Below are 72,089 nucleotides of genomic sequence, written 5' to 3'. Positions count from 1 at the left end.
CAGCTCTGGGACTAGGAGATTGGTAGAGACAGATAATGGAGTCCAGGCTCCCAGCTATCCAGAAACATTCAGGGCTACAAATCCTATCTGATGTATGAGTAAGTTTGGGGAAATGTACCAGTCAGCAGTGTCAGGTTTTGGATTTTTCAGGTTTAGCTGAATTAACTTGGCTTTGTAACTTATACATCCAGCCCTCCATATTGGCAGACTTAACCATCTGTGGATCCAAGCATCTGCAGATGGCAAGTCTGGTTTGTCCCCAATTGCGGTGTATGTCTGTGGCTGCGCCACCATTAGGGATAGTCTCCATTGTCCAGTGGTGGCACTTGCATACAGATCTGCCGCCATTAAGTCCTGTTGCCCCCAATAGTGGTGCAGCCGCATGCATGTGCTGCCACTGGACAACAGGAGCTGTCCCTAATGGGTATAACATGGGCTTGAGTGTCCACAGATTTTGGAATCTGCAGGGGAGGGTCTGGAATGGATCACCCTCGGATACCTAGGGCTGACTGTATTTCTATGTGTGCCAGGAGAGCACGTTGGTCCTTCATTTAGTTATATCCTTTTTCTGTAAAATTGGTTTACTTAGAATGAAGCTTTTTTTTAATGTACTCTGCTGCTCTTGCATTCCCTTTTCATGTGCCTTGGCTTGGCCCGGTTCTTCCCCAGGTTGGAAAGGGAAGTACCAGTGTAATTCCCCAGCAATGTCCCAATGTGTTGCTGAGGTGGGATAAAGTCAGTGATTAGGTGGTGGCAGTGAGTTCTTTAGGTAAAAGGTAGTCTCAGAGGGGCCCATCCAGCTCAGCAGGAGAGGAGGTGGACTCACAGAGCCTTGTTGTCTGGGGATGATAGGAGATGCTCTCTAAAACAACTGGAAGGCACCTGATTGGGGAAGGCTGCCGTAGACCATGCACTCTTTTACCCAGTTGAAATCAGAGACAGTGGTTGAGCGATAGGTGTGTACACATATCTTTCCTTGCCCAGCAATGTTGGACTTTTAATTTTACAGCCCTTTTGCAACAGTGCTGTGGGGTGGACCCCTTGCTCCTCCTGTTATTTCTTAAGAGGAAATGCAGCAAAATAATTGAAAAAGAGATTGTTCAATAAGCCCAGCATTATTTATTTTCCTTAAGCTATGGAGAAGTAGTCCTCTGTGCTATGCAGCTCTTCCCATTTCATTTTCACCAGCTTCTTTTCACCACATTTCCACTGCTATGTTTTCTCCCTTTTTGTCAGAGCACAAACAAATAAGTCTTAAGATAGGCAGGGATGTGCAGGGCTATTGTTCTAATAGAGTTTTGTAGATGAAGGGATTTCAGTAGGTGTCACTTATTAGATTGGGCAATTTTATTTTATTTTTATCAATAGTACCAAGTCATATAATCCTTTACATTTGACCAGCCTAATTCACACATCTGGGCACACATCACTTTGGGAGCTTCATTTCTTTGAACTAAATTGATAAACACTTCCAAGTGCAATCCCATGTCTGCTTCCCTCCACTGAGTAGAAAGGAATAGGACTGCATTGTCAGTAAGAAGGAAGCAAAAACTGGGGAACTCCCATAGAGGAAAATAGAGTCAGTCTCAAGATGCTCAAAAATGGTTGGGCTACAAACTTTCCTGGCTATTTAGAATCTGATTTTTAAAATCATCTGGGCCAGGAACTCTTCAGGTCCAGAGAACTTTTGACATCAAATAGCTCCTGAAGAAGGCCTTAAGAGTATACACAGAGAGAAATTAATTGGAGGGATTTACCAGTAAAACAATAATCTTTAGAGCATCTTGGGACATTTCACCAGTCCCCCCTGTCAATAAGATATGGAAAGGATGTTTGACTGACCAGTAAAATTATCATTCATCCATTAATTCCCCACCTTTTTCCCAGCCGTGGAGCAGATACCAATGAAAATTCACATCACTGAAGTATGCAACAGTTAAAATATCATTAAACTGTCACTATGTTTCTGTCATCCATATTTGTGATGTACAATTATATTTTAAACAACATTTCTCAAAAGTTGGAAAGATTTTGATAATACCTTCTTTTTGTAACCAATTGGAGTACCACAGTCTCTGAGGAATCCAAGTTGTTGTACATATTACATACAAGAAAAAAGAAAGCAAACTTTCTTGCTTTCACTCTTCTGCCTGTTAGCAAAGCTGAAAAAAGGTTACTTTTGGGCACCACAGACCCAGATTGTTTCTCTTTGCGTAGTCATATCACTCACCCAAAGTAGGCTCTTACTGATTTTGAATGGATTTTATCAAGTCAATAATAGTAGTAATGATTATTTGTCAAGGAGGGAGACTATGATTTTGAAATTACAAATAAGGTATTTGTGCTGATTGATATTTGAATTGCTACAGGAAATTGAAAGCATTCTTCTCTTCCCTGGTCTGATACAACTTGTGGAGCACTGCCTGCCCATGTTATCTATGGTGTGGCTGCTAGTGTCACTAGTGGAGAGGCAATTGACCCATCTGGTTCTTCAGATTAGGAATAGAAAAATGCTCAGCCAGACAGTTGACCCATCTAATTCTTCAGATTATGAATAGAAAAATGCTCAGCCAGAATTACATACCTTCTGCCCTGAAAGAAGGATGGGAAATAATAACATCAGCCTTTTGTGAATGCACAGACTTAATGCTGCAGAGGAATCTGCAGACAGAAGCCTGCTTCAGTGCCCGAAACATCCTTGCAGTATCCAGCAAAGATAATTTATAATTTGGGATGAGGATGTCAGGTTCACCCTCCTCCTTTTTTTTAAATCACTGGACTTATAAACTAGTTTGTTGAAAGTCTAAATTGGCAAGTTTAGGTTGCAGTCTGTATCCAATTTATTTTGCAAAAGCAATTCTTATCACAAGATTGTCCTTTTATCTCTGGCTTTTGTAGACATGGCAGAATATGCCAAAAATACTGTAATCCTACACAGTACTTTTTGTCCTTCTCATGTAAAAATATTTTTATTTATATGCCAAAACGATGCTGTCTTGCCTTTTATAAGTTACATATTAGTTGTTGCTCAATATAATGTAGTTTTATATTAAGGACTTCACAATTTCATTAGCAGAGTTTTGTGACCACCAATTTCTAAGAAAAGCTTTTAGAGGAAAATTGGCTAAGCATGACTGAAATGAAAAATGTCTTTAGAACTGAACACAGAAGTAGGTTGCTGAACATATTACTATATATTTTTAATTTCCAAGGAGTAATTGGTGTAAATTTCATATTATATATGAAATATATAATAATGTTGGTCAGATGGTGAAATTCCCAATGTGTTGACCATCTGTGCTTAATCCAGTATATGTCCATATGAAACTAATTATCAGGATAGTGTGCAGTCACATTTTTCTAATGGAGATTTTTTTCATGCATCATCTGAACCACAAGCCACATTTCTGTTTTTGTATTCTGGCAGCTGTTAAAATAGAGAGTACTAGTACCTTATTAATAAATATCTTGGGATGTGAGCATTTTTTTAAAAAAAATGTATTTCCATCAGTCATTTTTGTTATATTCCATCTGAAAAGTAAGCATCATTCAGCAGATTTGGAATAGAAATCCTTTATTCAACCAAGAGTGTAATTAGGTGGGATGGTGTGCAAAGGGAACTTGTAGCACCTTGAGAGTAACTGAGGCGGGGTACAGACTGCCAGAAAGAGGCGCCAGGGAGGCACCTTTCTTTTCTCCGCAGCAGCACCGCAGCAATCAAACTGCACGATGCTGCTGCACAGCAACAAAGGAGCATTAAAAAGCGGTTCCTTTTTGCAGCACAGTTGCACCGCTGCAAACCTACAAAGACGTCCCGATGGCGCCACAGTTGCGCAGCGCTGTTTGGACGCTGCGCAGTTGTGACGTCATAGCTGTGCACGCCGTGTGGGTGGTGCTGTGCAGCTGCGATGCCCTCATCATGTGCTAGGGTTGCGGGGCATGTGTACGCGCTGCCCCGAGGCAACCCTAGCACGTCGTGGGCGCACCGCAAAGGGCCTGTCTGTACAGGGCCTGAGAGAACGAAATTTGTAGTGTAAGCTTTTGTAGATAGAGTATTTCATCAGATGCATGGAGTGAAATGCCTATAGGCAGACATTTATAACCATGAATAGATGGTGTGTGAGAGAGTATAGATATAGAAACGGAAACCCTCTGGATATGATGATGAGGTGACAAGTTCAGGTTTAATTATAATTGTTAAGGGATACTGTCTAAAGCCAAGATGAGTAGATAATATATGAATAGTGGAGAAAGTCTTTGGAATGTTCTATGAAACTGGATGGTAAGCAGAAAAGAGTTGTGATGAAATGGACATGAGAGCTTTCATGAATGTTAACTAGTCTGGCCAAACCCAAAGGGTGCTCAAAAATGGCTCCTTTTCATCCTGGAGAGAAGTGACCAATGGGGTCCCACAGGGTTCTGTCCTGGACCCAGTGCTATTCAACATCTTTATTATCAATGACTTGGATGACAGAATTGGGAGCGTACTTATCAAATTTACAGATGACACCAAATTAGGAGGAGTAGCTAACACCCCAGAGGACAGGATCAAAATTCAACATGACCTAAATAGACTAGAAAGTTGGGCAACAGCTAAGAAAATGAACTTCAACAGGGAGAAATATAAGGTAGTGGACTTAGGGCAGAAAAATAAAATGCACAGATATAGGATGGGGGACACCTGGCACTTTAGACATCTGAAGAAGTAGTTCATGCCATAATAAATGTGCTAGTTCTAAAGATGGTATAAAACGCTTTGTTGTTTTGCTGCAACAGACTAAATTATCTGTATTACATTAATTGACCTTACAATTTTATCCCTCTTAGCATCTCAGATTCCAAGAAGCCAATATGACCCTAAAGCAGGTGTGGGCAACTGTGGAAAGCTAGGGTAGGCACATTATCCTCCCCTCCCCACAGGAGCCCTTTGGGGGGGTGCACACCCTCGCCACAAAAAAGTGCCCCTAAGCACCCTCTGGGAGCCATGGGGGCATTTTTACCATATTTTAAACTCCTGGGCTATTTTAGGCTCAGGAGAGGCTTTTTCTCCAAAGCAAAACACCAAAGTGTTAAAAAATGTAACAGGCCTTTTCTGGAACAAAAATGATCTTGGGGAGGAGAATGTAGTGAAAATGACCTCACATCCCCCTAAAGAGCACTTTTGGGGGGCATTTTTTTGCATCCAGTGCACAGGACATACTTTGCCCACCCTGGTCTACAGAATTATTAAGATCTTTTGAAGCAACTGTTTCACTAGCATGAGTAACCCTCACCCACTCACCCAACCCATTCCAGGAACTGACAAGGTCCTATAGCAAGAGGTGGGTGATCTGATGCTATAGAACAACATGGATGCTGGTGTGCAGGCAGAGGGAAAATTGATCCACTATTGGTGTTTGCTGTCTCTATTGATCAAAGAGAGGCATCAGTCGTGTACAACCTACTGAAAATATATGATTTTAGCAGCTGTTAACTATTCATAACCTGTACTGATGTAGCTGTGTAAAATCTGGAGTTTATCCCTTTGTTGTTGTCTTACAGTGTTATCATTTAACATTGAACTGAATTTTTCAAAGTGACAAATTTTCATCTTTTTTGCCTTATTTCGAGGCTAAATGTGTATTTCTTCACGTCTTGTTAAATTGTTATTATTTTTGTTACTTCTTTAGGACCCAGCCAAAAGCTGTGTTTGCAGAAGTAGAATCAGATGAAGATGAACCAGATGATAAGCCAGAATGGAAAAAACGTAAAATTTGAAGAACTTAAATTGAAGGAGACTCACCAAGGACTTGAGACAGAGTTGAATTCTTTTTCCTCCTGCAATAAAATTACATTTCTGCAAGCAGAGTTTCTTTCATGCATGGGGCTATTTTCACCTGTTTGAAAGATGATAATTTGCCATAAGATGAAAAGGAACTGTTTAGCATTAATTTTCCATTTTGTAAGGGGCCTTTTAAAAAATTTCCTAGGCTAGATCATGCTTCATTTTCAAAACATACTACAAAATTTTCTTCATGCCATTACAGTTCATGAGAATTTGTAACATGCCTTCTGATGTTTTTGAGAAAATAGGGTACTTGCAGGTATCAGCGGGGCCATTTTAAGTTCCCTATTTGTTTTCAATGTTTTTATGGTCAGTAGGTTGCATTTAATATTTTAATTTCACACTTACATCTACTATTTTCTAATATATGGTTTTAATGCACATTAGGCATTGTACAGAATGTTGTAGCTTTGACAAATGTGTTTATTTTCGGCTATATACAAAAAGTGAATATTTCTATACAAAGATCTAACAAAAATCTATGATTTCTTTTTCTAACTGTATACAGATATTTTTTTTCAATGTTACAATGTACCAGGAGGCAGTAACATCTTGTTGTTTAGGCATTTTTTATCAGTACATGCATGCCTTTGTCCCTGACTTTGTATATATTTGTTGATAATATTAAGCTTTGGAGTGTGGTAACAACTTCATATAATACAAAAATATCAATTTTAACAGCAGATGTATTATTTCATGGAACTAAGGGTTGTAGAGTGTGTGCAAGAAAATCACTTTTAGATCACTAGGTAAAGGTAAAGGTTTTCCCTTGACATGAATATGTACTCATAATCGACTGTAGGGGATGGTGCTCATCTCCATTACTAACCCAAAGAGCCAGCGTTGTCCAAAGACAGCTCCACAATCATGTGGCCAACATAACTTCATGAAACACTGTTACCCTCCCACTGAAGTGGTACTTATTTATCTACTTGCATTTGCATGCTTTTGAACTGCTAGGTTGGCAGACATGGGCCTTGAACTGCCAGTCTTCTGACCCTACAGGCATCAGATTGGCAGCTTAACCACTAAGCCACCGCATCCCTCATTTAAAAAGCATGCTTGCCTTTTATTCCACAGAAGAGCAGACTATGGGAAAGTTCCTTTTTTGGACTTTGATTCTAGCTATGGAATTCTGGGGGTTGTTTGTCAAAAAAATGAAATTTTTCACACTCTGGACCAGTATTGCATTGGGCTCTTTTTGCTGTTGCTTCAGGATCAAGAGGCCCATCTTATCTTTCAAGCTTCACCACTTTACTACTTTAATGCACCACTTTCCAAATTTAATGCAGTAATAAAGCCTCCCAACTCCAAGGGGACAAAAAGTGATGAATAGTTAGAGTGGATTAATTTTTCAAGGTTCACATTGACTCCTTCTGTGGCATATAGCATGCCCCAGTTTTGATTGGGAACTATTGGTCTGTGGTTGTCTTCAACTCAGTAAATACACAAGGAGAGGAGAGAACTAGAAGGAACTATGTAACAGCTATGAAGGAACTAGACAAGATCTTGAAGTGTAAAGATGTATCATTAAATACCCAGGTTAGGATTGTCGATGCCAGCATATTTCCCATTTATATATATAGTTGGGAGAGCTGGAAAGTGAAGAAAGCAGATAAGAAGAAAATAATATCATTTGAGATGTGGTGCTGGAGAAGAGTTCTGAGAATACTGTGGACCACTAAAAAGACCAATAGATGGGCCCTAGAGTAGATCAGGCCCAAACTCTCCCTGGAAGCCAAGATGACTAAACTGAGGTTGTATTTTGGCCATATTGTGAGAAGAAGACTCACTAGAAAAAACTATAATACTTGGTAAAGTGGAGGGTGGTGGGAAAAGAGGAAGAGTGTATTCCAGATGGATCAATCAGAGAAGCCATAGCCATGAATCTACAGGAGCTGAGCAGGGCAGTTGAGGGTAGGGTGACTTGTAGGTCTCTCATTCATAGGGTCATCATGGCTTGAAGTTGACTTGAAGGCAAATAACAAAGAGGGGAGAATAGAAAACTAGATACTAACTCCAGTGTGTTTTTTTTCAGAGTAAATTTTCATGATCCTTGCTGTATTGATAAATCATTTCTTTAAAACAAGGTGGGTTCTTTTTCTTAAATAGTTCCATTCAGTATAAGCACTTGGAGGTCATTTAAGGACTCTCTTTGACTAGATTTGATGTGAAAGAGTGTCATTCAAGGTCCCCAATTATGATTCTGTCTCTTAGAATATTTACACTTAATTCAATCACCGTAATTAGTGGCTCACCAAGGGCACTTTCTTTTCACTTTTAGATTTAGGATAGTGTTGCTGTTTTTTTCCCAGAGACCACCTTCCAGCTGGATGATTTAAAAGACTATATTGCTTAACCCAGCTTCTTTATTGAGCTTTGGCAAGCAGGTCTCTTTAAAATCCAGGAAACAGGTTCCCTACAGCTAAAAAGACCTGAAAGATGAGTTCACTAAAAGTTCAAGTTTCCTTTTTACTTATTGATAAAGATCAGCTAGAGTGCATAAGAAAGGAAAAGTTGGTGCCAAACAGACTCTTTCATTTGCATCTACTACTTTTGGAACTTTTCACAGAGGATTACATCTTTAAAAGACCCAACGCCCTCATCAGGTCTGCCTGTAGCCAAATGCAGTCAGTGTGAAGGTGCTGAACAGTGCAGAACTATTATTGCTCTTCTGAAAAAGTACATTTGTATTTATTGATTTCAGTTTGATAATTTATTATCACTTCAAAATATAGTATAGAAGATATTATTGAAGTGGTGGTGATTGTGTGCCTTCAAGTAATTTCTGACACATGGTGACTCCATCATGGTTTTCTTGGCAAAATTTGTTCAGAGTGGGTTTGCCCTTGTCCTCCTCTGAGGCTGAGAGAGTTTAACTTGCCCAGAGTCACCCAGTGGGTTTCCATGACTGAACAGGGATTCAAACCCTGGTTTCCACTCAAACCACTACACTACATTGATGCCCTGATAGAAGTGATACTTTAAATTATAATACAGAATATAATGATTTTAAAAATTAATCTTTAAATTATAGTAATGCAGTAATCCAGTCCATTTATAACTAAGATGTATACCACAGTGACCAAGTCTGACTTCATGATGAATTGGCATACTGTTGGCGTACCAGCTGAAGCTTTGTAAAAGTAGACCTGGCTACAGTCACATCTAACACCCCCCAGCTGTATGTTGAGGAGGAACCCAAGGTAGTAAATAGATCAGGTCCATATCCTTACTGTGTGTGCATGTGGCTTCAAGTTGCCTGTTGATTTATGGCAACCTCATGAATTTTATAGTGTGTTCTTAGGCAAGGAATACTCAAAAGTGGCAGTACAGTACCCCTGCACTATAGGCGGCTGCCCCAAATGCAGCTTCCAGCTTACGTGGAAGCTGTGCGATGGGAGAGTGAATGGCGCGTGTGCCTACAGCGCATGCATTCCACATCGAATGGGACTCAAGCTTACGCATTTTTTGGCTTACGGGGGAGGGTTCCAGAACGGATCCCCCACGTAAGCCAAGGGACCATTGTACCTGGTGTTCTTTGGCATTCTTCCATCTGAATACTAACCAGGACTGGTCCTGCTTAGCTTCCAAGATCAGACAAGATCTGGTGTCTTTGGGTGTTTAGGCTACTTTACTGCAGTCTACTTTTTTGTAGTGCTAGATAACAGCAAAGCCTGAATCCTGCTAGTTGGTTCCAACTAGAGAAACCCCACTGACATGATTGTTTAATGCTAAGCCAACACTTAAATCTCATTGATTTAAGAGCTCTCCTCTAGTTAGAACTAATAATAGAATTTAGGCCCAAGTGTGGCAACTTGGTTCAAAAATACAGGCCCGATTTACACGGGCCTTTGCAGCGCCCCCGTCACGTGTCAGGGGTTGGCCAAAGACACACCATCCATATCGGCCTCACCCCTAGCACGTGATGTGGGCATCAAAATGGCGGCGCCCTGTACACACAGGCACCGCCATTTTGACACGACGGGCACTTAGCATCCGCACTTCTCGGCGCCTTTGTGATGCCACAAGTGCGCCATTGGCACCTTGCAGTGTCACAAAGGCGCCACAAGAAGAACCCGCTTTTTGTGGGTTCTTTTTGTTCCACGACGGAGCCGCGTGGTTTGTCCGCTGCGGCTCCCTCGCAGAGCAAATCAGGGCGGCAGGAGACCACCCTTTTTGGGTGGCCTGTATCCTGCTATAGATTTGTATAGCGTAACAGAGAAACAAGCACTTGAAATGATATTACAGATTTATACTCTGCTTCCTAGACAAGGTTGGTGTCAGTTAAAATCCACATAAAGTTGGAATGCAATTGAGGATATGCTGTGTCTATGGGTAGCCTTATACCTTTTGGTCATGCAGCCCAGGTTTCAGTCCCATTGAACCAAGGGGACAAGACAGAAGATAGACTTGGATCTGTAAAACCTAGAAAGCTACTTTTCTGGACTAAAATTCCTAGAGTTTCCCAGTGGCCATGCTGGCTGGAGAAACCTGGGAGTTGTAGTCCAAAGAAAGACAGTTTCCAAACTGATGCTAATGCACAGAACCAGCCCTTGCATTGATCTGTACAATCTCTAGAGAAAATTTACTCTCTTGCAATAATCATGGAAAAACTTAATTTTCATGTACTAGTAGAGATTAAAGGACCAATTTTACACCTAGAGCTACGAGCAATATTAAAGGAATTCAAAACTTGTGTATAATAAGAAAGAGGCAAATTAGGTGGATCACAAAATATATGTTTGCTTATAGGGGGCTAATGCTAGGAAATTTATATAGAAAGTGAGCACTGTTTATGCCATTATGAATTGCAGCAGAGAGGAAATGAACAAAAGGATGTCTTTCTTATAAATATTGAATAAACCATTTGCAGGGGGAAAAATTGACACATACATAGATTTCAATTCTTAAATGAAAAGATTCAGGATCATCATTGTCAATAAAGGTTCATCGGCAGACAGCAATTGGCAAATTTGCATGCTTTTGAAGAGTTATTTTTCAAAATTAAAGCTTGCTTACCTGAGTTAACCTGCATCAATTCTACTTTTGGTTAATTCTTCTAAGTTAATTTTCTGTTCCATCTCCTGTAACCTGGCACACATCATGGTTACACAATTTTAAACTGGCTAAAATGCTCTTCCACTCCTTTCTCTGGCATTGAAATATATATCATATCCTAAAAATGTAGTTTGGCCCCAAGAGCTTTACCAAGTGAACTATTAACTTTAGGCCTGAACACATACTTTAATAACAAATGTCTCCCATTTCTGCAAAGGTGAGCATACATATAAATTCATGCACACTGCATAGTCTGCAGCAAAACAGGGACTCAGAGATGGCCTTGCAATCCCATCTTAAACTAGTATCCAAATTTCTAGGTCAGCATTTTTTTGCTATCCTGTTCATACATGTGTTATCTATTGTAGAACTTCCTATTGCTTTTTTGAAGTGTTTTTGTGTTTCGCAGTTGGAAGCGCAACGGCTAAACAGCTTCATGGACGTTTTTAAACAAAACAATACACAATTGTTTTAAAAGGTAGGACAGATACTTGGCTTGCCAACCGCATTAAAATACTGTCCAGTTTTATGGGAAAATACATCTTTAACAAAGAGTCCAGGGCTAGAAATGTTGATTGACTGTCCTTGAGCTACAAACATTGACACTATTTGTATTATAAGAATTTTCCAAGCCAGCTTTCCCAAACACCTTGCTTCTGAGGTACACAGATACATGTGCCACTTGGGAAGCCAGACATGGGGGAGGGGGGAATAGGCAGCCTTCTCTGGTGAACAACTTTACCCATTCTTACTTGCTGCTTGCTATGTGACTGGGGTGAAACTGCAACTGCTGGTGTAACAGACACCTTTTCCCAAGGCGTTGTTTCCGTAGTACAGTATATGGACACTAAAACAGTGCCTCTGTGGCTAGAGCACCAGACATACTGCGGAGGGAACATGAATTCATTTCCCATGTCTGCCATGAAATTGCAGAGTGGCTCTGGGCCCTTCTAGACCAGTGTCATTTCTTCCATGAGGGAAATGGAAACAGGATTTGATCTGCATCACAAGTTTGACAAGTACAGTGATTGTTTTTCAGATCCACATTAAGGGCCTTTTCCAACATTATCTCAGCATAATGTTGCCTTTCCCAGTCATGTTGCCACAGTCATTTAGCTAACTAATTACTTAGGTGGTGGGTTGGGTCATAGTGCTAGTAGGAGCAGCAATAGGAGGCAGTGGTATGTGATTGTAGTGGTAGTATAAATGGATACGCTGCTGAACATTAAATATACCACAATGGTGTACAACATTAAAATCACAACAGTAGAAATACTAAATAAATCCTGTACACGGCTGCACAGGAAAAGAGAGTCCACGTAAATATTTGGAAGATCTTTCTGATAGTATAAGCTGTTTGAAAGTGGAATATGCATCCTTGAAGAGTGGAGGACTCTCCTCCTTTGTAGGATTTTAAACAGCCATCCGTCAGGAGTGCTTTTATTGTGTGTTTCTGTATGGCAGGGGCTTGGACTGGATGTCCCTTGGAGTTTCTTCCAGCTCTGTGATTCTAAATACTTTTTCATGACCAACATGATTTTTCCTACTTCCTCCTCCTTGTAAGATTTATTTATATTCTGCCTTTTCTCCAGGCTGGGATTCAATGTGCCTTACAGATGTTAAAACAGGTACAACCAAAGAATTTACATTGTGCAAAAGTTTTAAAATTAATCAGTTAATTAATTAATCAAATGAAGTTGAACAACTGAGGCTGGGAAACACTCGTCAAAGTCCCCAGCACCATGTAAGTCAGAGAGAATTATCAGAACACCAGTCCCCTTCAAAGTATGTAAGATCCTATAATCTTTGTGAGAGTTGGATTCTATGTATCCAGGAAAAACCTGAGTAACAGAGATACATTTTAAGTAGAAAGTTAAAATGTGAAACACGGGTCACCTGCTTCATAGTAATAGGAAAGGAATTCCACAGGGCAAGAACTGCACCACCAAATGCTCTGTTACAGGTTGCCACAAAATGGATATCAAGAGCATATAGTGCCTCCACCTTATGAGAACTTCATCGACCAAGCTGAGTGTGTCTGTATGCAGTAAATGCTCCTTGAAGTAAACTTGTCCTAAATGATTTAGGACTTCATATACTCAAACAGGGGAGCCATGGCCCTGAATTTGCAAGACCTGAGCAGTGTGGTTGATCTCTTTGAGGTCTCTGATCATACTTGAAAACCAGAGCAATTTTTCAGTTATGATGTTAAGAGAATCAGAACAGGCTGTTTTATATGTGCCATCTTACAGAAATAAGGTCCAAAACACACTGCAGAAATAATCCATTTTGAGACTGCTTTAACTGTGTTCCTCATCATGATACACTAAGATTCCCCTTTTTGGGTTAATGTGTAGCTTTGCATTCTTAACAGAAATAAAATGAACAGTTAGGACACAGAGCTGGCAGATACAGTAATGTAGAAATAGACAAAATGCTCCCATATACACACTTCTGGGATGTGGCTTTTGTAGCTTTTGTTATTAGGTTTAGGATTTTATTATTATCTGTTTTGAATTGTACACCACCCTAAAGGTCCCGTTATTGAGCAGGTTATAAAGTGAATTTTAAGTAAAGTGTGTGGAGCACAACTATTCCATGTTTGTTGAAAAAGTGGGAGTGCCTCCAGTTCATAAGCGTGTCCCTATTTTCATCTCCAAAATGTCAGATGGTAAGATCAAGCATGTTGAACTCTGGACTGGATTGTGGTCACTGATACACACATAGTAAACACAAACACATACCCATGTTTAGATATCAATTCCTCCTCTCACCTTTTATCCAAGAGACAGGAATGAATGTGTAGGCACAGAGACATTGCTGGATGGATTCGGATTCCACGCTTCCCTAAATAGTGCCTTAAATTGGCTAAAGGCTCATGAGGATGGCCAGCAATAAGAAAGAAGGACCGGCAGCTTTTGATGACTTGGATGTCCTTTTGCGTCCGAAAGGGAAAGCCCACTGCTTTTTATATAAATGAAAATAAAGTAACATTGAAATTGGTAAACAAGAAGTTGGTCCGCTACATGTGGTTTGTAATGCATCATCCTATTGTATAATGATCACGCAGAACCTAAAATTAGTGGGTTACATAAGGGGGGCGATGGTGTTCACTTGAATCGCTGCTGTATTGGGTTGCTGATGTCACCCATCTGGACTGAGCCTTTCTTTATTGTCGGGCTTAGTCAGTGTGCAGGGCAGATTGAGGAGCCATGAAATCATCGCCAAATTAAACATCTAAACAGAAGTCCAAGGCACAACAGGAGTGAGTGGGTGAGCTATAAGTAACACCATAGCAGTGAGTCAAAGGTCACCCAGCCTGGCCATTACTGGAAGTGATTCTCCACCCATGTAGTTTTATTTCACATTTGAAATTAGGTTCAGTAGAGTATTTGGTATTTTTTTTAAAAACTATTCAAAAATATGTGTCCTGCCCAACTGGAAATGTGTGTGCATGCGAAGACCTATGCCTCTAGTCCCAGTCACATAGAAAAGATAAGCATTACTTTGGATTTATATGGTTCCCAGACTTACCTGTATCCAAGGCAGTTAAATATGCAATCCTTGGTGTGTCAGCATAAACTCAATGAAACTTTTCTCCAGGTAAGAATCTATAAGATTTGTTGTTATGTGTTTTCAAATCATTTCTAATTTATGGCAACCCTAAAGTGAATGTATCACAGGGGGTTCTTGGCGAAATTGGTTCAGAAGCTGTTTGCCTTTGCCTTCTGCAGCTAAAAGAAAATGTGACTTAGCCAAACGTACCAAAATACTCAACCATATATCACGCTGCCTCTGTATGTATAGGGTTGCAGCAATGTTTACCCCTAGTAGATCTTGGAGCATCCCTGAGTATCCATTTACATCCTCACATTTACATTTACACCAGAGTTAAGCTGCATCATTCAATTGGCTGTCAATGCACAGATTTATTGCTTTCAAACCTCAGAACTATATACCAGCCTGACTGACTTTTATCATGTTACACAACTGTCCGAAGGTTTATGGCCAGTGTCACACATTGTATCATTATGTGTCCTATTACACTCTGATCCCACTCCACAACTATGTAACTGCTAGTATATTTGTGATCTTATATTCCATCAGTGCATCTGATGAAGAGGATTGAAATCAACAAAAGCTCATGATAAAATAAACCGGACCTGTTGTGTCCCTTCAATTCATTTCTGACACATGACTACTCTAAGGTGAACCTATCACAGAGTTTTCTGAGGCTGAGAGTGTGTGATTCACTCAACGTCACCCAGTCAGTTTCCATACAAATCTGAATGTTTAAACCAGCCTTCCACAAGTGGGCACCTTTCAGACACATTGGATTACAATCCCTATCCTTTTTTAAAAAAAATTAAAAATTAAAATGTATTAATACATTCTAAAACAAAACATGACAACAAACAGTACACCAAAACAACAATAAATAAAGACAATAACCCAGATAAGGCCTTGGGGGGGATATCTAGAGACTAAATCTTGCTGGATGTATTCAATAAATGGGTGCCAAATCTTATGAAAGGTCAATCCAGAGCGTAAGCCTCTCACTCTGTTGTTATTATCTGCCATTTTCTCCATTAACCACAAGTCCCAGAGTCTAGTCCACCATCCAATCCCCATCCTATACAACTAATACCTTGTAGGCTCTCAAACATCTGGAGGGTACTTCACTGTAAGTTGCAGAATTGCCACTCCACTTTCCAGTGTTTTAAAGTGCAAGGTTTCTTTTTTAAAAAAATGAATGCATACACCGTTCATATTTCATGCACAGCATGGAGGTTATGTCTGCTTCGGGTATTCATAGTTGCCTATAAAAATGTCATAAGAAAAGGCTTTTAGTAAAGGAACTGTAATGTGATTGTGAGCACAGAAGGAGCAGGGGAACGTCAATGGTACCCAAGTAATGAACAGGGAATTAAAAATAAATAAGTCAGTCGTCCATTTCCTCAGGAATGACATTTGACAGTTTTAAAAGAGTTGGCAATAAAACACATGATTGAATGAGCACCGGAGAATGGACTTCCCCTTAAAACAACGCATTAGTGGTGTGTGAGTTTAGCCACAGCAGTACTCAATTACTTTTGTGATAAGAGGGGAGGAACAAACTTCAACTGAGCCCATGGGATACCGGGGGGGGGGGGGCACTTTTACTTTCAAGGCAGGTGTTACAACACACTGCATAAAAATCGTAATGTGTAGCTTTAAAGTATACTTCATTCTTAAAATACCTGCTGAAGCCAGAGAAGCTCCAATGAAAGATATGGGTTTAAAGCACTGTAATCTGAACAAGTTCATAAAATAAAAGTATTCTGCCTTCTGCTCTGCCTCCCACCAATCCACCTGCATCCCTCACAAGCCTCATAGACTCATACCATCATAAAATGATCAAGTTGGAAGGGGACCATAAGGAGCATCTAGTCCAAACCCCTACCATGCAGGAATACACAACTACAGCATCCCTGAGAAATGGTCATCCAACTTTTCTTGAAAGATCCCTGAAAGAGAGTCTGCCACCTTCTGAGGCTGACCGTTCCATGAGGCTGAAACCCACATGCACACACACTTCTAAATATTGTGGGACAGAGCGCAGGAGACTGCTGTGGTAAGGAGGAATTTCTCCAAAATCAGATTTAAATCCACATTTAAGGAAATTAACAGAGGAAACACTTCTGTCCTCTCTTTACCTGGAGGTTCCCACATTGTTTTAAACTTAGTAAAGGGATTTTTTTTTCTTAACACGATCTTTTAAAGGTTATTTTAGCTCAAGATTAAAGCCTCTAAGGGTATGTCCACACTGCATTAGATGGAGGCTATGAATGGGAAGGGTAGCTATGAAAGGGCTAGACATTCAAGTGCAAAGATGAAAACTGAATGCTAAAGTTAGGATCATCCAAGCCACTGTATTCCCCATCACCGTGTATGGATGTGAGAGCTGGACAGTGAAGAAAGTGGACAGAAAAAAAATAAACTCATTTGAGATGTGGTGCTGGAGAAGAGTGCTGAGGATACTGTGGACAGCCAAAAAGAAAAAGAAATGGTTCATAGAACAGATCAAGCCTGAACTATCCAAGAAGCCAAAATTACTAAACTGAAAAAGACAATAAAGCTAGGAAAGGTGGAAGGCAGTAGAAAGAGAAGAAGACTGCATGCCAGATGGTTAGACTCAGGGGTGTCATAGACCTGAAGTTGCAGGAGGTGAATAGGGCAGTTAAGGACGGGGGGGGGGGGGGGGGAGGGGCTTGGAGGTGTCTCATTCACATGGTCACCATGAATTAAGGCCAACTCTGGGGCAGTTAACAATAACAAAGAGCATGTCGACTTATTCTGTCTCTTTGTCCCAGGGCAAGGTGCAAAGCCTCAAAAACAGTTCTAGGGGGGTGTTTCCTTGTGTAAAAAATACAATCCTTATTGATGGAGGCTGGTATGCAGAGAAGGTGGCATCTTAAATGCTAAATGTGGGAATGTTCTCACAAAAGTCACCTAATTTACTGTCTAGCAGAGTCCCTTGAACCTCTCTGTAGCATTTGTTGTGTCGATGAGTGGCTGGAGAGACTGCTGTGGAGATGAGGAGCCAAAGCCCTCTGCTCCTGTTAGCCCATTTCCATATGCTTAAATCTTAATTCAACCTACTGTGAGCAAAGAGAAAAGTCTGCTATGTGACAGTATTAATACTTTGGGGGGGGGGGGGACTCATATAGCCAACTGTCATCCTTCTCTAACCTGGCAGAATAGGATGGAAGGGGATGGGTGGGAACAACAGCTGAATAGTTTGAAGTTAACTTGGAAATCTTTTCTTTGGAGCCCTTTATTTAAGGGAAGGATAGTTGCTGTCATCTCCAGCTAAGGACAAATGCAGTTACATCTGACATTGACCTAATCCCATCCCCATCTTCTGAAGGACAGAACAAGGTAGTGCTTGATGAAGGCCAATGATTTCATAATAATAGAATCCAAGGGTGGAAATGTTCTCCTAAATGCCTGCCTGCCCACAAAGTCAGCCCTTTGGGGGTAGGAAAAGTTCCTTTTCTTCTGTTAATTTAAGAGTTGTCACTGGCTTGTTTCTCTGCCAAACAAGCTCAAACTCTCTTCTACCACACCATAACCACCATCCCTTGCTCTCTCTGACAACTAGCATATCTCAGAAGCAGTTCCATTTCAAATATTCTTTGCATATAGAAGAATTTAGGTAGTAGTTTATTGAACGTGACAGCACTTTATGCTTCTGAAGTCCTCATCTCTTCTCTCTCTCTTCCCTCCCTCTGTCTCTCTCTCTCTCAAATACACACCATTGCTACTTGCCAAATGAAAACCAGAGCAAAGCCATATATCATGTCAATACAAAAAGCACAGGAGACACATGTAGCATTTGGATTGGTTGTTCCAACTCTTTCTTGACTTCTGCTAGTACAGGGGTTTCCACTGATCCCTTCTTTACATCCTGCTGTGCAAAATTTCCTCTTTGGGACTCTCAAAGCCTCAAGAAAGCCAATTTTGGGATATAACATGATTAACTGCTATGTTGACTGTGCGTATGTGTGTTGTGGCAGACATATTTGTTAGACATTACATCTTCTATAGCAGTGTGGTATAGGATTTGTTTAGTGCCTTGCATCCTTTCCAGTTTCTCTGAACTTACCAGCGAGGAAGGATATGAAAAGGAAAGTGAGGAACAACATCTTTTGTGTGCTGCAAATGCATGATTCACTTCCTGGCATCTCCTGACCCAAGGATCTCAGGTAGCAGGAAATGAAAGAGACCTTGTAGGGATGCCATAACCCGGCGGCCCCCGTGACAATCACGCTTTTGGGGGGCCCCTCATGGTCACGGTCCGGTTTGGGGGGCCCCCACGCCTTGTTCCCGGTTCGGGATCCGCTCCTCCTGCGGCCATAGCCGCTGCCGCTAATACGGCTGGCTGCGGCGCCAACCTACCTCCTCCTCCTCCTCTTAGTGGTGGGCTGGGCAGCGCCAACCCACCTCCTCCTCCAGCTCCGCCTTCCTCCTCCTCCTCGGTGGCAGAAGCGCCGCCGCCACCACGTCAGGGCTTGCCCACCCATGCGCGTGCGCACGGGGCTCCATAACGGGAGCTCGTCCCTAGCTTTGGCCAGCCGGCCATTGGCCAGCTGTCCAAAGAGGACGGGCTCCTTGGCGCGCGCCGCCCAGGCCTCAGCAGGGGTCAGTGGCAGCGCGCGCGCCTGCCCTGCTTCCTTCCGCGCGCGCATGCGCGCCAGCCATCCTAAGGAGGAGGAGGAGGAGGAGGAAGGAGCCGGAGGAAGGGTGCCTTGAAGGGGCCAGGGCAGAATTGGGGCGGAGGAGGAGGAGGAGGAGGAGGAGAGGAGGAGGAAGAGGAGGAAGGGTGCCTTGAAGGGGCCAGGGCAGAATTGGGCCGGAGGAGGAGGAGGAGGAGGAAAGCTGAGTCAGTGGCCATTAGGTCTGCCTTGTTTTTTGGGGTTTTTTTAATTATTTTTAAAAATATAAAATAGTTATTTTATTTTATTTCATTAATTTTTATTATTGCTTGTTTTATTTTATTTCATTATTTTTTATTATTGCTTGTTTTATTTTATTTCATTATTTTTTATTATTGCTTGTTTTATTTTATTTTATTAATTTTTATTATGAAATATATACACCCCTGTCTTGTTTTTTATTTTTTCCCCATTATTTTTTATTATTAAATATATGCAAGTGCATTTTCTGTGTATTTATGGCGCTTTGAATGCTAACAAGTCTGCCTTTCTTGGACAATTATAGTGATGATGATGGTGGTGATACTGATATCAACAAGCCTCTGAGGCACGGCCAATGTAAGTTGCTGTAATTTTTACAAACTCATGCGCAGTGAAGAAAAACCACAGTCCCTTGACCAAGTACACACTTCTGAGAAGTACAGTTGAACCCGAGGGCAAATACATTTCTGCCATCTGTCTAGGAATGATGCCAAAATGTCCTCCATTTTGATCATGCTTAAAAAACATGCATTTATATTAACATTTTTTAAAAATCCTCAATTTTTTTGCACATCCTCCATTTTGTTAAAATGTGTCCTACATTTGAAAATGTTGCCCTACATTTGTCCCGGTTTGGAGCTCCTGACTTATGGCAACCCTAAGACCTTGGATACCCTGAAAAGCTGAGTAAATATCAGTAGGTAGCATTGGGCAGCTTTATGGTGTTACAAAATACAGAAAAAGCAATAGATACTGCATGTACTGTTGAGGCTTCATTTTAAGAAGCAAGTTGGGCAACTCATGTGCATGTTTGTAGGCACAGTTCAGAGAGCAGTTCACAAACAATTCCCTTAACTATGCCTAAAAAGCAATCTCAAGAATAGGACTTGGAAGTGTTTCTTTTGGGATAACTGGTGACCATGCTGGCTGGGGGATTCTGGAAAATGTAGTCCTAAAAAGTAGTTTGCAAGCCGACAAAAACCTAAGACCTTCTCCTGGTGCCTGGTACATATATGAGATTTTGGGGTTCGGGGGGGGGGGGAGGGAGTTCTCTGACCTCTGAACCAGTGGCATCCCCATCCCTAGTGTCACCCAGTGTGTGTGGGGCTGCTGGGGGGGGATGAGGGTCAAAAAGGGTTTGCTCGGCCCTCTTCTTTGCTGCTGTGGCATCGGCTTCTTCCCTTTCTTTAGCTGCTGCCATGCCAGTCTCCTTGTGAGGAGATCAGCACTGCCACAGTGAAGACAGGAGGGGATCGTTCAGCCCTCTTCTTCACTGCTACGATGCCAGCCTCCTCATGAGACCTGCGCTGCTGTAGCGAAGTCAGGAGGTCTTTCCCTGCAGTGGGAAGAGGGCTTGACTGGTGTCATATCTCTTCTGGGGTGTCACCCAGTGCAGGCTGCACACACACACACCCCAGTAATGCCTCTGCTCTGAACTGACTTTAAATGTGCGGTTCTATCAAGGTTTAGATAATTGCTCCTACTTTCAACAGTTCTGCATTGAGAAGGTAGGGCTAGCCCAAGCCATTTTACCACCTGAAGCAAACGCTAAATATGACGCCCCACCTCCTGGTTGAACTAAAGCAGCTAAGTGGTGCTAATTTAACACTGACAATGGGACAACTTCCATTACACTGAGGACTGCTTAAGGAGGAAAGGCAGGCTGTCTTGTACAATTCTGCCTTGCAGAAGAGGGCAGAGAAACCCAGCAGGGATGGTGAATGAAGCTGTGCTAGTGCTCAGTGAATGCATGAATTACAGTTTTGCCAATTTCCTAATTACCATAGCTACAAATTAGTGTCAGTGTACATTTGCTTCAGTTTTTGTACACAGCAAAGTTAGCCTGCTCAACAAATTGCATGCTTTTTCTTAATATACATTATTTTCTATGTACTTTTGCTATCCCAATCCTATCTTCCTAATATATTATACATATTTTCCCCCAATATATGAATTTTTGTTCGCACTTTTCTTTAACATTTAATTGTTTCAGTGCATGTTTCGATGAGAGAATTTTGCAGAATATGGGTTTTGGTTCACACGTACACACCAGTTCACTTATGCGTTTGAGATCTGTACAAATACAAGGACCTAATTCCCAACTTCTGCTGTCCTCTCATTTCCCCTGCATTCTGTGCCCCAGTGACCGCCTCACTCTGCTAAGTGATAGGGCTTCTATTTGACACCCCTTTCAAACAGGAGGATCTTAATGTGCTAATCATGTTGCACATTTTTAGGTATATTTGATCCCCTTTCTATTTGGATCCTATTTGCACCACTAATTTAGGAGCTTCTCCCTGACTAAACAGGAAAAATTGATTTTTAAAAAGTTATTAATAGGCTTGCAAGTTATATCCTACTGCACCCATGCGCCTGCAATGCTGCTTAGAACTATACCATGATTGAGCATAAGCAGGCAACAATGTGTGGCTTGGCTTTGATTTATCATATACCATGAGTCCATAGCAGGCTTCCATGGGTCTTTCAGAGCTACCCAGGATATCTCAATGTTATCACTGCTGTGTATGCAGCTGTATGGTTCCCAAATTTTGATCCTTCAGATGTTTTGAACTTCAACTGCTATAATTCCTGGCTGTTGGCCAAGTTGGCTGGGCTTCTGGGAACTGAAATCCAAAACAAACGGAGGACCAAAGGTTGGGGACCACTGAGCTAGAGGAACTTAGCTGGATGCTGCTCCACTACCCCTTTTCTACCAGCCAGCAAATGGTCATGGTACAGAAGTTGCAGTGATGATGGTTAGTGGGAGAGAGCTATACCTGGGAATCTCAGGTGAGGAGGTGGAAGCAGCCTTTGCTCCTAGGGCGCCTCTATAATTATTTAGCTTCTGCCAGCAGTCCTACTGGAAATTGGCATTTGGCTGATAAATACTTTGATACAGGAGGCATTATTTTCTGTTCCACCAGAAGCAGTAAAATATGTTGAGCTGGTATTGGTGACACTGAGATCAGAAACATGTCTGAATGTGACCTTCTGATTGTTCTTGCTGTGTGCCTTCAACCGCAATTCTGATTCAACATCAGTGGTCCCCCCCCCAGGTGCCACCTGGTGCAAGTAGGGATGCCATATCCTGCCTGGGGGCGGGACTTTCCCGATTTGGGGCGGGTCCGCACGGTCCCGCCCCGGTTTGGCCCCACCCCGGGACACCCCCCCTGCAACGGACGCCAGGCAGGGAAAGGAGCCTCACATGAGCGAGGCCCCTTCCCTGCTTGGCCTCCGCCGCCGAGGGAGGTGGCCTGGCTCTCCTCCCTCTTTCCAGGCCTCTGTGAAGGCCAAGCCTCCACAGAGGCCGGGAAAGGGAGGGGGCCGCCCGCGATCGCGGCAATCGCGGGCGCGCTCCTGGCTCTATCCCGGCCTCTGTGAAGGCCAAGCCTCCACAGAGGCCGGGAAGGGGAGGGGGGCTGCCCGCGATTGCGGCGATTGCGGCGATCGAGGCGATCGCGGTGATCGCGGGCACGCTCCTGGCTCTTTCCCGGCCTCTGTGAAGGCCAAGCCTCCACAGAGGCCAGGAAAGGGAGGGGGCCGCCCGTGATCGCGGCGATTGCGACGATCGCGGGCGCTCTCCTCCTTCTTTCCCGGCCTCTGTGAAGGCCAAGCCTCCACAGAGGCCGGGAAGGGGAGTGGATTCCTTCTCCGCTTGGGCTCCGTGAATGGAGCCCAAGCGGAGAAGGAATCCTCGCTGAGCGGAGGGATTCTTTTCCCCTTGGGCTCCGTTGGCAAAAACGGAGTCCAAGGGGAAAAGAATGCCTCCCTGGGGGCGGATTCCTTCTCCGCTTGGGCTCCGTGAATGGAGCCCAAGCGCAGAAGGAATCCTCCCCTCAGCAAGGCTCTTTTTCAAATGTAGGACCCCAAAAAAATAGGTCCTACATTTGAAAATTTTGTCCTACATTTGTCCCGGTTTGGAGGCCCTGACTAATGGCAACCCTAGGTGCAAGGGGGCTGCTGGGATGATGGAAGCAAGGAAAAAGCAATCCACAAGGCTGGGCAAGAATGAAATCTAGCATCCATGTAACAATAGAAATGAGCTTTATTTCATAAAAAGTTTATAAAATGCATATTGTACAAAAATAAAGTCTGTAGAGAACTTTGGTTGGTTAACACAAATGTCTGAGACATAAATTGTAGATGAAATACAATCCCCAAAGAAAGATGCTCTCCTGGTTTTATTTATTTTTCAAATAGAGTTTTAAAAAATCACAAACTTTACCTTTTTTGTACTTTTTGAATGTTAGCATTGGAGGTTGAGATACTCTGGGAAAATGCTCAAACTATCAACCATTAATGCTCACAGCAAGTGCTGAACTGCTTCCTGTTAAGGTGCTGAAAGTTAATCTAAGCAAACAGTATTACTTAGCGATCATGTTTTATGCAGTCAGGACTATGCAAAGTGATAAATGTATATTACAGCACAGTGCAACCTCATTGTATGAACCTATGCACTTACACAGAATTTCAAATGGGACTCTAGCGATCTGAGTCAGGGTGGGTTATAACTTGCTATGTTGACTGTTTTGGACAAGTCATGAAAGCGCACAACACATCCCAAATATGTGAGCTAAATTATCAGAAAACACACTAAACGAATTTAAATTTTCCTACTGCAACACAAGGAAGATTTAGAATGTGTGGAACCCAACCATTTTTCATGCCATCTGTCTGCTCATATTTGTGCAAGGATCACAGTGAAATCCATCTTCTGCATCAGAATCCGGATTGCACAGAATCTTTTTATTACTTTTATATGTGTATTGTATCATTTTTATTGATGTAATCCTGCCTCGATCTGCAGGGAGAGGAGGGAAATAATAATAATAATAATAATAATAATAATAATAATAATAATAATAAAATTGTATACTGCTGAAAGGGTAAAATGCTTTTGTATGGCTAGGACAAGAATCTGATGTACTGTCCAGCTTTGTGGCTGTTGTGCCACCATGACTCCATTATTTCCAGATTCTTGTATTTGGACACAATCCAGTCAAATAAAGGCTCCTTGGTTTCAATGAGGGTATTGATGATTTAAATCTCAACCCACCAAAGCCAGTGAGTCTTCGACAGGAAACATTAAAGAAATGATCCACAGTAAGAGAGGTGAAATTGATAGGAAATGAAATGTGGGAAGAAATGCAAGACTGGATACACTTTTGACGCCCTTCTGTAATGCCTTATCAGGAATGAACTGAATTGAATTCAATGGGACTTGCAGGAAATGAGTATAGTTCTGCAATTACTCCCTTGTTTTGGTAGATGTAGGACTCGTAGCACACAAATATAAACTGTGAGGTTTTTCAGTGTTCTTACAATGCAGTCCTCATGTACCAGAAAATGTTGTTTGGATTTAGCAGAGAGTATTATACTTAAATTATTTCGTAAAATGGTTCGTTTGCTTTTATTTTACATTCAGTATGCTTATAACCTTATGCTTGCTGGGGGGAAAACATTAAAAGTAATGGGAAATATATCCAGGAGAGCATGGGTAGAAATGGATAGTATGTAAACATCTGGGACAATGCAGGAAGAAATAACTCAAAAGAGATGCACGTGACTAAAAGGCTTGATACAATCCACAAAAAAGTAAACTTCCCTTGGTCTAAGTTTAAAAGTTTTTCCATAAGGTTTAAAATCCTTTTCCGGTTTAAGTCATAGCTAAACAGCTGCCAGAATCAGATATTGTGATGCATATATTTTCCGGTAAGTCAAATTTGTATGGACAGGTATCAGCAATCTACCTGCATGCCAAACTGTGAATTCCCTGCAGATAAATTTGGAATCCCCATGGCTAATTTCTTCTCTTTTAAAACCATGCCTAGCTTCATGTCTTCAAATCAGCTCTAAAAACAACCCACCTAGCTCCCAAAGAAATATGTTGCCTTTCAGTCACATTAGCTTCAAGGAAAAGGGAAATGAAAACTTGTGTTGGATTCCCTGGATTAAGTCCCAATGAATTCAATAAGAGGTACCCTCAAGTTAAGTGTGCACAGGATTATAGCCTTAAGTATGCTAATCTCTCTCTGGATTATAGCCATTTATGCTTATAGGCAGCTATCCATTTACATCTTTAAAAGAGAGAGAATAAAAGGGAGCTAGTGATTGCACTTAACTATATCATTTTTATTTTATATTATTATTATTATTATTATTATTATTATTATTATTATTATTATTATATTCTCTGCCCTGCAAGAAGAGACTAATTAATTGTGGACCCATTTCTGTAGTACTTCTATAAGGTTAACAGCGACACAAAAAAGGGAAATGGCCTGAACACAGCCACATCATTCCTAATACATTGTATTATTTGGCTTTTTAAAAAGGCATGTTTGTATCTTTCATGACGGGATTAATCCGTGTTGAATTCATTTTTATACTTAGTTCTAAATTTGATATTTCACATCTCTTCTGTTATTTTCCCCCCAAAACGAGTAAGTCCTTGCCTCTAAGCACAGGGGAAGCTATTAAAGATCACATATGAACTGTTTTCTTCAGAGTGGTATGATTCCTAATAAATAAATGATCTAGATAAAACAAAGCAATCTAGCTGTAAATTTATACCCAGGGAATAGAACAAACTGGTCTCTACCAGGGTCAGCCCAAGGATAAAAAGTGTCCTGGGCAAGGACTTATTTCAGCAAACCCTCTGTCAACTTCTAACTTTATTTTAAAACCTTATTTAGAGCACCTCTAGCATTTATAGCATCATCAGTGCTTACAGTGCTTTGCAGTGTCATCCAGAAACCACAGTTTGTTGATTTTTATTTCCTAAATATGATAATACAGAGCCTGGCAAAAGTTCCTTTTGTGGCTGAGGGAATTCTGGAAACTGTAGTCCACAAAAGGAACTAGGAGGGCTATTAGTTACTTATGCCTTCACAACTTGGCTAGTTTCATTCAGGCACCCTTTCACACTGCGCAACCATAGAGTTATGAGTCCACTTTAACCGCCATGGCAGCATCCTCTGGAATCCTAAGATCTGCATTTTGGACAAGAGTATTCAGCCACAGAGGAAGGCAAAGGCAAACTCACTCTGAGCAAATCATGCCAAGAAAAAAAAAAAACATGACAGGTTTGCCGTAGGATCACTGTGATTCAGAAACAACTTGAAGACACACAATAATAACAAATTTAGAATTTCACCCAGAGAGCTCTAGTGTCTCACTAAACTGCAAATCCCAAAACTGTACAGGATGCATCCATGCTAATTAAAGTGGAATGAGAACGACAACGATGATAATGAAGTAGTGTGAAAGGGTTTCTGAAATCAGATACATAAAGACAGGCATCTTTCAGAAGGATTTCCAATAGATATTAGGGATGTTTTTTTTTTCCTTTTGGGCTGTATTTATGAAGCAGTTTTAACTTGGGATAAAATGAATGCCTGTACATGCGTGTTAGCCAACACATGCTGAGAAAGTGAATATGTTACTGCTTTGGTCTCACCTTAGAGTTAACCTTACTCTCTGAGTGAGAAAGCGACAGATTTTGGGTAGCATTAAAGAGCAGTCAATTTCTAGTTATTTAATTTTCTACATATATGGGGGGAGTAGGACAAAAAATAATTTTGCTGGCATCAGTTGCTGGGCAGCTTGAGTTGTGAGGGGGGGTGCACCAATTTCTGTTCTACTTCAGGCAGCAGAATACTTTGGGCTTGCTCTGTCCCACATGCTTAGTACATACATACATGTGGAGCAGCAATTCATTATCATCATGAATTCAACAGGAAAAAGTTTGTGAGAAAATGTGCTTGCTATGTCTCACTTCCTGGTTAGTGCAAAAAGTCTTGAGAAGCTGGTTCGTGAACATGCAATAAAACACAGCATTGGGGGAGGGATCAGGATGGAAAAGTTCATTGAATAATAAATACAAATAATTTGTTGGTTGGTGAGTGTCCATAGAACAAACAAACTTTGCATACAGAAGGTCTAAGGTTCACTCCCTGCCTTCTCCACTTAAAGGATCATATGTAAGAAGACTGGGAAATACCTTAACCTATGAACTTAATAGGGTTGCTGCTGATCAGAGTGTAGTCAACACTGGATAAAATGGACCAATGGACTGACTTGCTATAAGGCAGCTTCAGATAAGGTCTAAAATTTGTACTACAAATATAATGCTAAAAAAAGAAATACCCGGGGAAAAAATAGCAGCAATACAACCCATGTTTAGAAAATCCTCTATCATATACAGCTAAAATGAGAAGAGAGGAGAGAAAAATGCATTGAATTATTTGGTGTCTTAGAATAACATTTAGCAGCTAACACCAACTCATAAGCCTTTTGCAAGACCGCAGAAATGTGTCAGACCTCTTAGTTCAAGCATAACATTTTTTGCAGTAATATTATGTGGCCTTTGATCCAAGTCTACACAGACACAGCAGTTTGTGGCCCTGGATGGGGATCTGCATTCAATATACATTTTAAATTTATTTATATCATGCATTTCTCCTAGTGTGAGACCCAAGACAGCATCTAGGTCTTCTGATACATACATACATACATATATTAGAAGACCTACTGGTAAATGACATTGATTGAACATATCTACATATGTCTTAGTTTTAATCTACAGTAGTATTATATGCATACATTCCTGTATAAACCTAGATTGGGGCAATGGCTAATCCAGCCTTTCTGATTGTGTGCCCTCCAGATGTGTTTTATTATAATCTTATTAGCCTTGTTGGCAGGAGATGATGACATCTGTAGTGGAACACATCTGAATGTATCAGATCAGGAAGGAGAAGGTTAAATCAATGTATCTCAAAGCTTTCCAATGGTGGCTGGACCTATGACTGTCATTGACTTCAGCGCAACATGAAATTGCTTACATAAGCTCAATGAGGCTGCATGATGCGGGACAAGGCTTTTATAGAGGCCTGTCTTTTTGCAGCCATCAGAATATTTTGTTGTTCTTGGCCATTGAGATACTTTGCTTTTCACCCTCAGCACATTATACCTCTTCTTCCCTACCAAACATTTACCAGAGAGTAGGAGACCTCTAGAACTTGCGACTGGTTAAGTGACTTCAATGGAGCACATCCATGTGTGCGTGTGTTTAAAATCATGTTGGCTACAGCAGACCCAGTGAAATGCTGAATGGTAAATCTACTTGCATGTTAGTCCACATGCAGGTGAATACACAGAGCATTTTTAAAGTAATTGTTATAGGGCATCCATTCTCCTATTTAAAAGGTTTGTAAGTGGAAGCATCTCTACTACAAATTGTGTTGAAAGTGATTGGTTAAAAAAAAGAAGTCAAGACAGAGCTAGAAATAGATTTACACATTCAATATTCTTGCAATTTTCATGATCCTGTCCATCTCCAGTAAACAGTTGCATTAAAAAGAAGAAAAATCCTTAACAGTCTTAGCAAAGCTTAGCAATATTATTTAAAAACACAACTGACCTGGATTACAAAATAAATATCTGGGGATTGTTTTTATTTTTGGAGTATAGTAATGCAGAAGGCAATGAAAGGGTTTGGAATCACGGAGTTCACTGATTAATTGTATGTGTCCATTTGTCACTATTGGGTATCCAAAAACCATTTGGACACATAACTGTTACTTTAAATGCCTTGTGAATCCACCTACACAATGACTGTGCTCTAGTCAAGACCAAAACCAGGATTTAGTGTGTGTGTGTAGAAGTGTTACAGAACTACGCTATAATTTTTGAGGTCTTTCTATCATTTTAATTCAAAAGGTAAAGTAAGTGATTTCTTTTTTAAAAAAAGTTTTGTATTCCTGTTATTAATTCTTAATACTTAACAACAACCAAGGATCTTTGCCCCCAGCATCATTTGTCTCAACTTTGGCACTTGAAGAAAGAAGCTTTAATAAATAAAGGAAAGGAAAACTCATGTAATAAATAATCATCATAATAATTTAAACCTCAATAAATATTTTCTCTAGATTTGTCTCTGACTGGATGCATTGCATCAAGTAGTCTCTGCTCATTCACAACGACCCCAAATAGAAATGTAGTTAATTAAGTAAGCGATCTTAGTCCATTTGTAAACCAAAGAAAACAAGAAAATAAAAACAAAGATCCACATATTTTTCTTATGGTGTAGTCCAGGCAGGAACAAGCGATTAAAAACATGACTCATATTCACAAAGAGCAGAAAAGGAGATCAGAACTTAACTCTCTTTTCCCTCCCACAGAGTAATCACATTAAAGTTCAATTCTATGTGCGACAGAACTAACAAACTGGCCTGCTTTGGGTACAATTTGCTTGGGATTGGTTTTCACGTCTGTGTGGAACTTTAGCTAGCTTGTTGAAACCCCTGCTTGACTTGTGCCCAATATACTAAAAATATTTTTGCTAGCATCTTGGGCCTGGTACTCATGTTACTCCAGTGGTGTGAGAACTTCAGAAGTGCCACTACTTCCTGTCCCACCAGGTAACACGAGAAGCCCCATAACCATGTGGGAGACATCTGTGCCTGGCCCTTCTCCAAGCCAGCATTAACCAATTTTCTGAAAGTTTTCCCCATGCATGTCAGGAGAAGCTGCAGCAAGAGTTTCTTCTTCATGGTCTGAAGCTTCTCTCGCTACTCTAGTTGTGCAAAGAGGAGAGACTTCCACGTTCTCTTTATAGTACAGAAAGCAGGGGCACACTGGTGACTCCTCCACTACCCGGGTAAGCTGAGTAGGAAGCCTAAATCGTGTATTCTAACACTGACTCCTTAAACTACTGCTTTTCAAGCCCTGGGGTTCCTTAGAATTTTATCAGCCATTCCTCAGCAAGAAAACTGGTGATGGCAAACACGAACAACAGCTTGCCCAACATTACAGTTTTAAATACAGAGCTATAAGGGTGTGCTGACTGAATTCTAAGCTGTGTTTTCAATTTGTGCCTGGCCGCCAGTCTTCAAGAACTGCACCTTCCTAAAATGTGCCCAAGCTCTCTTATTTATTACACAGTTTTGCATCAGAGCTTGGAGTTCACCTGCTGACTTATGGTGACCACATTAATTTCATAGGGTTTTCTTTTAGGCAAGGAATATTCATAGATGGTTTTGCCAGTTCCTTCCTCTGAAATGTAGCCTATGGTATCTGATACAGTGCGCCTACATCATATGTGGGCACGCTTTATTCGGTTTTCAGCATATGTGAGGGAAGGAAGGGGCATCCGTCCCATAGGGATGAATGGGGCACGTGCCTGTGGGTATGCAACGCCGCATGCACAAGCCACATTCATTTAAATGGGGCTCGAGCATAGGCATTATTTGTTTTATGCGGGGGAGTCTGGAATGGGTCCCCTGCGTAAACAAAGGGCACACTGTATTCATTGGTGGTCTCCCATCCAAGTACTAACCAGGTTTGCCCTGCTTAGCTCCCAAGATTAGATAAAATTTGGTGCTTTTAGGGTATTTAGGCAAGATTTCATTTTCCCTGCCCATGAATTATTCACCTCTTTCAAATACAATACTCTAATAGCTGCTAATCCCTTTTCTGCTACCTTGTTGCTTGATTTGTCTCCATGTTCCTGCCTGCTCTGCACTTAGGATCTTCATCTGTACCCAGCGGTAAATGCCCTAGTGGTAAATGCTAGATATTGCATCTGTTCAATCTACAGTTCTCAATAATAGACTTCTTTGAGAGAAAGCCATGTGTCTTGGTGGGACAGACTGCTGGCAAAGGCGGTTGCACTGGGAATAGCAGAAAAGAAGGCAATTATGCCTAAAGATTCTCGCATTTCACCAGCCACAGTCTCTTTCTTAAGGCTTAGCTGCCCATAAACAATGAACTCCTTAAATGACCACCATTTGCCACCCTCTTATATGGAGAGGTGTACATTTTGAAGTTAAGGCTAGCAGTAACTGACTGTTAATTCTAATTTGGTAACTCATAAAGCAACTTATCAAACAGGCTGTGTTATTAAGCATCTGCTAAGCCACTATCTGCCCATGGTGGATCATCTCCATGCAAATGGTGGAAGTCACCTTCATCCATCCTGGATGTCTGCCCCTGAGCACGGATGTCTATTTGCTTTCCTGTAGAAAAAAAGGAGATTATCATACACCGACACTGAAGTCCCGCTGGGATAGAGGCGAGATCTAAACTCAAAAACCAGATCCTATCGCACAGCCTGTTCCCGGGCAGTAGGCAGTCCATATGGAACCCAGGCTTCTCCGGCACCTTTTCAAGAATGGGATTTTTCCATTCTTTGAAGAGCTGCAAAAGAAACCTAGATTGTATATGCGCTGCCGCGGCTGCATATGGGCTGCCTACTGCCCAGGAAGGGGGCAATGTGATAGGATCAATTTTTGAGTTTTAAGATCCTGAGTCTATCCCAGTAGGACTTTAGTGTGTGATAAACCTCCAACAGTTGTATCTTCTCCAAAAATCCTGTACTGGATTTCAATCAACCAAGCTCCCGCAACTGCTGTTCTCTTGTATGCTTGGTCCTCTTCCTTCATTCAGAGCCACCATTCTATCTTCTGGGGAGCTTTGGTCCCTTCTTTGCCATTTTAGCAGGAATGCAATATCATAGCAGTGTCCAAACACAAAGGACGTCAGACGCATCCACATTTTTTAGCGGAATGTTTCTGCAGTATATGGTACGTTGATAGGTCATCGTCCAAAAATGAAACATCATCATCAAAAGCAATGGGTCTGCAACAAGGCTGTGGTCTGATTTTGTCACTGACCAACTTTCTGTTTCGGGTTAAATTGTTTAAAATTTGGTCATACAGGGTTGAGGAAGACTCACATGAGCCACTGCAATATCGAAAAATCAGCTCTTCTTTGGTTGCATATCCCAACCCCAAGTCAGTCACATTTAAGTGTATCTCAGTTAAGACACAATCTCGATTTTTGACCTTTTGACTTCTTCGTCCCTTTCTGCTGATGGAATTATTACTCTTCTTGGCTGTATTTTGTCTGTTTCTTTCCCGTTTAGAGAAAAAAGGAGTTGGTTTATCTGGTGACCGCTTCAGTCTTTTTATAGTGGCTTGAATAAAATCCACTACATCACCAAACTGGTTGGGATAATCCTCAGGCATATTAGCTGTTTTAGAGAGAGAGAAAGGAAATTTTATTTATTTATTTATTACACAATCAAGTTCTATACCACTTCTCTGATCGAACAGTGACTGAGCTCTTGAACTGGGACACATATTTCACAGGCAGAACTATGAAACATCTCCCCTCTCACACACCCCAAGCCTTGTCTTCCAGCTGCTCTGCCCCCTACCCCAAAATATCAATTTACTAGCTGGTGGAGACCACAGGAACAGCAGAGAAGTGTCTAGCTATGTTCTTATCACTGGTTGCACAGTGATAAGGCATCTTAAGAAACCCTCTACGGTCTTGGAGGATGACACCAGTGCTCTGAGCCTGCTATAGGAACACAGCTAGATGGTTTTCTGCCACTCCCCATCATCCAGTAAACTGACATTGTGAGGAGGAAGGCTGTGGGGGAGTTTGTTTATTGCAAATGGTCAGTAACAAGGCATGCAAGTCATTAACAGGATGCGAGCCAACATATCTAAGTGATGTAAAATTATTCCCAAGTATTTTTAATATATTTAAAATAGTTTCAAATTACTGCTGCATTGCTTAGTTTTGGAATGATAATGATTTCAAGTTTAAATTAAGTTATGCTCTAAACAAAGCAAAGGCTGAGTTCCTGCATTAGAGGTTATGATGCATAAATTTACAGTGATGGAGGTGCCATTGCTGATATGATGCACAACCATGCTAGTGAATTTTGATGATACACAGCGGAGCTCCCATTGTCCAGAATGTCCTGTTGCTCAGTGGAGGTTTCCACTGTGCAAGATGTTACATTCTACAATGGGGGTTCCCACTGTGTATTGGAACATGCTATGCAATGGCCACCCTGATGGGTCTGCTGGTGCAATAGTCTGAGTGAAGTTGTTACTGCCTCCCCTTTTCTGCTTTAATTACAGATATTGCACAACACCTTTACACAACTGTAAGTTGCTTTATAATGATGTAACTTCCCAAGGGGATGTCTGCCTAAGTTGCCCTATTAACATTACAACTATTTGAGGGTTTATGATCAAATAGTTTATAGATGAATGATCAAATTTATAATGATTTAAGGCATTATTTCTTCTATATTTCAAAACTGGGAATTATTTTGCCTTTCTTTGCTGTCACTGCAAAGATTATACAGCCGGCCTTCCATATCTATGGATTCTTCCTCCATGGAATCAACTATCCACGGTTTGAAAATATTCCAAAAGTATATAAATTCCAAATAGCCAACCTTGATTCTGTTATTTTATATAATGGACACCATCTTACTATGCCACTTTATATGACAGGACAATCAATGGATTTTAGTATCCATGGGGGTCCTGGAACCAAACCCCCACCGGATACCGAGGGCCCACAGTAAAAGGTGTTGCAAAAAATTAAGATTTATTAGTGAAATTAAACATGTTCATCAGTCTGAACTGGCCCTGATTTCATGCTTCTCTACTGAGTTACTATAGTACCAGTTAAAGTAATCCAGTCTGTTTTTGTGCAAATGACCAGTCTGTCTGTTTATCCAGCATCCCAGCAAATGTAGGAATGTTGGAATAAGTCACTCCTGAATAGGGCTGGGGAAAGCTACTTATTTCTGGTTTGAATTTAATTCATATTCTTGGCCATCATTCTATCCCATTGCCACAGCAATCTTTTTAATATATACATATATATTTACAGTCATCCCTTCTGATTCACAGGGGATCCGTTTCAGACCCTCCCCACCACGAATTGGGAAAATCATCAATATTGGAGCCTCATTGATTGCAATGGGGAGGTGCCTTGGGTGTGGGCGCCATTATGTCCCTCCCAGCTTGCCATCCACGAAAGACCAAGGGACATGAATGGCAAGACCACAAATTGGGAGGGATGACTTTATTTGTATATTGAATATATTTAAATTTGCACTTTCTTTCAAAATACATATGGTACATACATGTATTTGCTCAAAACAAGCATTTGAAAGTGTGTTTGTCAGAGGTGGGTGTCACTTCCCAAGATTCCAGGGACGGAACCTCTGGAAGTTTCCCCAATCCTCATTTAAATAGTGAGGAACTGTTTCACAGAATTCAGAAAGTACAAAATCCGACAGACAGCTCAGTTTCAATCTATTTACTAGTCTCTCAAGTGAGTTTCAGCTCATTTCAAATAGTAATTTATTAAGAGCTATTTTCTAAAGCAACCTTACTTCTGAAAAGAATAAAACTGTTTACCATAATTTATGAAGTAGACAGGTTTGGACCCCCCCTTCCTTTTTCAACATGTAATTGCTAAAATAATCTTGGGCATCTCTCATTCCTTTCAGGAGGCCTTGTGAGGGGAAAAATAATCTCCTTCTCCATGCAATATAATTAGATATTCTTCAGACATTGGCCTTTGGAGATCTGTGCAGTCATTATGAACTGTTCTTGGTATTTGATCTTTCCACATGGTATAGTATGAAAGAAGAACACTCCTTTATAGAGAGATACAGATATAAAATGCATACCTTGCATTTCCACTAAATAAAAAGAAAAGGTGTCCAAGAGGCCAACAACACTAATACACAAGTAATAATAAAAGTTTGATTTGATCATAAAAGCCAATTGACCAAAAACAGAAATAAAAAACATATCAAAAGACAGAAGCAATACCCAGTTACAGTAAACCCACAGTAAAAACAGACTAGCTGAGATACCAAAAGCCTCACAGTATAGAAATGTCTTTGGCTGCCAGATGACACACACAGGATGAATATAGCCTCCATTTACAGGGAATCCCAGAGTATGGGAATTAACACCACAGGACCACTCTCAAGTACCCATCAGACATGTCTTCAAATGGTGGTGGCACTGAAAGAAAGTCTACTCTTAAATTCTTAAAAACTGGAAAAATACAGGCCAAGATCCTGCATCTGAAGGCACTGCTACAACAGTATAGTTCCTTTGCTATTGCTGCCAATGTGACTCCTCACCATCAAATCCATATCTTGTAAACTAGGCAGCACCCCAACTGAAGGGTTTCCATGGCACTGCCAACTACAGTGCTGGGAAGCAATGTCTGCAGCACTTTCCTGGTTGCAGGGCCTCTTGAGATGGGCAACTGGAGAGACTCCTTGGGGTTCTGCTGCAGCTGCTTGTCTCAACATGCTCTGAAATTGGGAGAGCAGTACAGTTGTCATTTTGCAGCACCTCAATATGCGGTGCCTCAAAAACCCTTCAACTGGGGTAATCCTTGGCTTAAGAGGTATTTTTGCGGGGAGGGGTGTCACATTTGGTAGTAACAACCATAAATGCAACTCTCAAAAAGTTATGGGATCCTAAGTCCAGCCTTTTTGTTGTTGTTGTATCCTTTCAAGTCATTTCTGACTTATGGCAACCCTAAGACCCTATCATAGGGTGGGTTTCAATGGCTGAGAGGGGATTTGAACCTTGGTCTCCCAATGCCCAACACTCAAACCACTACACCATGCTGCAGTCTAGTATAGGTCTTTGAATTTTGAATTATGCTCCCAAACATATTGGCAGTCAGTGAAGTTTCCTACTGAAGAAGTCACAATGCTCTCGTCGACTCACTCCACTCAACTGTTTGCTCTCTACATTCTTGACTACCTTGTTTCCAAAAGCTAGGTGAATTACGAAGTTGATAATGATGGGCCACACAGACCCTTTGCAGTAATTGTGGCTATTAAAAAGGCCCCACAGTTTATTCATCAGCTGCTGAAATGTTAACAGGAATAACAATTAAAAGTGATATCTAAAACTAACTACAGTGTTCACAGCAAAATGTACAAGGCCCTGATGAAATGGAAACCCATTAGCAGCACTCATTAATGAAGTGTAACATCAAAGTTGTGGAGGTCAAATAATCTTTAAATGATTAATGACTGTTCTGGTTCATTATTTTACTTGCTGCCTTTCCAAAGAAGAACGAGAGAGAATAGACTTTCCTATAACTTAGAATTCCTGCAAAATGTGACACTGTCACCAGGGTCATCTCTCTCTTTCTCTCTTTTCCTTTCTTATCAAGGCGAAATGTTAAGATATCCTGATATGTCTGATACGTGATCTACTTACAGGTACTGTAAAAATAAAACAGAACCTCATATAGCTTAAGTTGTTTTCCTAGTATTGTTTCAGACACCTCTCCTCTTCTATGAAGCCTCAAGCTAAGACTGGTCAGATAAGAGGAGAAAAAAAAACAATAGGCTATTTTAAAATTCTAGATATACAGCAGTTAGTACAATCATGCATTGGGAAGGGTCAGAATTACTGGGTTTTGTACTTTTGGATGGGCTTATGGACTGAACCCATGGAGTTTATCGCACACATGTTTGTAAACGTTCCGAGGTCTCAATGGTAATGGAACGTAACGGATTTTATCGCATAGCCTCGTTACCGAGACATTTGCAATGGGTTCCCGTTCTGTTCCGTTCACGTAAAATGTCCCCGACGATTCTCTTCTGTCCTCCCTCACCAGTAAACATTATGAGAATGGAAAATCCTCTGTGTGCAATATCCTAGGCGTTCCAATTGCATCCCCGTCCGATCCCTACAGTTATGATGGGCCATCATGATATCTTTCCTTTACCAGGTTCCCTTGCAAGATGTTTTAACGACTTTCATTCCTCAAAATTATAGAACATCTAGACATGTCTCTACATGAAAAATAAAGCAGGAAACAGTTTTTGATACCAGAAAAAGATTTCAGGTAGGTATGGTAGGTTTGGAATAATTGTCCTCTTTTACCATTGAGAAAATGTAGAACAAATTTTAGACCAAACTGTAGGACAAATGTAGGACAAAAGTAAGCCAAAAATGTTGGACCTTTTTCTGAAGCATCCTACATTTTGGGCTTAGTTTTGTGCTGTATTTGTCCTACAGTTTGTTCTACATTTTGTCCTACATTTTATTATTGGTAATAGAGGACAATTATGGCAACACAAAGGTAGGTATGCCTTAATTATACATAAGTGTCCTCCTTCTTCTCCGTTCCTGCTCCATTATCAGGTAACGGGAGATGGTATGGAGAAGGACCAACACATGAGAATCCATATTAGGATAGAACACACAGGGAACGAAAATGCCCCAAGCTCCCTTTGAAAACCGCGCACAATTTTCTTTGTAAACTGCGCATGCGCAAAGACAGGGGGTGGTCGGGGCGTCATCGGGATGGGCCCTGGCTGTGCGGTGATATCCGTTCACAGCGAGGTCCAAAAACGACAACAGGCCATTTTCTCCATTAGCGGTGTGCGATAGCGATCATTCTTTTCGCGTTCACATAACGCTAAGAAGACTTAATGAGATATCATTCGTCGTCAGCCCGTTTCCTGATCTGTCCGCCTTGTCAACAGGAACGGAACGAGAAAACTGTGAGTGCGATAAGGTTCCATGTCATGCTTCAAATTTCACTCTTTTCCAAATAACAGTATTGTAATGGAATTCTTCAAACTAACAATGTGCACAAACATTTACATTTTGGAGGGGATGCTACAGATGAAAATACACGCATTGGTGAAAATAACATTAAAAATTTTGCTTGCAATTTTATGTGTACTAGGCAAAACCCCCACAAAAATTCACATTGCTGGGACACACATGCACAAAATCTCATGCAACTTTTCATGTGGATATAAAATAGTGCAGGTGGTGTGGGAAACTTAAAGTCTAAAAGATTTGGGTGCAAAGCCAAAGCTGTTGATGAACTTAAAATCTCTATCAGTTAATTGGTAGTAGCCATTACATTATGGTTGTGATAAAGCCAGTATAGTTCTTTGCACTTTTAGAACACCATGTAAATTAAATAAAAGGTCACAGTTCTGCATAACTGACCCTTATTTTAAACAAAAATAATAAAACAGGGAAGTGTACATTTACATGGTTCATGTTTAACCCTCAATCTACATTTAACAGCAGATTTTTAAAAAAAATCTAGAACTACCCCCAACTGTATATGAAATGTGATTACAATGGAAGATGTGCCTTTTAAGAGGAAAAAAGAGACACAGGTGAGAGAAGCTGAAGTCTTCCAGTGCTTCCCATTTATCTCCAGGTATCAGACCTCAATTGAGTGATAAATTATGCTAGAAAAGACAAGGCTGTAAGAGAGAGAGGGAAATTTAGCCCACCCAATCCATGTGTCCCCTTTGCTCTAAAAATGGCTTTGGATATAACTGGGGCAGACCTGGATTTAAACAAAAGTACATAAAGCATATTGAATGTGGATATTGGAAACCGAAGTTCAAATCCTCACTTTGAAGCTTACTTTTCTAAACATAAGCAGTATCTCACTCCGGAAGTGAGTAGGGTATTTTTATCTGCCCGATCAAACAACTATGGGGCGTACCCATGTGGAAGCATATCCCTAGTTGGAGAAGGAATCATGGGGGCAAACGGGTGCTGCGCATGCAGTTCTTTCCCTTGATCCAGCTGCTGGGGCTGCGTGTCAGGAAATTGCCGAGAGTGCCAGTCAGCTATTTGGGGGAGTGGAAGCGCTGGATTTAGTTCGGTCTCCACGTGCCAAAGAGCTGATCAGCACCATTTCTGGCGGTTCTCTGCACATAGGCCAGAATGCTGCACAAACATGCACCTTTCACCAGCTGTACCTGTCATGCCATAAGCAGACATTGACTACCGCTGTGTGCCAGACCTGCTCTTCCATGCAATTACCCCTACTTTTGAGGCACATGCTTTATTTTTCCACCAACATGCAAACATTGGATGGCATGCTACCTATGCATGGCACAAAAGAGAAGGCAGATGAAGCACTTGTAGGAAATGCTGCCATCTGTCTGTCTCTTCTCCGCACAAGAATTCTACATATGTTCCAGGGTAAGAATGGTTCAATTAAATTTGTTTATACCTTATACCCACATTTTATAATGCATCCAGAATTCTGCAGTCAAGATTATGAACCATAAATGTTACTTTTGAATAAGTAGGCTCAGCCTACAAATAATTTGGAACACCTACACAGTAATCCAAAATCTGATTATTTTGCAAAATCTGAGAGTTCGATGTTGCAGAAAATAGCAGTTTAGTGGCAGTTTAGTCATCTATAAGATGACCAAGCCATGTTGACATAGGAATACAAGATCAGAGACCCTATATTTCTGGTGGCTTTCCACAGACAGTATCTGTGTATTTTCAAGAATGTTTATACAAGGAGATGTTCTGGGCTACCCTGGTTTTAACACAATGATGTGATAGGACAACATAGGTATAACCTAGGTAGAGCTATAAATTGAGTCTCAAAAGATCTGCAATGTAACAGTAAGATTTTCTTTCTTGACTGGAAAAATCTGACATGTTCACTAGAGAGACATTGTAAAGCAGTGGGGGGGTGGGTGGGGCTCAGTAAGACCACCTGCTTGTCAAAATTGTGCTTCTGTTATAACTCATAGGGTCTGAGGCCTTGTCTATATGGGCCAAAAGGTCCATTTCCTCCCTGTTCTGATGTCACCCTGTTCAGATGACACACAGCCCAAACCCTGGTTCTGGTGTGAGCACTCCGGATAACATCTGGCATGTTCTCCACCAGAACCAGGGTTTAACATACTTAAAAAGGAGTAAAGAAACCCTTACCTATTGCTCCGGATTTTGCAGGAAGATTCAGAGCCCTTAGTTCCTGCACTGTGGCAGCTGTATTGGCCACTGAGTGCATCCGCCAGTCCCATGGGTCACTTATTCTGAAATCAGAACAAGGTGCCCAGCATCTGACCATTGCTGGGTGGCTTGTTCTGGCCTCAGAAGTGGAAAACCTGTCACCATGGTGGATGCACTGGGTGGCCCTGTGGGATGCCTATGTAGACAGCCATGGTAGCACAAGAACAGAGGTAATGGGGGCAGATCAGGGCAGTTTTGGTTCCAGGATACTCTAGGCTGCCCCTGGAGTATCCTGGCCAGAGGCAAAACATGGCCTGAATCTCATTATGGACACAATAATACATATTCAACAACATGCAGAGGGAAAGGAGAATTGGGAACATGTGTGACTGTTTGTGATCAACTTTTACTGACTAGATGGCAGCAGCCAATAACTGACAGGATACCTTCTAAGCTCACTCAGTGCAGAATAAAAAGTGCAGACAGAAACAGTACTTCATGTGATTAAAACAAAAATAAAAAAACTTTCCACAGACATGCCCTTCAAAATAGCAAACCAGTCTTTAGTCATCCCACACTGAGATAAATCGAGAAATCACTCCTTCAGAAAATGTTTTGCTAATTCACATATGTGTGCACACACCCATTATACACATATGTCTACAACCTTCTGGGGAATAACAGGTTCCAGAGACAAAGAAACAAACCAAAGCCTGACTGGATGGAAAGCAAGTTATAGCATCACATACAAACTTTCTGACAGTAAGGGCTGTTCGACAGTGGAACAAACTCCCCCGGAGTGTAGTGGAGTCTCCTTCCTTGGAGGTCTTCAAGCAGAAGCTGGATGGCCATCTGTTGGAGATGCTTTGATTTGGATTTCCTGCATGGCAGGGGGTTGGACTGGATGGCCCTTGTGGTCTCTTTCAACTCTACGATTCTATGATTCTATGACTCAAATCTTTTAAAGTCATTATTTTTCACACCTTCACTAGCCTTTCTTTCTTATCCTAAATTCTACCAGCCAGAGTGATGTGTGAAAAATGAAGAATGAGATGATGATGATGATAAAAATATGTCCCAATTATAATTTAACCACATAACTTCAGCTGTCAAGAGGACAGTATAGAAATGAAATGATGTAGTGGTTTGAGTGTTGGCCTACAACTCTGGAGACCAGGGTTCAATTCCCACTTGGCCATGAAACCCACTGGCTGACCATGGGCAAGTCACATACTCTCAGCCTCAAGGAAAGGCAATGGGCAAACCTCTTCTGAACAAATCTTGCCAAGAAAACCCCATGATAGGTTCACCTTACGTTGTCCACAAATTGGAAATGACTTGAAGGCACACAAAAACAAAAATGGGCACTAATTAATTGTGCATTAAAAAACACAATAAGAAGGTCCTTATGTCATTCAGATCTTATTACGAAAGACCACAATCCTGTCGAATGGTGTAATTATGCTGGTGTAGATGGTGCAGCAATAGTAGCAACGGGATAAAATGGCTGTTGTCGCAGCAGAGAAAACTGTTTTAAATAACTCAGGAATGCCACTAGCAGGAATTCAAACAGTCCAGAGATCAAAAGCCAAACCAGGTGGATGGAGGCACAGAATGATAGTGCAGAAAATCCATGGCCAGAAATCACAAGAATCAATACCAGGGGATCAGAGCCAGGGGAGATATCTCCCACAGATGGTGTCCTATGTTCCTTCAACCCTGGACTCCAGCCTGACTTAGCTATACAAGCTGAGGATGGAACAAGAACAGCTGGGCCTGCTTTGATCATGCTACAGCTGTTTGCCTCTGTCCTGGCCAAGCCTTATATGTAAGGCTTCGATGTGTCTATTGCCAGTCAAAGGGAGGCACAACAGCAATCTCTATCAGGAGATGAAGATGCCCTGTCAACCATGAAGTGGCACAGAAGCTGGAAAAGCTGTTTTCTCTAGCAGCTCTCCACTGGTCACCTACAGACCATGGCAAAAAAGTGCACTATGCAAGTACAAGAGACATAGGGCTCTTCCGCACAAGTCCCTTTCTCACAGCAGTCACCCAAGTAAAAATAAAATAAGAACATGCTGCTTTCCAGGCAGCTATTATAGCACCACTTTCATCTGCATCCCACTATGCTCTCCTTTAGTGCAATTCCAGAGCTCTGCTGACCCAACTGATGCTTTAAGTAGAAAAAAAGGGGAAAGAAAATGACACTGATACCACATGCCTGGCAATCACACAACTGCCCCGGGAGTGACATTTCGCACTCGGGGAGCTGCATGATTGCCAGGCCATTCAAGGGTTTTCCCCTGTGAATGAAGAGATGGGTGGGGGACAGGGCAGCTACAGATTGGAAGCCAAAACTTCTCCTTTCTTTGTGTACTTATAGTTAAAAAGCCACATGCAGTAATGTAACTAGCTTCCCATTAGTGGGACACATAGGAGTAAGTGACCTTATGGCTGTGCATGTCATTTGATCTCCGTCTGGGCATCGACAGGGGAAGTGTGGCCTTGTTGGTGCTCTTGGATATCTCAGCGGCTTTCGATACCATCGACCATGGTATCCTTCTGGAATGCCTGAGGGAGCTGGGTATCGGGGGCACAGCACTCCAGTGGTTCCGATCCTACCTCTCAGGTAGATTCCAGATGGTGAAGCTGGGAGACAGCTGCTCCTCTAAGAGGGAGCTGACATCTGGCGTCCCCCAAGGTGCCATTCTGTCTCCCATGCTATTTAACATTTACATGAAACCACTGGGAGAGATCATTCGGAGATATGGGGCGTGGTGTTATCAATATGCTGATGACACCCAAATATGTTTCTCTATGTCTCCGACTGTGTCGAAGGATGGCATCTCCCCTCTGAATGCCTGCCTAGAGTCGGTAATGGGCTGGATGAGGGAAAACAGACTCAGATTGAATCCAGAGAAAACGGAAGTACTGGTGATAGGTCCCTCAGGTCTAAGGAAGGAATTTTGCCAACCTGTCCTGGATGGGGTCACACTTCCCCTGAAGGACAAAGTTCGCAGTCTAGGAGTACTTCTGGACTCATCCCTGCAATTGACATCTCAGGTAGATGCGACGGCCAGAAGTGCTTGCTATCAGCTTCGGCTGATACGTCAACTGCAACCCTACCTAGACCGAAGGGACCTTGAAACTGTGGTACATGCTCTGGTAATCTCTTGGTTAGATTTCTGTAATGCGCTCTACATGGGGCTACCCTTGTACCAAGTTCGGAGGCTTCAATTAGTACAAAATATGGCAGCCAGATTGGTCACCGGTTCATCTAGGTTTGACCATATAACATCTATCTTGAAAGATCTTCATTGGCTTCCCATTCGCTTCCGGGCACAGTACAAGGTGTTGGTTATTACCTTTAAAGCACTATATGGCTTGGGCCCAGGTTACTTGTGGAATAGCATCTCCCTATATAATCCGCCCCGCACCCTTAGAACACCAGGGAAAAAATTAATGGAAACAATGTCTACTAAATATGTGTCAACCTTGCAAAGGGCCTTTACTACAGCGGCTCCAAGATTGTGGAATAGCCTCGCAGAGGAGATTCGCTTGATAACCTCCCTGGAGTCACTCAGAAAGGCAGTTAAAATGGAACTTTTCCGTCGAGCATACCCCCCTGATATGACATGACCAAGAATTTTCTGTCGTCTTATGTCTGTTGATTTTATTAATTGGTAATTGTTGATGTTTTTAAGGAATTAATGGTTTTAATGGTTTACATGTGTGTGAATTGTACTGTACTGTGTGTTTTGTACAATTTCAAGTAGTCTGTAACCCCACTTCGATCCATTGGGAGAGGTGGGGAAACATAAATATATTATTATTATTATTATTATTATTATTATTATTATTATTATTATTATTTCTGGGGGGCTCTTGTGGAGCTTGGTATTCCCTTCCACCTTCTGCAATGACCTGACTTATCCCTGGCCTCCCCTGGATTTATTGGTGAGCCACTGCAGTCCTCTTCCCATGGTCATTCTGTGGCTGGTAGAAAGCAGAGGGAGAATTGGAGAAGTATCTGGCTAGGCCCCTGTAGCTGGAAACAATGGTTACATCATCCATTGAGACCTCTGGAGGAACCCAGCAGATTTCAGTAATTCATCAGGCATGGGATGCCAATAAGGGTGGTGGGAGGCTACTGTAGCTCAATGATGTCTTCCAGGGACGTAGCCAGGATTTTGGGAAGGGGGGGTCCAGACTAAGTGCCACCATTATAATGGGGTTTGGGTATGGCGGCGCAGTGGCACACACCATTCATTGTATATAACGGAAGGGGGGGGTCTGGACCCCCTGGACCCCTCCCTTGGCTAAGTCCTTGTGTCTTCACATGGCCAGCTGTAGTTACCAAAGAGAAATTTGAAAATATATACAACCTCCTTTTCTGTAAGGGTTTCAACAGAACACAGACAGGCACTCGCCAGTGACTCAACCATGTACGTATTATGCACTGAGAAGAGGGTGAATGGGATGGGAAGAGACAGGAATAGTGAAAGTTAAATCATTTGGCCAATTTTCATCATTCCTGGAAGAAAAAAAATGGCTTCCTTCCAAAATGTGAAGAGGGAAACCCAGGAAAGATTCCTGCGGGAAGAAAAAGAAAGAGGAACAGACAAGGCAGAAAAAGGAAGAATGCAAATGTGGTTTTGCATCTGCTGGGAAGATGCTGAAGAGGCTAAAGGAGCCTGAGAATCCTCTCAAGGAAAGCAATAGTGGAGACTACTGTGTATACTTTGCAACAACAACAAAACCACCCTGGGAGCACAGTGCCCTATATGCTACAAAGGCCATGGGTGGCCTGCGGAACAGAGAGTGAGTCTATGTGGATGAGGATGCTTGAGATCCTGATTTACTGCAATTTGTACTCCTGCCTACTTACTTCCTTTCCTTATGCTCTGTGCAGGCCTTCTCTCTGGTTTACTAGCCCAGAAGCAAAACTGGTCCAAGATACAATAGTCTGCATATCTTCCTGTACTAGATTGACACACTTTGAACTTGATTTGTGACCAGATCTTGGAAATTTTACTTTCTGGACTATAGCTCCTCAGATCCTCCAGCTACCATGGGTATCACACGATTCTGAAAGTTGTGGTCCAAAAAAGTAATTTGCCCAGTCTCTGTTTGTGATATCATTCTCACCAACCTTTCTATGAAAACAGCACAGTCAGTGCCCACATTAAAAAGTATTTACACCTGTTTTCTAACATTGCCAAATTACACCAATAGTTGCCTATAAAAAGAGGGAGTAATAGTGAAACAGGACAAAAGAGCATGTAGGATTAAACAGTGTGGCTGGCAGATATAGGTAGCATGGATTTATTGTTCATCACACTCCAGTTATGGAATTCTTTTCCATTAGAGATCTCACTGTCTTCTACACATCAATCTTCCAGGTGCCAGTTGAAAACATATTGGCTGGTATTCTTTTGGGAAGATGAATCTTCATAAACTAACTTATGATTAGATATAGCTGAACTGTGCATTGCACAATATATTACAATGTATTCTTAGGAGGGGGATGAAGACATAGGCCCTATACAGACGGGCCTGAAAGGCTGGCCTGTGGGCAGAGTCAGGGTGCAGCGTGCTGATGCCACATGTCCCAACTCCACCCCCAGGGTGCCATAATGCTGTGTGTCACTCCAGAAGGTGTATGGCATCATGATGCACCTCCAGTGCTGCGTCCAGATAACACAGCACCAAAGGGGAACAATACAGCCATGCGGCCACGGCTATGGTGCCCTTTGGAGGGCACAAAATTGAGCCACTTTTTGCGGCTTCTTTTTGCGGCCTCCAAAGGCCAGATCGGGGCTGCAGTGTGTATCAGTGATGTAGCTCCCTCATCGTAAAGTTATGCCTTTGATGCAGAATCTCAGCCATTGATTTGCAGAGATTATGGAGAAATAATGTAACCACAGTCAGCCCTCTGTATCCAAGATGCTACAGTTTAAAAATATTTTAAATATAAATTCCAAAAAGCAAACCTTGATTTTACCATTTAACATAAGGAACACCAGCTTACTATGCCACTGTATATAACAGGACTTGAACATGGATTTTGTTATCCATGGGGGGTTCTGGAACCCAATCCCAGCAAATGCCAAGAGTGTGTTTGTGTGCATGTGCAGGTGCGCACGTGCCTTCAACTAGTTTCTGATATATGGCAACCCTAAGGCAACCCTATCATGGGATTTTCTGGCCAAGATTCATTCAGAGGAGATTTGCCATTACCTTCCCCTGAGGCTGAGAGAGTGTGACTTGCCCAACATTACCCAGTGGATTTCATGGCTGAGTGGGGAATCGAGCCCTGGTCTCCAGAAATGTAGTCCAGCACTCAAACCACTATGCCAAGCTGGGTCTCTAGGATCCACTGTAATTGATTTGTCCTTGACTGCTGCTCTTTGTATTGCTTTTTAGTATATAGTTTGCATTTTATTATTTGTGATTTGAACTATAGTTTTAATGTAATACTGCCAGCCACCCTGAGGTACAAGGACGGGGAAAGACTCAAACAACCAAGCAAGCAAACAAAAATAAATAAAACTAATAGCGTCACAGCTGAAACATGCAGCCAACCCTGTGCCATCTATACATTTGGAAGAGCAAATGAAAGGGATCTCTATTACAACAACTATCCATGGTATCTGAAGCTCTGGTAAGATCAGGATTGTTGCTTCCATGTGTGAATCAGTGCTTGAAAAAGATGTTTTTTGAAGTACATTTCCAGAATCTCCCAGCCAGCTTGGCCAGTTGTAGTTCAAACAATTAATTTTTCCAAACTCCAAGATATACATAGTTGTCTCACTGAATTCACACTGGGGCCAGAATTGGCAGGTTCTATCCTATTGCCCTCTCCATGCTTTTGGTGTACATAGAGAAGGGGAAGTTGTGAACAGCTCAACTTTATTTACTCAGAGAAAATAATACTGCAAATTCAGATAAAGAAGTAAAAGGAAATATGCTTATCCTAGGAACTCTTGTCTGGAATGAGAGAGAAGGGGGAGATATAACTGAGAAGTCACAGATAGCTAGAGAATGTTTCAGATCAAGGTTGAGAAGAAGTGTACTCAACCTGGAAATATTAGTTCTACGTAAGGAAGAAACAGACTGAGCAAGACAAGGGGATAACATCCTTTGCTTTGTAAAATCTCAACGGGTTTCATAAGGAAATGTGAATCAGACTGCAAACAAAGGCTGCAATTCTATATTCATTTCCTTAGAACAGGGCCTGATTGAATTCAGTGGGATTTATGTCAGTGTAAAGTCCATAATCAGAAGTAGTCACTGGTGCATCTCAAAAGTAAGTGCTTTGTGGATTGCAACTTCCATCCAATGACAGATTTTTCAGCAACCTGGCCGTCTACAGAATTAACGTCAAGCTAGACTGTTGTTCTCAATCAATTACTTGCAAATTGAGGTTTTTTTTAATAAACTTCAGTTTAGTGCACTATAATATACTTTAACACTAGACTTGTCGACTTACAAAAAATCAAAATAGATGGCATTATGGCTAAAATCCATAAACTACTTAAACCATCTGTCAGCTCAATAAACAGCCCAGTTAAAAGTCAAGTTATTGGATTTCTTCCCAGTAAAGTCTAGCAAAGTCAGTAGGGCTTTGCTAAACTGTATCCAGTCCAAAGTGTGCGCAAAGGAGTTGCAGGTTTGTATCACAAAGTTAAAGTGCAGTTTCCCACCCTTAGCAGTTCAGGAATCATGGAATAAACTGCATGGCCTTTCAAACTGCAATTATTTTCTGCTGGAGATACCTGAGAATAGGATAGATTTCAACAGCCTTGAAATCAACATTTTTAAAAAATATGTGTTTTAGATGTAGCTGCTATATACAATTTAAGCAGAGACTGGGGGACTTTTACAGTCCCTACATAGTTTTCTTAAACTATATAGGGATTGATTTATTAAACTATATAGGAATATGAACTAATCATGAATGCATAACTCAAGGTTATACATTTGTAACTGCAATAATGAATTCTGGCCCCTGTCTTTTGCAGGGGGCTAGGACAATGTCCCCCCACCTTTTTTTCTATTTCCCCCCCTGGGCATTCACATATCTGCCCTCATTCCAAGCTCCGTCTCTGCAAGCTTTTACTCAGCACCCAAAAAGAACCATAGTTCCAAGAGTTTGCTGGGGAGACAAACTAATATTAAATCAATCTAGGTTTGTGGTATAGATATACTCCATATTTTATTTTTATATTTATAAATTGATTTTCAAATCCTTAGGGTCCTTGGTCCTGTAGAAAGCAAGAGTACAACCATACCTGCACAAAGGACTATGTGTCTACAGTGGGTAAGGGTCACAGTGATAGATAGCAAAGGATGTTATCCCCTTGTCTTGCTCAGTCTGTTTCTTCCTTACGTAGAACTAATATTTCCAGGTTGAGTACACTTCTTCTCAACCTTGATCTGAAACATTCTCTAGCTATCTGTGACTTCTCAGTTATATCTCCCCCTTCTCTCTCATTCCAGACAAGAGTTCCTAGGATAAGCATATTTCCTTTTACTTAAAATGGTCTTTGCACTCATTTCAAGCACCAGCTTCCATGCATAATCTCCAGGCTCCATGGATGCCAACAGGATGACAGTATCATAGTGGATGAAAAGGTCAGGCTAGTCCTCTTGATGACCAATGGCTTCTGCATGATTAGGAGTGTGGGCCAAGCCATTGGTGGTGTTTGTTATCTATCTGCCTTTAATATTAGCACACTCTTTGCCTTTGGGCAGGGAAAATAGAAAACATTGCAGGGGAGCTGGCTATTTGGACTGAACTGGTGCCAAGGCAACAGAAAGCATTCTCATGGGAAAGATGATGAGTGAGCAGAAATGAGGAAAGGGAACTTTATTTCCTTACAGTTCATTTGGCCAGCGGAGGGAGTCAGCAGTCTGTTGGAGGTATGTTCCTCTTCAGTCCTCTTTAGTACTGAGTTGGCCTTCCCGGGAGGTGTCTTACCAGCAGGAAGAGGAAAGGTTGAGATTGTGTTCAGCACCACCATGCAGACAGCCACCACATCCCATAACTTCATCTTAGATTCCCTTCCAGCGCAGGACCCTGGCAAAGGGGAGACAGGACATTAGTTTTTGCCTCTTTTTTGTGATCTCCACCCATACTACTCATGCTCCAGTACTGTCTTCTACCTTCATCTAGACAGCCTTTTGTAAACTGCCAACCCCACTCCATGCTAGAAGAACCCTGCCATTTTCACATTCCACCTAATACCAAGCAAAGCACTCAGCTTGTGTTTATCAGTAGTGGTAATAAATTGTCTCCCTGGCTGTCTGTGACTCAGCGGCTGCTCAGGGAAGGACTGAAGGGATTGGATTCTCTTTGCAGGCTCTGGAGAAGATATCATAAGATGCAGTACAGAAATGATGGCCAAGTCCAGTATGAGAACATAGCACTCTTAGGCTGCTGCTAGGCCCATCTACTGATGCCTGCACTGGGCTATCTGGCGGCTGGGTATACCTGCAGCTTGGAAAATTAACATTGGGGACTAAAACTTCCACTAGGCCCTGGACAGAAGATGCTAAATTTGTAGTTCCAAAATGCAACATTCCCCTGTTGATGATCTACAATGTCTCCTCCCATTATGGTTTAAACTGGGTCGTGATCTGGTTTAAACCACCATGCTTCCCACTTAATTCGAATCACTAAAGCGATTTGTAAACGGGGTCCATGGTTTCTACTCATTCACCCTGGGTTTATCCATTTAACCCACATAAAAAAAAGATGCTGGTAAAATGGGGTGATTTGGGCTGAATTGATTTATTTGGAAATAAATTGATTCAGTTCAAGTGGGAACCAGGCAGATTTGAATCGGATTCAAATCTGCCCTGGTTCCCACTGGCAGTGGCTTCATTGGCCTCCATGCCTGCTTTGTCTTCAGTCCTCCCAGCCTGCCTCTCTCCTTCTGCCCTGGCCTCTCTTCCACCCCAGGTATGGCCAAGAGGACGGAGCGGGGCATGGTGAGAAAGCTGCGGCTGTTGCTTCCTGCACCGATTCTTGAAACCGGCACAAACATAGTAGGAATCGGAGCAGGAAGTGAATCAAGAGGTAAGTGGAAATAACCCTCTAGTGTAGTATCTACAGTGGCCATGCACCCTACTTTATACAGGACAATCCTGCATTGGAAGGCCTGCCCAATCAAAATTCTTGATGAAGGATAAAGAATCCTAAGAAGAGAACAGAAAGCCAGCATGGTACAGCAGTTTGGGTTTTGGAATAGGATTCTGGAGACCAGGGCTTGAATCCCCTCTTGGCCACAGAAATCCATGGTGTAACCTTAGGCAAGTCACACTCTCTAGTCGCACAGGAAGGCAATAACAAACCTCCTCTGAACAAATCTTGCCAAGAAAGCCCCATGATAGGGTTGTTATAAGTCAGAAGGAATTAGAAGGCATACAACAACAGCAACAATGGAAGAGTGGTCACCTACCCACCAGCACTTAGCACCTGGTCAGTAGACACAGAGGTCACAGTCACAGCCTTTCCCACAAATGTAAGGGGTAGTCCATTTATATTTGACATAGTAATCATTTCTAAACCTAGACACATAAATCAGCACATGCAGGTTATATATCTATATGCCACAACCCCAGATTCAGAGCAACAGTTAAATGGCCACTCTAGCAGCATCACTTTGAATTACTGCAGAAATGAGTTACTGGCAGCAGGAACAAAATACTCAGAACTGTTGTGAATGCTGCTGCTGCAGTCCACGGACCTAGGTTTCCTTCCCATTAGTACAATAACAGTATAATGATTCCACTTTAATCACCATGATGCATTTCTTGAAATAATGAGATCCTAAGTTGGTGCACTAGAGCTCTCTGCCAGAGAATTCAAAATACTTTTAAAGAAGGTCTGTAGCTCAGTGGCAGAACACACATATTGTTTGCTAAAAGTACCAGGTTCAATCCATTGCTTCTCCAGGTAGGGCTGGAAAAAAATACCATCCAAATCCTTGGTGAAGACAATTTTGAGCTATATGGGTCAATGGCAGCTCCTTTATTTATTTCTAGGATATATATCCCACCTTTTCCCCAAAATGAGATTCCTTACTCAGGAGGAGAGCTGTATACTTAGTACTCTTGAGTTCTATCTGAACACATGCCCAAATATGATCAGATTTAGAAGACACCTATTTTAAAATATATTGAGAAAAGAGAAGAAGAATATGTGGCCCTTTGGTTGAGGTTAAACTACATTTCTCGTGTTCCCTTATCACTGATGGCTTAGGACTGATGGGAGTTGCAGTTGGCCAACTTCTGGAGGGTCAGATATAACCTCTCTTCAATCTAGATCCTTCATTCCGAATCTAGATATAGATTCTACCTTGGCTCTACAGGAAATGAAAATTTCAAAGCATCATGCACTTGGAAATTCAACATCTCGCTTCAGTCCAATTGACAAGTAACAGTGCTTAGATTTAACCTCCCAGCTCCACGGCTAAATTAACAAGGTTGTGGGACAGGCAAGTTATACTAGTGTTTTGCAACATATGGGTAAAGCTGTCATATGTTGTTTCAGGGCTTTTGCCAAAAGCTTCTGAGTTTGTGGTGAACGAGAAAAAGAGAGCTGTGAATGGGGCAGTGGAAAGAATCTGTGCAAAGGCTGTGAACTTCATTTTTGTCTTCCTCCCAAGGAGAAGATAAACTTTTCTCAACATGAGAGACAAGTTGGGAGAAAAGTGGACAGGACAATTTTCCCTGAGTGTACTCTGTTGAACTACAATTCCCAAACATTCCTAGTCAATAGCCTGGAGAGTTCTTGGAGCCATATTCTGCCATAGCAAGAGTTTAAAATTTTCCAGTTTTGAAAAGACTGAGGTAGAAGATGTGAGGCTAACTTTTTAATTCGATGGCAAACATAGCCTCCAATAGCTACTGTTGTTCTTATGTACCTTCATGTCGACTACAACATATGGCCATCCAAGGATTTTCTTGGCAGAATGTATTCAGAAAAAGTTTGCTGTTGCCAGAGAGCGCATGACTTGTCAAAGGTCACCCTCTAGGTATCTATCGTTGAACAGGGATGTGAAGCTTGGTTCTGAGCTGTAGTCAAACTGCTATGCCACATTGGCTCTCTACACCAAATTGGTATTATCAAGCTTTCAGGACAGTGGGATGGTGAATCATATCCAGATTTTAGTCTGAACTTTGTAAAGTCCTATCAATTTGGCAGGAAAAAAATTGAAATGTAAGATATAAGATGAGTGACACCTGGCTTGACAACAGTATATACGAAAGGGATCTAGGAGTCTTAGTAGATCACAAGCTGAACATGAGTCAACAGTGGTAGAATTCAAAGATATAGCCATGTTAGCCTGTCAAATCAATAGATTTGTCACACTGTTGACTCATTACATGGAAAGATCTTGTAGCACCTTTGAGACTAACTGAAAGAAAGAAATTGGCAGCATGAGCTTTCGTAAACTTCAGTCTACTTCTTCAGATGCATTACAAATCCTTTGTAATTTGTATTGACATCCTCACACACCAATGGCATATATATGTCCTGGTGGTGCAGTGGTTAAATGCCTGTACTACAGCCACTCATTCAAAACCATAAAGATTGAGAGTTCAATACTAGCCAGGGCTCAAGCTTGACTCAAGCTTGCATCCTTCCAAGGTCACTAAAATGAGTACCCAGCATGTTGGGGGCAATAAACTATAAATTGCTTAGAGACTGCTCAGTTCAGTATGAAGTGGTATATAAATGAAGCTGCTATTTCTGAGTCTGTACCTGGCTTCCACTCCACCAAATGCATCTGAGGAAATAGACTGAAGTCTTCGAAAGCTCATGCTGCCAATTTCTTTCTTTCAATTAGTCTCAAAGGTGCTACAAGATCTTTCCATGTAATGAGTCAACAGTTTGACGCAGCCTCTAAAAAGCCAATGCAATTCTAGGACATATTAATAGGAGTACAGTGTCTAGATCAAGGGAAGTAATAGTACCGCTCTATTTTGTTTTAGTCAGACTTCACCTGGAATGTGTCTAATGCATGGCATCACAATTCAAGAAGGATGTGGATGGGTGACCAAAATGGTCAAAGGGAGTTGGATGTGTTTAGCCTGGGGAAGAGCAGATTAAGAGGGGACATGATAGCCATGTCTAAATATTTGAAGGGATGTCATACTGAGGATAAAACAAACTTGTTTTCTGTTGCTCCAGTGATTAGGGCCTGGAGCAATTGATTCAAGCTTCAGGAAAAGAGATTGCACCTAAACTTTAGGAAGAACTTCTTGATGGTTACTGCTATTCAACAGTGGAACCCTCAGAGAGTGGTAGAGTCTCCTTCTTTTGAGGTTTTTAAACAGAGGCTGGATGGCCATCTGTCAGGTGTGCTTTGATTCTGTGTTCCTGCATGGCATTGGGTTGGACTGGATGGCCCTTGGTAAGGGGCTGACAGAGTTTAGCTCCCTTAATGTTTGGTTTAAAAGCCAAAATGGATTTGCCACCCAGTTAACATGGAAGCTACCAGCAGCCATAGGTGCAGAGTATCATGTTGGCAAGAAAAGAATGCTCTACAAATATTAAAAATCTAGCATCCTCTGTTCTCCTTTCCAGCTGTTTACTTTATAAGAAATAACTTCCAAAAAGAGAGGTTTCAGGGCTTAAACATACCTGGACTGTACCCATTCCATGATCTGGGAACCAGATGTGCAGTTTCCTGATGGACTGAGGCCCTTTGCTGCAGTGTGAAAAGTTACTTTTTGGCGCTACAACTTGCATCGGTCATGTGGGTAGGGATTCTAGGAGCTATAGTTGGTAAAAAGTAATGTTCCCAAGCTTTCCTCTTTGCACATGATGATGGGGCCTCTCCTTTTCACTGCCTCTGTGCCTTGTTATCAGCATTCAGAACACTTTTCATGGCTCCAATATAACTTTCTGGTTTTGTACTTTTGTACTTTTTTTTAAAAGGGGGAATTCAGACTGGGCTACAGCAAAACGGCCTTGATCCGTTTACATAAAGAAGGATCCCTTGGCTTTCACATCAAAGAACTAGTGATTTGGCAACTTTAAGTCATAAAACATTATATGGGTACCGTTCATGCCTGGTAAAATGGGAACAGGGATGGAGGGGGGCATGTGGGGAGTCATCTGCGAAGTTGGAAGAACATGTAACTCTCTTTTGGCTGCATTTTCCGATCCTGGTTGAAACTGTTATCCATCCTGCAAACAGGCAATCTGGGACCAATCAGGCATTTCCCATCCTTTCAGCTCGTTCACCAGAACAGGCTGGTGTGCAGACTGCATTAAATTCCACTGCAAATATTTCAAACTGAAGTTTGTAGCTCTGTCAGAGATGAATTTCTGACTCATTTGCTGTTGAGATACTCCATTCTGATCAAAAATCAACAAAGCAAGAGTGCTAGCAGGTGGTTCATTAGGATCACTATGTACCCCCACCCCATGTTGCAGTGGTTTGAATGTTGGAGTAGGAATCTGGGAGATCAGGGTTTGAATCCCTGCTTAGTCATGGGATCCAGGGCAGGTCATGCTCTCTCAGCCTAAGAAGGTAGCAGTAGTAAACCTGGCCCAAGTAAACCTTCCCAAGATAATGGTAGGGTAGTGTAGTCATAGGTCAGAGTTGGCTAGAAGGCACATAACAACTATGTAGTGTGCCTCCATCTATTTCCACAGTCAAGGCGTACCCCTCCAATGATGAAAAAGGTTATTTATCTGTGTGAGGAGTGCCTTTCCCCTCGCCATGGAGCCAAGGAAAAGTGTTTTCCCCCCCAAAGGGGAAGCTCTGCACCCCACAGCGTTTCCCAGCTAGACAGACTGGTGGCGATGCTGGCTAGGGAGCTCTGAAAATTTTAGTCCCAAAAAGCCATTTTTGCAAATTCTGACATGGAATGATCACAATCACTCTCCTCAAAGCATGGATTAGGGCTTCTAAGGCAAAGGACATGAATTCTGAATGACCCGGAGATCCAACACCTCTTCCAGCGCTTGGATTTCAACTGGATTACAGCCTCATCCGCAACCCATTGAAGATGAGACGTTTGGATTTAATCCGACTGGCAGCACATCCTGAACCAATTAGATCGGCCTAAACTACACATGTCACACGTAGAGGGCAGCTTTTCCCCTGCAGAGTTTCAAATGCCTGTTTACTCTTGTTAATTTTGGCAGAATACTACTTCCAAGTAGTGGTTTAAAACCTGCTATTTGCCCTGGCCTGGAATCTTGAAGTACATCACCAGAAACAGATCCCTTTAAACCTTTGGGATATACATTAGGACACTTGTTTGCTTTATTTTATTATTAATAAATCTATGCCACACGTTTTCTGACAAGCCACCATATAGGGAAGCTACAGAAAGAAAATAAAACCGTCAAAACCCTGTTTATAATGCTGCAAAGCATGTAGCAGTCAAGATCAGCCCATCAGACAGTATTCAACTGCAACTCCCAGCATTCCTCATATTTAGCTATAGTCATTCGGGCTAGTTGCTAAATGATAATTTTTTAACAGGTTTTCCTGAGGACAAGTGAGTAGAGGCCAGAAACTGTGAATGTTAGCATCTTCTAACTACAGTTCCCATAAATCCTTGGGCCTGTAGTTTTGGGGGGCTTGTTGTAGTCCAAAAGGTAACCTTTCTAAGCTCTGTCTCCTACTCTCTGGCTATGTTGGTTCAGGGATTCTGGAAGCTGTAGCCCAAACAGTACATTTGCCATGCAAAGGTGAGGGACAATTGTATTTCTGGAGGAAGGAGTCTACAACTGAGATATGAATTGGGAGAAAGCCCTTTTTTGCATGTCTGACAAAAATAGTTATGTGGCTAGTGATCTCCACAGGAGAATCTCCTGCAGAAATGGGGGATTCTGAGAACTTTCATCCAGAAAAGTTAGTTTCCCAAGCTCTGGTTTCAACACCAAGCTACTTGTTCTTTCTGATACCCGGGGCCTGATTCACATTGCTGCACTCTCTCAGCCTCAGAAGAAGGCAAATCCCCCTGAACAAATATAGCCAAGAACACTCTGTGATAGGTTCACCTTAGGGTTGCCATTAGTCATAAATGACTTGACACCCTGTGATAGGTTCACCTTAGGGTTGCCATTAGTCATAAATGACTTGAAGGCACACAACAACAACAGCATCGAGATGTTGGACTGCAAATACAAACAGCCACAATCAGCATAGCCTGTAACAAGGGAGGATGGGGGCCGTACATAGGGTTGCATTATCCCGCCGGGGGGCGGGACAATCCCGGTTTGGGCGGTGCCATCCCGGTCCCGGTCCGGTTTGGCGCCCAAACCGGGACGGCCCCGCCCACCGCGGCCACCTCAGCCCCCGCGGCGGCTCCAAGGCCTTGCTGAGGCCTGGGAAGGCTCTCTGCGGTTGGAGCTCCAGCCACGGAGACACTCCCTCCCGGGCCCCAGCGAGGCCTTGGAGGCGGCTCCGCGGTCGGAGCTCCGGCCGCGGGGTCCTCCAAGGCCTGCGCGAGGCCAGGGAGGAGGAGGAGGCCGCTTCCCACCGCGGCGATCGCCGCGATGAGGAGCGGCCCCTGCCTCTTTCCCGGCCTGGGAGCCTGCTGAGGCTTCCTCCCAGACCGGGAGGAGGAGGAGGAGGAGAAGGTTTAAAAATCTAGGACTTTTTTTTTAAAATTTCCTAGCCAGGATTTTTTTTAAAAAAAAGTCCTACATTTTCAAACCTTGTCCTACATTTGTCCCGGTTTGGAGGTCCTCCATTATGGCAACCCTAGCCGTACAGCATCATCTTGAGGGCTACTTTGCCACACAAAGCTGCTTATCCCCTTCTCTTCTAGCTGTTCTACCAAAATGTCCCCTTAGCTGCTTTGCCTTTGAGGGAAAAATCTAAGTGGAGACTATCTTATTAGTTGTTTTTATAGTTTGTATTTTAACTGCATAACTTCCTTAATTTTGTATAGTTTATATTATATGACTTTTAGATTGTAGTACGCCATTGGCAGGTTATATGCTGTTTTGATGATGCCTGTAAAGTGCCATGCAAATTTATGGCACTATATAAACAAACATTAGTAATAATAATAATACCATACTTGAGTCTTTTCCTTGAGACACAGCCTGCATTTTATGAAAGAAAAAAACAGGAGACAAAATAAATGCAAGCAGGCCTTCATTTGTACTTTTTATCTTCATAGAGTAAACATCTACCCCAAACAACAAAAAAGGCTTAGAGCACTTTAAAAGACGAACAGGTTTTATTTGGCATGGGCTGTAGCCCACTTCATCGGAGGCATGAAATACTGCTGAACGTTTGCATTCACAAGTGCATTCTGGTATGTGCTAGGACCTCACACATTCCACCATCTGAAGCCTAAAATGGCACGGCCCAGACATTGGCTTGAAAACTAAGCAGCTGTTTCAGTTTCAACTCTCAATAGAATCGCTTCTTGGAGAATTATGTTTCTTGCTCAATCATCATGAAGTACATTGTAACTCAGCCTTTAGAAAAGGGAGAAGGCAGCAAGAGAATAATGTCCCCAAGGTGCACATTGTCCTATTGGTTACACACAGAATGCATAGCAAGCTAAAACACTCTCCAAACAGAAAAGCCAGCATGGTGTATTGGTTAAAGCAGGGGTCTGCAACCTATGGCCCGCGGGCCGCATGCGGCCCGCCGAGGCCTAGGGACCAGCCCCAGCCCAGCCCTGCCACAGATTGCCGCCGGGGCCTTTGGCCTCCCGTGCAAGCACACGGGGGCTTTGTGTGCGGGGCAAGCGGCTGGCAAGGGGGGCAAGGAGGAGCAAGTGGGGGCAAGCGACGGACAAGGGGGGCAAGGAGGAGCAAGTGGGGGCAAGCGGCGGGCAAGGGGGGCAAGGAGGAGCAAGTGGGGGCAAGCGACGGGCAAGGGGGGCAAGGAGGAGCAAGTGGGGCAAGCGGCGGGCAAGGGGGGCAAGGAGGAGCAAGTGGGGGCAAGCGACGGGCAAGGGGGGCAAGAAGGAGCAAGTGGGGGCAAGCGGCGGGCAAGGAGGAGCAAGTGGGGGCAAGCGGCGGGCAAGGGGGGCAAGGGGGAGCAAGTGGGGGCAAGCAGTGGGCAAGGGGGGCAAGAAGGAGTAAGTGGGGGCAAGCGGCGGGCAAGGAGGAGCAAGTGGGGCAAGCGGCGGGCAAGGGGGGCAAGGAGGAGCAAGTGGGGGCAAGCGGCGGGCAAGGGGGGCAAGGAGGAGCAAGTGGGGGCAAGCAGTGGGCAAGGGGGGCAAGAAGGAGCAAGTGGGGGCAAGCGGCGGGCAAGGGGGGCAAGGAGGAGCAAGTGGGGGCAAGCAGCAGGCAAGGGGGCAAGGAGGAGCAAGTGGGGGAAGCGGCGGGCAAGGAGGAGCAAGTGGGGGCAAGCAGCGGGCAAGGGGGCAAGGAGGAGCAAGTGGGGCAAGCGGCGGGCAAGGGGGGCAAGGAGGAGCAAGTGGGGGCAAGCGGCGGGCAAAGGGGGCAAGAAGGAGCAAGTGGGGGCAAGTGGCAGGCAAGGGGGGCAAGAAGGAGCAAGTGGGGGCAAGTGGTGGGAAGGGGGAGCAAGGGGGAGCAATTGTGTATAGAAGCCCCCGAAACATGCATTTATATTAACATTTTGTAAAAAATCAGATTTTTTTGCATGTCCTCCATTTTTTTTTTTAAAAAAGTGCCCTCCATTTTAAATTTTTGTCCTACATTTGTCCCGGTTTATTTAATTAATTTAAAAAAAAATTAATTATTTTTTTGGCTTTGGTCCCCGAGTTGTCTGAGGGACAGCAACCCGGCCCCCGGGTCAAAAAGGTTGCCTACCCCTGGGTTAAAGTGATGGACTAGGAATCTAGGGGAACATAGGCAGGGTACAGACTGCCAGAAAGAGGCGCCTCCCCAGTGCCTCTCTTTGCTCCGCAAGAGCGTCGCAGCAACCAAATTGTGTGGCGGTGTTGCAGAGAAAAAGAGCGCCCGGAAGAGGCTTCTTTTTGCGGTGCTGCTGCAACACCGCAAAGCACCAGAGCTGGCATGGTGATGTTGCAGCTGCGCTGCCCTGTCTGAAAGCAGCTCAGCCGTGACATCACCATTACGCGCCCTGTCTGGTGAGCGCGCCGCATCTGCGGTGCCCTCATCATATGCAAAGGTTGCCAGGCATGTGGGCGCTCTGCCCACCAGGCAACCCTCACGCGTGATGAGGGCGCCACAAAGGCCCATCTGTTCCGGGCTATAGAATCAGTTTGAAGAGACCACAATCCAACCTCCTGCCATGAAGGAATACACAATCAAAGCACAAATGGCCATCCAGCCTCTGTTTAAAAATCTCCAAAGAAGAAGACTACCATACTCTGAGTGTGCTCCACTGCCGAACAGCTCTTACTATCAGGCTTCAAATCCCACCTCAAGCCATTGAAGCCCATTTGGACAAGCTGCGTTCTCTTAACCCTAGAGGAAGGCAATGGCAAACCTTCACTGAATAAATCTTGATAAGAAAACCCTATTATGGTGTCACCATTAGTCACATTCAATTGAAGCCACATAGCAACCAAAAATGAGAACGTTTAAACCAAGATCCAGGGATGTGACACCTCATTGGCTTCAACAAGGAAGCAGAATTTGGATTAATGGATTTGATAAGGTCTAGCTTGGAGCTTTTCTAAGTGAACTTAAATTCCCAGCTTTGCTTAACTAGCTACTGGCATTGGTTCAAAATACACAAAGCAATCTAGTAGCACCTTTGACACTAAATGGGAAGACAAAATGTATAGCAAATGCTTCCAGGAGCTCAAAGGGGAAACTGCATTTCATTATTATCTTTTTTAAGGAACCCAGGTATCTCTATTAATACTATGGCAGTGGCATGGAGTTTTAGACTAAGAGCATGTGTGTACATTGCAAAGATGAAATTCAATCAAGTGTACCTTCCCTCAGCAAGAATATGCAGTGAGAGAAGATGATGCACCTACTAACTATTTACCCCTCATGCAGTTTACTTTGTGGCTGTCAAATGGTAACTCAAAGCAGCTCCAAAGGGACTATATAAAATGTAGGGCAAAGTACTGAAAAATGGTTCAAGCCATTTCTATCTAACCTAAACTGCTGCTGCCACACTGCAGAAATTCTAGAATTCCACAGCATTGAGACATGGCTGTTAAAGTGGTGTAAAACTGCTTTAATCTTGCAGCCTTGGTACACTGAAAGGTGGAGGCTCCCCCAGATTTCTAGCAATGGTATTCCCTCTGCCTCTGGAGTTCTTAACCTGTGGTTTTCAGAAGGTCAGTGAACAAGTTGCAGAAAGACTGGTTCCCCCTCTCCACCCTCAATTTTCCTCTTGTTAATTTGAAAATTGCATTTAACTCTGGGCTGCCAAGTGTTCTTTATTATGATTGTTTCCTATATAAGTATTGGAAATCTTTTGATTTTATATAGATTGAATATGATACGACCCCAAATCCCACATTTTTAGTGCTGGTCCTTTATAAATACAGAAATGTGCGCCTCGTGTAATTTATGAATGTGGACAATGTTAATTTTGCAGAGAAATAGAGGGCTATGTGAATTGAGTACTTTTATTTGGCATTTAGGTAGAACACAAACCTGTTAATAAGTACAGTTAGCCCTTCTTATACATGGATTTTTTATACATGGATTCAAGCATCCATGGTTTGAAAATGTTCAAAAAAAGTATACATTTTAAACAATTTACCCTTGTTGCTACTTTGAAAACCTTGCGATACTAATTTAAATATATATTTTATGGGGAGGAGCTCCATAGGAATACATACCCTTTTTCTTTTCCCTCTCCAAGCTTGGAAATGTTACATTTGGGACCATAGCTCATAAGACTCCTCAGCCGGTATGGCTATGGGTCATGGATGTTGGGGTATTCTGGATGTTGTAGTTAAAAAATAACTATTCCAAGCTCTGGGTGGGACCTCATCCAATCTCAGCATTTACTCAGAACATGCTTTCCCTAATCCACATCTCATCAGATATACAAATATACACAGAGTATTCACATTCTACACAGCTCAGCATGTGCGCATGCGCACACACTTTACTCCCTAACATTTCGGGAAACACAGACACCCACACTAGCTCTTCCACCTCTCCCTCCATTTGCCTATTAACTATACTCTTTGTGCAATTATTGTAAAGCTTTATATATAATTGACTATTCAAACAAATGTTTTCAATAAAATATATAACTGGTATGCTAGGAATTAAATTTGGGGCCTTCTGCCTGCAAGAGTATATGCTATTTCCATTTATCAAATTCCTGCATCCTTCTTTCTATCTTGTTTTAACTTTGTTCATTACAGCTGCCTGTAATCCAATTTGGATTGAGAGGTCAGACATCCCAACAGCTAAATAAATCCTGCATTTTCAGGTAATGCATTTAGAATTCAGAAGTGAGAAAAACACATCCTCAAATCCTTTATGTAAGCAGTGCTACTGAAAGCAGTTAGACTGCATCAGAGTAAATGATCTGGAGAATTATGTCATGAAAGATATGGACAATCATATCGATGCAGTCCATCCATATTAATTGGGAGCTCTTTCACACTACAGAATTATAGCAATTTGATACCACTTATACTACTATAGGTCCATTCTATGGAATCTTGGGATTTGTAGTTTGGAGAGGAGGCACTAGCCAGCTCTGGCAGAAACATTTCAATATCTCACAAAAACTACAAACCCCAGAATTCCACAGGATAAAGCCATGGCAAATGAAGTGGTACCAAAGTGCTGCAGCTATGTGGTGTGAAACACATCTGTGCCGATACCATTTGCCTCTCCACCCCCCCCACCCCGGATCTCTATTCAAAATGAACTTTGCAAATTAGAAGGGAGAAAAAATAGTATTGGAAGGATGAGCCTGTGGACAGAGGTGTGCAACTTGTGACCCCCCAGATCTTACTGGACTGTAACTCCCATTGTTCTAGCTAGCATAGCTAATGGTGAAGAATGCTGGGTGTTGCAATTCACCGTGATTCCCAAGCCCTGCTCGTGTTTAGCCTTAAAATAGGGAAAGCCAGATACAAAGATATATTGTAATAGGCACTTATTTACAACCCACTGGTTGTTCATTTTACTGAAGCACTTCAGCCCTACAATAAATTTAGTGTTAGTACATGGCATAGCTCTTCCAAATACTCTTATTTAACTGGTTCATCCTGCACTACAGCCCCAGAAATGCAACCATTCAGGCCATGTCAGGGAATCACAATCATAGAACTGGAAGGGACCAAAAGGGCCATATAATCCAACCCCCCCCCCCCATCATGCTGGAATACACAACTAAAACACTCCTGAAAGATGGCCATCCAACTTCTGCTTAAAAACCCTCAAAAAAGGAAGGTCCATCACTCTCCAAGGCAGACTCTCCCACAGGCAAATAGCTCCTACAGTAAAGAAATTCTTGCTAAAGTTGAAGTGGGATCTCTTTTCTTGTAATCTGAATCCAAGGGTTCATGTTCTAGTCTCTGGAGCATCAGAAAACAAGCTTATTCCATTTTCTACATGCTATCCCTTTAGACATTTAAAGAGGGCTACCATGGGTTCATGTTCTAGTCTTTGGAGCAATGAAAACAAGCCTGCTCCATTTTCTACATGCTAACCCTTCAGTTATTTAAAGATGGCTATCATATCATCTCACAGTCTTCTCTTCTTCAAGCTAAACATACCCAGCTTGGTAGGTTGCTCTTCATGGGGCTTGGTTTCCAAACCTGCTCTTATAATGTGATTCGAACAATCGGGCGACAAGCTCACATCACATCACCCAGAATTTCTTTGCATGGCCCAGAATTTTCTCAGCCTGAAATGTCAGTTGAATGTAATGCCATCACTTTCCTGGGCAACTGTTCCATGATTCAATAGTTGGCATAGTTAGGATTCTGCTCTGGAGCCCACGGACAAGTGTTGACACGGCTAACATTTGACCAATGCTCTCTGGCACAGTCTTGCATAGAAGAACTTCCTAGCAAAGTGCACATTTTCTCTAGTATATTTGGGAGTTTTCTGGGCAGAGGAAGCAAATTATCTAGCAGAACAAGGTTGCCACTAGACACTGGACAGAAATAATGAGTTTTAGCTAATTCTATTTGCAGTTGGAGAGGGGGAAGCCTGTGGCTGGGGGATTGTACAGGCCACAGAAATGGCTAGGAAACATGTACGATCCATCCCATGTTAGACACTCAGAAATTGCTTCTCAACACACCTCATTTTCAAGAGCAATGTGCTTTCAAGAGCAAGCTTGTTTTTGTTGGAAGATTTTTGCATTCTCTTTCCCCCTCCTTAGATAGATAGGGATTTCCTGCATGCAACCCCCCCCCCCCCCATTCAGACCAACTATGGCCTGTTACAGACTGCCAAAATAAAGCTGCTTTGGGTCTCTTTGGAGGTATGCTGTTTAAATGATGCATGCATCTGAAGAATCCAGAATCTGCACCAAAGCTGCACTCCAGTGCTTAGGAATGGAGTGTGGCTTTGGCACGACCGCTGAACTCTTAGGACCCATGCATCATTTAAATAGCATACCTCCAAAGAGACCTGAAGCAGCTTTATTTTGGCAGTCTGTAACAGGCCTATATGACTTAGGTCACACACGCTTTGGGACAAACAGACTTTCTCTCTCAAAGAGTTTCAACTGAATTGTTGATTTTCCTCTTCTCAATTTTCTTTCAAAAGATGGTGAGAAAAATATGTTTTCTCTATCTGAACTATACACTAGCTAGATTAGGATATAGCTTCTATGTATATACAGATTAATACCATTAGTAAACTTTTGTTTGAACTACAAGGTACTTGTTTTTGGAGCTAGTCTCAGTTTTTAGGAAGCTCTTTTAGGCAAAAGCACATTTCTACTACTCTGCTGATTTAAAGCTAGGCCCTAACAGGCTTGTCTTTGACATTTTTGGTATGTCAATATTTTTGTTTCCTTACTAAAGGCTGTAGCCTTAGGAAACTTAAATTACCCTGGAGTTTTCTGCTGTTGGATTTCCAGCTCAACATCAGGATAAACTTCCTGACAATCAGAGCTGTTCAACAGTGGGACACACTCCCTTGGAGAGTGATGGTGTCTCCTCCTTTGGAGGAGCCTGCATGCCATGGCCATCTGTCAGGTGTCTTTCAATTGTGAGTTCCTGCATAGCAGGGGGCCTCTTAAAGTCTCTTCCAGCTCTATGATTCTACTGCCATGTGCTGTGTGCATTACACAGTGAACTTTAAGCCATAAATATGAGAACTGTGATTCCTATGATTTAGTAGTTTGTGTACCTTGCTGTGTCGATGGGTACGCATGCATGTCCATACTCATACACACATAGTGGTTTCCAGTACATGGCATGTGTTTTGTCATTGGGTGCAACTACACTGAAGAAACGATGCAGTTTGACACCAGTTTAACTGTCATGGCTCCATCCAACAGAATCCTTGTATTTGTAGTCTTCTGAGACACCAACACTATCTGGCAGAGAAGGCTAAAGAAATTATAAATTTCTTTTTTAAATTATAAAAACTATAAAACTACAAATCCCAGGATTCCACAGGATGGAGTGACAGGACTTAAATGTGGTGTCAAACTGTATTATTTCTACACTGTAGATGTGCCCTTTATGTGCTTCAAGCAACAACAAAACAGAAGCCACCTCAGTGGCAGCTGCTACAAGTAGAGTTCCTGCCCTTGCAGCTTCCAACAGAAAGACAGGGGTGGAGAAAGGGAATCTTGCGGGCCACATGTTCCTTATTTATGGCCCCCAAGAGACCTCAAAACTGCCTGATCCTCTTCCAATTTAAAAATTCAGCTACTTTTTGTGGCTGAAACATGCCAGTTTCCTTTATTGTACCCCCACAATCCCCATCCCACAAATGGCCAAATATCAGCCAAAACAGAAATCCAAACTGATATGACTTCATATATAGGTTGTCAGCAATGTGCAGGTGTTGTGAAAATTGGTCCCTAGCAGGTCTTCACCTTTTAACTAGTTGGTGGCAAGGGATTTTGGATGAGGTGTGATTTTAAAAAAAAGACTATGGTCCAAAACACATAGCAGAAATAATCCAGTTTGAGACTGCTTTAACTGCCCTGTCTCAGTGCTAGGGAATCCTGAGCACTGTAGTTTATGGTGGCACCAGAACTCTCTGACAGAGAAGGCTAAATATTTCACAAAATGACACTTCCCAGGATTCCCTAGCATTGAGCCAGGGCAGTTAAAGCAGTCTCAAAATGGATTATCTTTGCTGTGTGTTTTGGACCTATGACTCTGGAGACCAAGGTTTTCAGATCCCTACTCAGCCATGTAAACCCTTGGGCAAGTCACAATCTCTCAGCCTCACAGACTGGTTAAAAAACACACACACCCTGAACAAATATGGCCAAGAAAATCCAGTGATAGGGTTGCCCTAAGTAAAAATGACTTGGAGATACACAACACCAACAAGTATTTACCCTTGTATAACTGCTATTTTGAACCTGTCACTAGAGGGCAGTAGAAACCATCCGCTTCAGTCTCCAATTCTTCCTTTCTTCTTTTCCTATTTTATTTTTAAAGAAGATGTATGGCTCTGCATTGTGGTCAACTTCATCATCCATGCAGCTATCAAGATTGTAAGCCAGACAGCAGGGAACTGTTTTTTTCCCCTTGTAAACCACCATGTACACTGATGGCACTTATAAACGATGATGATGATGATGATGATGATGATAATAATAATAACACCTTCCAAATCATTACCAAATTATGCCCCAGGCTCTTTAAAAAGACATGTCTCCAGCTCCAGACTCAAAAAGCATTATTTAGGCCAAAAGCCTCTGGAATTCAATGGTTCCCAAACTTTGGTCCTCCAGCAGTTTCGGACACCAATTCTCAAGAAGCCCCAGCCACTTTGGCCCACTGTCAAGCATTCTGGGAGCTGGAGTTCAAAACACCTGGAGCACCCAGGTTTGGGGACCACTGCCTGTAGTCTGTGCCAGAGTTTGGAGACATTAGGGGTGTGCTGTTGTGGCTTTGGTCCAGGGATCCAGGCTGCCTGGGGGATTCTGGGAGTCACAGTCCAAAAGAGCTCTCTGCAAGGATCTTACCAAAATCTATTTGATTGGTTCTTATTCCACCCCAAACATGGTGCCTGTTAATGCTGCAATTGGATGCATGGCCACTCCAGAGTCTCTTCCACTAAACTGGGGGGGGGGGGGGGGTTGTTGGTGTTGCTTTATGTGTTAAGTAAACCTTCATACAATCTTCACTTGTTCTTCTCAACTTCACCCTCCAAACTTCCCTAGCTGAAATCCATGGGATCTCCCCCAGATCTAGCACCAGAGGTTGGAAAAGTTCCTTTTTGGAGAGGACTACAGCTCATAGAGCAATAATTTCCAAACTTTGTTTCTCCAGATGTTTTGGACTTCAGTTACCAGAATTCCTGACTGTTGACCAATCTGGCTGAGGCTTCTGGGAGTTGAAGTTCAAAACACCTGGCAGACCAAAGTTTGGGAACCACTGTCCTAGAGAGAGCCAGGGTCATACTCTCTCACCCTCAGGGGAAGGCCATAGCTAACCTCCTCTGAACAACTCTTGCCAAGAAAACCACACGATGGTTGCCATAAGCAGAAAATGACTTGAAGACACATTACACAAGAGACACACAGATACAGCTCCTAGATTCCTCTAGCCAGCCTGACCTGTGCTTACTGTCTGCCATGAACAGTAAGCTGCATCTGCACTGGAGAAATAATCCAGTTTCACATCACTTTAACTGCTTTTTGCTAGGAAATTCTGGGAATGGGTCCTTTTGTTACAGCACCAGAGTGGAGAGATTTCCAGAATCCCACAGCACTGGGCCATGGCAGTTGAAAGAGAGGTCCAAACTAGATTATTTGTGCAGTGTGGATGAGGCAACTTTAGTTGAAGGAAAACCAGAGAGGAAGAAGGCTTCTTGCAACCCAAGGGATTCAGATAACTCTTCCTCAATTCCCCATCTGGAAGGCCAAGTAAAGAAAAAATGGGATGCAGAAACCTACTTGGGCAAGTCACACTCTCTCAACCTCAGAAGAAGGATTTTTAATGAAGTGTGGACTTTTATTAAAAGACCATGGCCTAAAACACACTGCAAAAATAATCTAGTTTGAAACCGCTTTAACTGTCCTGGCGCAGTGCTAGGGAATCCTGGGAATTGTAGTTTATGGTGGCACCAGAGCTCTCTAATAGAGAAGACTAAATGTCTCACAAACCTGCAGCTCCTAGGATTCCCTAGTATTGAGCCAGGGCAGTTAAAGCAGCCCCAAACTGAGTTATTGCTCCAGTGTGAATGTAGGTTAGTGGTTGCAGTTGTTGGGTGCCTTTGAGTCGTTTCTGACCTATGGTGACCCTCTCATGGCATGTTTCATCAGAGGGGAATTGCCCCTGCCCCCCTCTGAGGCTGAGAGAGTGTGACTTGCCCCAGGTCATCCAGTGGATCTCCATGGCCGAATGGGGGATTCAACCCTGGTCTCCCAGAGTCATAATACAACCCTCAAACCACTACACTGTTTCTGTCTAAACCGTTTGAGAAAAATGTGCGATGGGGAAGACCCAAAGGTTGGATATATGCCAAATAATAATAATAATAATAATAATAGTACATTCTGACAGTATGAGGTGTTCAGCAGTGGAATATGCTACCGCAGAAAGTGGTGGAGTCTGCTTCTTTGGAATTGTTTAAACAGAGGCTGGATGGCCATCTGTCAGGAGCGCTTTGTGAGTGGATGGCCTTTGGGGTCTCTTCCAACTCTAGGATTCGAAGGCCCATTCCTACCTTTCCTCCTTACGACCTTGTCCCCAGACACAGGGATACCCCAAGACTTCCACTTGGAAAAACAGACTGGTTGGAATTCTATGAGTAAGATTCGCATCCAGGTTTACCTGCAGCAGGGATGTCTCTTTCTAAGGAGCCAGAGCATGGCGGACCGGTTTGAGTGTTGGGCTATGATTCTGGAGACCAGGGTTCAAATCCCAGCTTGGCCATGGAAACCCACTGGGTGACCTTGGGCAGTCACGCTCTCTCAGCCTCAGAGGAGGGCCATGGCATACCCCCCCTCTGAAGAAGGAGAGAGCCATGCAATGGAATTAACACAGAGCGATCCCAAAGTGATCCTGACAGAGAGGCGGGATATAAATAAAAATTTATTATTATCATTATGGGTGTCAGAGAGAGAAATGCCAGAAAGTAAACCTTGATTTTGCTAGATTATACCTTTTATATAATACTGACTTGACTCTTTTATATATTTGATTTCTCATTTCCTTGCGCCATTACAGATTTTGGAATCGATGGGGTGGAGGTAGGGGTGGTTCTGGAACCCAATCCCAGGGGACTCATTTGGATCTGGGGACATGGTTTGCACTTAGGGCCATGAACTTTGGCAGTTCAAGTGGGGCCAGACCAGATTATTCCTGCAGCGTGGATCCAGCCCGAGTCTGACCACCCAACAACTCCACTCCCAGACCCCAAATCCTCAAGAGAAGGAGAAATTGGGAAGAAGGAAAGGATTTCTTCCCAAACTGTTGTAGAAGCAAATCTCTCTCTCCCCCCCCCCCCATGTCTCCTCATGCTGCCAACTTCTTTCTTTCAGTGAGTCTCAAAGGTGCTACAAGATCTCTCTATACACTGCTTCTACTGATCAACACGGCTGTGTCTTTCAATTCTAACCCTCACTCTAACCCTTATCCTAATCCTTATTCTAACCCTAACTCTAAACCCGTATTCTAACCCTCACCCTAATTCTAACTCTTACCTTAAGGCTTATTCTAACCGTAGAGTTCAAAGATTGCAGAATTAGGACTTAGAGCGATCTTGCAGCCCCTCAGAGACTCACTGGAAGAAAGAAGTTGGCAGTAGGAGCATGGAATAAAGAGAGCAGCATTATGCATCTGAGGAAGTAGGCTGGAGTCTTGGAAAGCTCATGCTGCCAGCTTCTCTCTTTCAGTTAGTCTCAAAGGGGCAACAAGATCTCTCCACACCCTTATTCTAACCCTAACCCTATCCCTAACCTTTATGCTATCTAACCCTTATTCTAATTCTTACTCTTACAAAAGCATCTGAGGAAGCCAACTGAAGTCTATGAAAGCTCATGCTGCCGACTTCTTCCTTTACATCTCAAAGGTCTCTCTACATTCTGATTCTAACCCTAACCCTTATTCGAACCCAAAGATGGAGCTGTGCTAAAAGCGCCTGAGAAGGAGACTTAGGGCCAGGGAAGCTCCTGCTGCCGACCCCTTTCTTTCAGTTAGTCTCAAGGGGCAACAAGAAGATCTCTCTGCGTCCTGATTGGAAGCCTTAGCTTCACCCAACCCTTCTTCGAACCTTCCCCTTAGAAAAGCTCCTGAGGAAGGAAGGAAGGAGACTTGGGTCTCCTAGGGAAAGCCCCTGCTGCCACTCCTTCCTTTCAGTTAGCCTCAAAGGGGCCACAAGATCTCTCCATAGCCTGATTCTAACCCTGACTCGAATCCTAACCCTTCTTCTAACCCAAACATCTGAGAAGGAGACTGAAGACTTTCAGTTGGGGGCCACAAGGTCTCTCGACCTCCTGATTCTAACCCTTCCTCGAACTAAAGAGATCGCCGTGTTAAAAACACCCGAGGAAAGCTCCTGCTGCCACTCCTTCTTTTCAGTCAGTCTCAAAGGGGCCACAAGATTTCTCTACCTTCGGATTCTAACCCTCTTACTCTTCTTCGAACCCCAGGATAAAGCCCTGCTAAGTAAAAGCACCTGAAGAAGCAGACTTCGGTCTCTTAGGAAAGCTGACTCTGCCGACTCCTTCCTTCCTTCCTTCCTTTCAGTTCCCTCTCCAGATCCTTACCCTGATTCTTACCCTTCTTCTAACTCTCCTCCTAGTCTAACCCCCATCCTTACCTTTGCTCTGGCCTCTTCAGAGCCCCGGGAGACATGGACGGGCCCCTGCTCCCCGAGGCTGCCAGGTCTCTCCCGGTGGCAGTGGGTTCAAGGGAGCAGCTGCCTTCCCAATCCAGGCGCTGAAGGGAGGGCGGGCGGGAGGGAGGGAGGGGGCCTCCGCTGGCCTTCCTCCTCCTCCTCCTCCTCCTCCTCCTCCTCTTCCCCCGAAAGGTCCCGCAGGTGCCAAGGCGGGAGGAGGCCCGCTCACTCCAGGGGGAGCCCAGGTCCAGAGGCTGCGGGGGGCAGGGGGCGCCGCCTTTCCCTCCCAGCGGGGAGCACAGCCCCTGCACTGCCTCGACGGGGCGCCTGGCAGGGAGAAGAAGAGCCGGCGGCAGCGGCAGCGGCAGCAGCAGCAGCAGCACAAGAAGCCCCAGCGAGAAGACCACCAGGAGGACGCAGAGGAGCCCCCATCCACCGCGCCCAGGGGGAGTCCGATGGAGGCATCAGGGGGGCTCCTGCCCAGACGTCCCAGGGAAGCCAGGCAGATCCAGGCCGGAGGGCTCCGGGCCAGTCCTCCTCCAAGCGGGCTCTGCTCCCCCACAAACCAAGCACCCCTCTTTTTCCTCAGCAGGTGCAAGGAGGGAGAAAGGAAAAGAGGGGAGGCTTCTTTGCTCTTTCCTTCGAAGCCCCGCTGCCAGCAGAGTTACAGAAACCAGCCTCTCACCTCAAACCCCCGGCGCACCCTTAAGCTAACTAACCAACTCACTCCCGCGCTTGGCTGGACTCGCTTTGCCAGGGAAGAGGGGCCCGGAGCTGCTTTTATACGGTCCTCTGGCTGAAGCTCCTCCCCTCCCAGACTCTGATTGGATGGAAAGACCATATAGACACAAGGGGAAGCGCGGGCACGAGAGGCGCGCTCCCCTCCATCCCCAGCCAGGCAGGCAGGCATCCCACTCACTCACTCACTCACTCACTCACTGGCTCCCCTCCGCTATCCAGCAAATAGCTCTGGCCTGAAGTCAGTGTCTCCACGTGGCTCCTGCATGGCAGGAGAATGGGAGAACACTGGCCCATAGGGAATCATTGGGGAACACTGGCCCATAGGGAACCATTGCAGAATACTGGCCCATAGGGAATCATTGGGGAATACTGGCCCATAGGGAACCATTGCGGAATACTGGCCCATAGGGAATCATTGGGGAATACTGGCCCATAGGGAACCATTGCGGAATACTGGCCCATAGGGAATCATTGGGGAATACTGGCCCATAGGGAACCATTGCGGAATACTGGCCCATAGGGAATCATTGGGGAATACTGGCCCATAGGGAACCATTGCGGAATACTGGCCCATAGGGAATCATTGGGGAACACTGGCCCATAGGGAACCATTGCGGAATACTGGCCCATAGGGAATCATTGGAGAATACTGGCCCATAGAGAAACCATACTCGCCCATAGAGAATCATTGGAGAAGACATACCCACAGGGAAACCATACTTGCCCGTAGGGAATAAGTGGAGATGGAGAATATTTGCCCTTAGGGAATCATTGGAGCATACCTGACCATAATGAAACCATATTTGCTCATAGAGAATAATTGGAGAATACAGTGCGCCCACGTCATATGCGGGTGCACCTTACACAGCTTTCAGCATATGCTGAAAGCTGCGCTGGGAAAAGGGCTGGTGCGCCCCATAAAGGGTAATGGCACATGTGCCATGCCACCATATACACGAACCCCATTCATTTAAATAAATGAGGCTCAAGCATAAGCGGAATTCCTCTTACGCAGGGTGTGTGCATGCATGGAACAGATCCCCTGTGTAAGGGATGAGCGGACTGTACTTGCCCATAGAGAAACCATACTTGCCCATAGAGAATCATTGGAGAAGACCTTCCCATAGAGAATCATTGGGGAATATTTGATCATAGAGAATCATTTGATGATACTTTGCCTTAGGAAAACCCAGAGGAAATTTGCCCCAGGAAAACATAGAGGAAAACCTATCCATAGGGAAACCTAGGAGAATATTTGGCCATAGGGATTCATAGTTTAATACGTATGTGTCACCCGGATCCTCTCACTTGAATTCTAGAACTAAATTATAGACATTGTTTGTTGTTCAGAGTTGGAAAAAGATTGATCTGTGGCATGCCCTAATGTCTGAATAGTGAGTAGGTGATTCTGGGATGTACCCACCGTTTGTGACAAGAGCTGATGATCTGTTGAGCCCATCAGCTGGAACGTTCCTGTCACATGGTAGGTGGATCTCCTGGAGCATGATGTGCCTGTGCCAGATCTGAATCATGAT

At 42.9% G+C, this 72,089-nt stretch overlaps 2 protein-coding genes across 3 annotated transcripts in view; one reads left to right on the top strand and one right to left on the bottom strand.

Moving 5' to 3' along the window:
• LOC149324101 (WD repeat-containing protein 70-like) overlaps positions 1–7,813 on the top strand; it is a 163,457-nt gene extending 155,644 nt beyond the window's left edge. The window contains exon 18 of the mRNA XM_089496437.1: positions 5,670–7,813. Within this exon, the coding sequence (XP_089352563.1) occupies positions 5,670–5,757 (88 nt within the window). The 3' untranslated portion in view covers positions 5,758–7,813. The remainder of the gene's footprint in view (positions 1–5,669) is intronic.
• Positions 7,814–31,753: 23,940 nt separating this feature from the next.
• LOC149324100 (glial cell line-derived neurotrophic factor-like) lies at positions 31,754–69,881 on the bottom strand. Of its 2 annotated transcripts, none has more exons than XM_089513282.1 (3): positions 69,796–69,881; positions 48,838–49,035; positions 31,754–32,380 (listed from the first exon to the last, which is right to left on the bottom strand). In XM_089513282.1, the coding sequence occupies exons 2-3, from the start codon at positions 49,007–49,009 to the stop codon at positions 31,887–31,889; spliced, it is 666 nt and encodes a 221-aa protein (XP_089369408.1). In that variant the 5' UTR covers positions 49,010–49,035; positions 69,796–69,881; the 3' UTR covers positions 31,754–31,886. The 2 variants fall into 2 exon arrangements, with proteins under 2 accessions (XP_089369408.1, XP_089369412.1); XM_089513286.1 differs by having other exon boundaries at positions 48,937–49,035.
• Positions 69,882–72,089: the final 2,208 nt, after the last annotated feature.

Source organism: Sceloporus occidentalis, unplaced genomic scaffold (genome assembly GCF_023333645.1).
Source record: "Sceloporus occidentalis isolate IW3139 unplaced genomic scaffold, rSceOcc1.0.p SCAF_1, whole genome shotgun sequence".
In the NCBI taxonomy this organism is placed as follows: domain Eukaryota; kingdom Metazoa; phylum Chordata; class Lepidosauria; order Squamata; family Phrynosomatidae; genus Sceloporus; species Sceloporus occidentalis.
Note: the sequence above shows the minus strand (reverse complement) of the source record. Positions and strands in the feature narration are given on the sequence as shown.

Bases quoted from the DNA above. Each gene is read 5' to 3' on its own strand.
- LOC149324100 (XM_089513282.1), bottom strand. From the start codon at position 49,009: ATGAAGTTATGGGATGTGGTGGCTGTCTGCATGGTGGTGCTGAACACA. The intron at 32,381-48,837 runs GTAAGGAAATAA...TCTCTAAAACAG, and splicing joins CTCCGCTGGCCAAATGAACT to CTAATATGCCTGAGGATTAT.